This window comes from Meriones unguiculatus, chromosome 11, assembly GCF_030254825.1.
Source record: "Meriones unguiculatus strain TT.TT164.6M chromosome 11, Bangor_MerUng_6.1, whole genome shotgun sequence".
Taxonomy (NCBI): Eukaryota; Metazoa; Chordata; class Mammalia; order Rodentia; family Muridae; genus Meriones; species Meriones unguiculatus.
Genome location: NC_083359.1, coordinates 47,720,498 through 47,778,035, shown reverse-complemented (window position 1 = coordinate 47,778,035; position 57,538 = coordinate 47,720,498). Strand labels below are relative to the sequence as shown.

Here is a 57,538-nt window from a genome sequence, read left to right as displayed (position 1 = left end):
AAGATTTTTTTTTTAAGTATGGCTTCTGTCGTCAAAAACATTCTCCATGACTGCAGTGTTGATGCGATGCGACTAGTAAAACTACAATCGATGTCAACATTTACTCAGTTTCAAATAATCTGCCCTACCCCCTACCCTACTTTTCTTACAGGCTGGGGTTGTGGCTCAGTTGGCAGAATGTGTAATCTAGCATGCCTGCGATCCTGTATTTAGTCCGCAGCACTGAAAAAAGAAAAATTCCTCCCTCTCTCTTTCCCTCCTCTCCTGCCCTTTCCTCCCCCTCTTCTCTTTCCACCTCTCCCGACCCCTCCCCTCCTCTCTTCTGCCCATGCTGAACTTGAATCAGTTATTTTCTTGCCATGCTTGACCAAGAGGTGAAAGTTTATAAAGAGGTGTAGCTCAGGGGTAGAGGCCCTGTCCACTTAAGTGAGAAGCCATAAATTTAATCCCCAGCAGGGCAAGGTCTCGTTGCTCCTCCTGCCTCCATCTTCCAAGTGCTAGAATTGCAATGTGCAGCACTACTCCTGGCTCCTGGGCTAAAAAAAAAAAAAAAAAAATTTAAAAACACACTCTTAAAATCGCTATGCTATTAAGAATAATACTTGGTTTTATGTTTTGTTACTTCTCAAATTTGTTAAGTGAAACATCTTCAGACCCCCTCCTTTGGATGTGCCCTTTGCATGCTCACCCCAGATTCTGGGAGCTTTTCCTAGCTTTCTCTCACTTGTGCAGGCTCCCACTATCCTTGCTGCAACCATTTCACCTGGGAGCCTGGCTGCTTCTGTGGAGCAGTGTTTTAGACACGTGAAGATATCTAGTGCACACTCACAATCACAGAAACACCACTGCATGCAACTTTGGCACAAGGTGGTGGCTGTTACACAGGGAAACCCTGTCTCGAAAAACAAAACAAAACAAAACAAAAAATTCATAGCCTCCCTTTTCATTGTTATCATAAAAGGGTCCCAGATCTTGGTAGACCCTCAGACAACTGACTCCATGATGAAAGCAACATTCAAGCTGTAAAACTCAGCATGTAGACAACACCACCTGCCAAAATGAAAACAAAGACCTCATCCATCAAAGTCCATATAGTTGTGGGAAAGTCTCAAAATGTACTAACCTTGCTTTTTAGTGTCTGTCGTTCTGCTTCTGGCTACCTGTTCTTGTCAATTGAAGTATGTCAATCCAGATCATGTTTTTTGTTTTGTTTTGTGCTTAAAAGCTCATCCTGACAAAAGCTCAGTGCCACACTGAGATCCCAAGTAATAAAGACTTTCTTAAGCCCATGTCACAACAGTCTTCTCTGGTGAACACCCCACAAAACATTATTACATATAATACTATGTATGAAACTTGTTCACTCTGTATAATATCATGTGTACATATGTTTTCAAAGATGGCCGTTTGGTATTGGTTAAGCAATTGGTGTTGCTCTTCCTTGGGAAAGATATCTCTCTCATTCTCAGCATTCCTGTAGGATGCTATAGATTGAGGCATGCCCCTCTCTACCTTGGCATGTGTATTTGTGTCATCCTTGTTCAGCTCATGTTTAGTTTGGTAAGATTACCTTCTGACATTAGTAGGAAATACTGTAGGGTAACAGGCCTGAAAAGGTATCCTGGCAAGCAGGGCCAAGGCATGCCACAAAGATCACACATGCAACAGACCTCATGCAAGGGATTTATTGGAGTGGGGCATGAAGGCCACATCGGGGCAGGAATCAAGAGAGGGAGATGTAAAGGTGGGGAGGAATGGATGGAGAGAGAGAGAGATTATGATGATGTGGTTCAATAAGGGATATGAAGCATGCTCACAGGGAAAATATGTAACAGTGGTGACAGTGGAAATGTGTTGAATTGGCCTTCAGTGATGATGATTGAAGGTGGGTGGGGGATGGGAGATCACTTGGTTCTGGAATGTGGGCAGTTCTTGGTTGACTAAAAAGGCCAGTGAAAAATCATTTTGCCCCGGCCTGTCTCTATTGGGGGATGGTTTTGTGCACTGTGTGCTCAGATGTTGATTTCTGTACCCAGAGATCTGGTTGCAGTCTGATGTTGGCATTGTCATTATTATTGAAGCATCTCCTGTCTCAATGTTGTGTAAAAGTTGTTCTCCATCACCTCTGATTGGTTAATTAACAGCTGAACAGCCTATAGCTGTGCAAGAGAGTTAAGGCAGGACTTCCAGTCCCAGGAGGGGATCCCAGATGGAGGAGGTTGCCATGAGGACATGGATGAACAAGAAACAGCCAGAGTACCACTAGGATGGCAGGTACTGGGCACGTGGCTGGGAGTAGTCCAGACCAGCGTAGTTGGGTTAGAATAAATGAGTGTCTGCCCAGCTGTAGTGCTTGAAGTTTATTAATAAATATAATAGGTCTCTGTGTTATTATTTGGGAATTAGAGCAGGCACTGAGAAGCCTTACTTTTACGTGTCCCTGAACCTGGGACTTGGGACTCTCCACACCCATGACTCAGGGAAGCAACACTTTCAGCCAAGCTGTACTTTTCCACTAGCTCACTACGTATACTCCAAAACCCCCAAAAGCCTCTCCTCTTTACCCAAACTGCTGCTGTCTCTGTTCCTACTCAGAGGCAGCCACTGTTCTGTTTTCCCCAATACATCTCTTGTGTGAGGTTTGTTGCTTGGGTTGACTTTGTGGCATTCCTTGGCTCCTGACTGCGAAAATACCCTTGCACTGGAAACCATTTCAGACCCAACCTCATGGCAAACTTTCTAATCCTCTTGCCTTTACAATCTTTCTTCCCTCTCTTCTGCAATGTTCCTTGAGCCTTAGGTTCAGGAGTGTTTTGTGGTGTATCCACTAGGACCCGCCTCCTCCACAACTCTGCATTTTGATTGGTTGTGATTTTCTGTAATGGTCTCCATCCATAACAAGGAGAGGTTTCTTTGATTTAAGTATGAGAACTACATTATCTGTGGGTATAAGAACCAATGTTTATATTGTTGTTAAGGATTATGCTGATTTATTAAAGTACTGGTTGCAATTTATCCAAGATACATGACTTCACTAGCACTGGGTATTTGGTTAGGTTTCCAGTATCAGGCATGGTTTCTCACTTGTTGAATGTGGTGATTTGAATAGGAATGGCTCCCATAGATTCATGTGTTAAAATGCTTGGCCCATGGGTTCCTGTACTATTAAGAGGTGTAACCTTGTTAGAGGAAGTGTGTCACTGAGGAGAGGTAGGCTTTGCAGACTCCTATGCTCGGTCACTGTGGAAGACAGTCCTTCTGCTGCGTTCAGTCAAGATGTAGAACTCTCCGCTCCTTCTCTAGCACCATGTCTGCCTGGATGATGCTATGATTCTCACCATGATGAAAATGGACTAAACCTTGGAAACTGTAAGCCAGACCCAATTAAATGTTTGCCTCTATAAAAGTGTCTCTTTATATCAGTGAAACTCTAAGACTGAAGTTGGTACCAGGGACTAGTGTATTGCTGTGCTAGGCCTGACCATGCTTTTGTTTGGAGGAATGTGGATTTGGGGATTTTGGATTAAGAAAGCAGTGGAGTGCTTTAAGTGGGGTTTAATGAGCCATACTAGTAGGGACATGGAAGACAGAGGTGCTGAGGGTGATTTGAACTGTACGGGCCTGGCCCAAAAGGCTTCAGAGGAGAAAATTTTCAATATGTTGTCTAGAGATCGTTCTTGTGTTATTTTGGTGAAGAATGTGGCTGCCTTTTGTCCTTGCCTGAAGAGTCTCCCTAAGACTAAGAGGAAGAGATCTAGATTAATTGCATTGGCAAAGGAAATATCAAAACAGCCTTATATAGACTATGTCCTGTGGTTCACTCTTATGAAGAGCTTTTTGATGAAACAGCAATCTTAGAAAGGAAAAATACAAACTTAGAAAGGAAAAATACAAACTGTACCGTTCAAGGGGCACCAGGAAGTGAAATGGAGCTAAATCCTGTGTTCAAGGATGTTAAATGAAATTAAGAGAATGGTAACCTCACAGCAAGATCTCACCCAGCTAAGCTTCCATTTGTGAAAAGGAATTGAAGAAAAGCTTAAGTTCAGGCCTGATGGTACATGCCTTTAATCCCAGCAATCAGGAGACAGAAGCATGCAGGTCTCTGAGTTCATGGGCAGCCTTGTCTACAAAGCACATTCCAGAACAGCCAAGCTTAGGCAGTGAAGGAAAGCATCAAAAACAGAAAGATGTGAAGATGTAATTGAACAAGGGGCCATGCTCCAGTTCTAGCAAGCAGCAGAACTTGGCAGCTTTGGCCACGTGATTCTAGCTTTAGAGTCAAAGACAGAAGAAAAGGATTATGGAGTCTCCCTCCCAGATTAAGGAAAGCCACGGAGGCCAAGTGTGTGGCAGGGGTGCCCTTCATGGAGGCCTAGAAAGGTCATTGTGTAAAGCTGTAAAAGGCCATTTTGTGAAGCTGTGAAGGTGAAGTCTGGATTGCCTTGGAGATCCCAAGAGGTTAGAGATGCCACAGCCGTGCGGTACCTCCTGAGGAAAGCTGCTAACAGGGAGTGGAACCAGCCCAAGAGAAAAAAATGTGCTGCAGTCAACAAAGCTGAAAGGAGTTCAAGATGTGAAGAGTTTTGACATCAGACACACAAACTCTGGTGATGCAGAGTTTGGAGCTTGCCAGCTGGTTTTCAGACTTGCTTTGGTCCAGTGTGTCCTCACTATGCTTCCTTCCCTACATTTTAGGATGGTAATTTATATCTTGTTCTGTGATAAGTTAGATGGGTGTGATCTGCTTTTGGGTTTTGATTTTATAAGAGATTAGTTAAAGATTTCGTGAATCTCAGAAGAGCTTTGAACTTTGGACTTTTAAACACTGTTGAGACTGTGACAGACTATGGGGACTTTTGAAGTTAGACTAAATGCATCTCTGCATTCTTTTATGGTTACAAGCCTATGCGAACCAGGGAGTGCAGCTTAGTGGTTTGAATGGGTATGGTCCCCTTAGACTCATGTGTTTGAATGCTTGGCTCATGGGGAGTGTGGCACTGTTATCTGATGTGGCCTTGTTGGAGTAGGTGTAGCCTTGTTGGAGGAAGTGTGTCACTGTAGGGGGTAGGTTTTGAGGTCTCCTATGCTCAAGCTCTGCTTAATGTGTCTTAGTCTTTTCCTGCTGCCTGTGGATCAAGATGTAGAACTCTCAGCATCTCTCCAGCACCATGTCTGCCTGCATGCTGCCATGCTTCCCGCTATGATGATAATGGACTAAAACTCTGAAACTGTAAGCCAGCCCCAATTAAATGTTTTCATTTATAAGAGTTGCCATTGCCATGGTATCTCTTCACAGTAGTAAAACCCTAAGAAAATTGAGTGAACCTTAACTCCAATTAGAGATAGTTGCTGGTTACTGCCAACCTATATGTTGTCATGAGTTTTAATGGAAGCACAAATTCTGCTTGTCTCTGAACTAAAGATATAAAAAAACATTTTTATCAATAACCTATCTTTACCGTTACCAGCATTTTATTGAACATAGATTTGCTGGCTGTTGTATGTATGTTTTATGTGAGTTACCTAATGTGTACCTTTCAGCAATCCCACTTTCTGGCTTCCACTGCTTCCACTTTTGGATGAGGAAACTGGTGTTTAGGATAATTAAACTTGGGCTGGAGAGATGGCTCAGAGGTTAAGAGCACTGGCGTGTTCTTCCAAAGGTCCTGAGTTCAATTCCCAGCAACTGTATGGTGGTTCACAATCATCTATAATGGGATCTGGTGCCTTCTTCTGGCCTGCAGGTGTGCATGCAGAACACTGTATCCATAATAAATAAACAAATACATCTTTAAAAAAAAGATAATTAAACTTGTGGTGGCACACACCTTTAATCCCAGTACTTGGCAACTGGATCTTTAAGAGTTTGAGGCTAGCCTACATAGTCTACATAAGGAGTTCAAGTCTGGCCAAGGGTAATAGTGAAATCCTGTCTGAGAAAAAGAAAGAAAACGAGAAAAGAAAACAATAAAAAGATAGTTAACAGTGAAACTAAGAATATAGCTCAGTGGCAAAACTCTTGTGTAAACAGCCTATGCAAGGTCCTAGGTTCAGTCCCCAACATCGCAAAATCAAGCAAACATCTTTCAAGGAGCCAGGCTCAGTGTTACATTGCTGGAATCCTAGCACAAGTACGATTACTGTGAGTTTGAAAGCAGCTTAGACTCCATTGCCAATTCGAGTCTAGCCAGGCCAGACTCTGACTCAAAACAAAACAAAAGGGCTAGGGAGATGGATGACTCAACGGTTAAGAGCACTTGCTCTTCTTTCAAAGACCTGAGTTCCATAGCCAGCACCCATGTCAGGCAGCTCACAGCTGCCTGTTAATTCAAGCTCCAGGGATCCATCCCCTCTGCTGTCCTTCATGGACAGGACACATACACACACACACACACTCACGTCCACATACACATTTACATCAAACATACAAATAAGTATAAAATACTGTCAGAAACCTGGGGTGAGTCTCATTCAATACCTGTGTCTCCTTCTACTTCTCATCCCACCCCACCCCCATCCTAAACCTCTCCAGTCCAGAAGCTGGTCTTTGCTTCCCTTTCCCAAGCTTCAGAGTCTTATATTACTCTGAATTTTGGCTACATGCCCTCTTGGTTCCCATGTGATATCCTGGTCCTCTTGGCCCCATCCCTCTTCTATTCCCTACTCTCTCTCCTCTTGAGAGACCAAAGAACTAAAAATTGGGTTTGGGGGTTATTGAACTAAAGTTTAAAGCACAAGCCTGAACAGAGGCCAGACAGATGGAGAGTCCAGCCACCTGTGGGGAGGAACTAGTCTTACTGCCTTCATTTCCTGCCTACTAGAGATAAAGTTGCTAGGAAAACAGCCCAGATTGCCCTCTTCCCTAGGACAGCCAAACAAGGGAAGCCAGACTATAAGCTCAGTTTAAAACACAACATCCCCTTTTGTGTTTCAACCAATAGACACTTGCCTGGCAGGAATTCCCCTGCTTTGGATGTGCTGGGAGGGACCAGAATCTTTAAATCAACCACCTACCCTGAGCACGAGGCACTCTACTCTCAACCGCTGGGTCGGTGAGGATGTGGGCCCAAGCTATAGCTTGTAATAAAAAGATCCTCATATATTTTGCATCAGACTCGACTCCTGGTGGTTCTCTTGGGGATCTTGTGATCTGGGCATAACACTTTTGTCGCCTAGTTCACTTTGGATCTTTCTGGATGCCTCTGCCTATACTCTTCCTCATGTCTACAATAAAACCCTTCTCCTCAACTACACCTGGAAGCAGTCATTTCCTCATTTCCATTCAGTCAACAATAAAAACTACTCCTTTAGGTCACATGACTAACAGGGCCACTCCTTCTCAAACTGAGCAAAGAGTTGGGTGCAGTCACTGTGACAATTGTGTGATAAACACTATAACAGAAAAGGACCAGGGTGATGGAGGATGGGAAGGCTTGGGAGGGGGAGGGGAGGGTAAAGGACCATGGTGCTAGTCAGAGAAATTCCTGAAGGGTCAGTGGGTCAGGATGGATAGTCCACATTATATTAGTAAAGTGTTGTCTGCTGCTTGACTCATGGAAGCTGGCTCTGCAGAGTCGAGTCTGATGCAAAATATATGAGGATCTTTTTATTACAAGCTATAGCTTGGGCCCACATCCTCACCGACCCAGCGGTTGAGAGTAGAGTGCCTCGTGCTCAGGGTAGGTGGTTGATTTAAAGATTCTGGTCCCTCCCAGCACATCCAAAGCAGGGGAATTCCTGCCAGGCAAGTGTCTATTGGTTGAAACACAAAAGGGGATGTTGCAGAGGCAACTGCAGAGGGGTTGCCTTCCCATACCTCAGACCCAAGTATGTGTATCTTAGAGTGTCCTACAAGACCCCTTACCTCCCACCCCACCAACAAGGACTGTTAGTTCCAAGTGTTTATTTTGGTTCCAGGACTTTCCTGGTGGCTTTCTGCTGCCATGTCTGATTCCATGTCTTATTCTCCTGTCTTCCTGTTTTGTTCCTTAATTCTTTCTTGCTGTATACTTAATAACTCACTCAAAATCAAAAGCATAGACATCTCAGATCACTCTCTGCATGCGACAGGGTGAGCAACCGGTGTGGATATAAACATGTTTTTGTTTTGGTCCCAGATTTGGGATGTGGGATTGATTCAGATGGTCCACAGCAGAGAGACTATTTGCTTCATGCAGGCTCTGAGAGGAGCTCTTTGCCAGCTGCAGATAGTTTAAATCTGAGGACTCTGGAGAGGGAATAAATGCCAGAGCCCAGAGAGTGTAGAGGCAGAGAAAAACAAACAAACAACAACAACAAAAACAAGGCTGCTGCTGCTTCCCCCTTGCTGCTCCTGAGATGAGGATTGGCTCCAAGGAATCCAACCTTACTAAGGAGCAGGAAGTAGCTAAAAGAACTGTGCCCCCTCTCCCACTAATCCTTTCTCTCTCCTACCTATGTTGGGGTGTTGGAAGGGATTGTGGTGGAAAAGGGAGAAAAAGATAATTAGAAACATAAATAAAAGAGGTGGTTTTTTGTTTTGTTTTGTTTTTTTAAGTACACCAACAGACAGAGGCTTCTCAAAATGCTAAACTCAGTTATCCCTGCTCAGTAGCTGACCCATCTTCCCTGTGCCCACTGGAGGCTCTGCTCTTGAGCCACTGCTGGGTACCCGTCATGTCCTGTCTGTGAACCTGAATATCATGGAATGAATGTTCTTTGGCCTCCGGCTTCACTTTTTCTCCCTGTTGTGCCAATTGGATCTTTTGTCTTTGTGACCCACAAATGTAAGCAATGCCCACAAAAATCTCAAGGTGCTTCCTGCTTCTGTATTTCTTATCTCTGAAAACAACTCCCTGGTGTTAAGATCTCGTACCAAAGATCTGAGCCTCCGCCTTCGTGGATTTCTTCCTCTCTATAGCTATCACCAAGTGCTGCATAACAAATTAGCCTGACATGTGATGGGTTTTATTTTGAAATAGGATCTCATGTGTCCTTGAACTCGATATGTACCCAAAGATGACCTCAAAAGCCTGATCCTCCTGCCTCCACCACCCAAAAGCTGGGGATACAGACATGTACCACCACACTAGGTTTTATGAATTGAACCCAGGGCTTCATGGCTGCTAAGCAAGTACTTTACCAACTGAGCTATGCCCCAGACCTACATTTTGAATTGATTAAAGCTTTCATTTATGTTCAAAGTTTTAGAAAATGTGAACCTACCTTCAGCAGGAAGGATTTCCCCACCCAGACAGATACTATAGCCACCTGGGTAATTTTGCAAGTCCTAGATTTTGGGTCTTCCTCGTGCACAACCTCTCAGCCAGAATCCTGAGGTAGGGTCTGGGCATAACCAAAGAACTCTTGAAGGTTTGGGGCACTGACATTGAAGACTTCTGGGTGAAAACAGATAAAGAGGATGAGAAAGAGAGATTATTCAGGTGCTGCAGGCTCATGTCTGGTGTAAGACATCCTCTGAAGCTGAATAGCAAACCACTTCTTGTCTCTAAGCCTCAGTTTTCCTGTCTGCAAAAGGGGAGGATAAAGGTATTGCTTTAGAAGTCAGCTGGGGGTAGGGTTGGCAACGTGGTTCAGTGGATAAAGATGCTTGCTGTCTAGCTTGATGCCCTGAGTTCTATCCCTGGGACACACGTGGTAGAGGAAGAGAGACATAAGTCGTCTCTCCACATACCCACTGTGGCACAGCTGTGCCCCTAGACATTAAATAAATATAATTAACTTTTTATTTGTGTGTTTTGTTATTTAAAAAAAAAATTAAAAACATCAAGCCAGAGCTTGCAAGGGTCCCACACCTTTGTAGTTATGTAAATTCAGGGTTGTCAGCTAGAGCTGTGGAGAACACTTATTTACAGAGCGGAAATAGGTCGTTATCAGAAAAACTAGGCTAGAAGCTGGGGCAGAAAGGCTCAGTAGGACAGGTTGGGTAAAGAAGTGCTGACCTGGCAGCTGGAGAGACGGCTCAACAGCCAAGAACATTGGCTGCTCCTGTAGAAGACCTGGGTTTAGTTCCCAGCATGCTTATGGCAGCTCACAACCCTCTGCAATCATAGTTACAGGGGCTCTAACACCCTCTTCTTCCAAGGGCACCAGACATACACAGACAGACAGATGCACATACAGGCAAAACAGCATATATAGAAATTGAGCCACTAGTTCAAAGCTACAGAGTGAAACCTGGTTTTTACACACAGAGAGAGAGACCTAAAAGAATGGAAAGGAGATGGTGCTGATGGTGAGATGGAGCAGCAGGTAAAGGCCCTTGCCATCAAGCTTGAGAATTCGGGTTCAACCCCCAGCACCCACAGAGTGGGAGAGAACCAACTCCAGCAAGTAGGTCTTTGAGCTCCAAGTGTGCACTTGTAGCACCTTAATACCCTGTTACCACACACCAACATATATATATAGATAGATAGATAGATAGATAGATAGATAGATAGATAGATAGATAGATGCAATAGTTACTTAATGTTGGGGAGGGGCCACTTGCAGGGACCTGGACAGAACGGGAAGTGGAGCTGTGTGTATTAATGTGTTTTAATCCTAGAATCAGCCAGTAGGTGGAGATGCTCTCCTGTCTATCATTAATGTAATCAGGAAATGAAATCAAATTGAGTTTATTGGGTAGAGAATTTTTCTATCTCTTCCTTTTGAATTTTGAAAAAAAAAAAAGTCTCTGCTTTCCCTGTGTTAATGTTTCCAATTTCTGAGCACACAGGACAGAGCTGCAGCAGCCTTTCCTACATGTTTGCCAGCTGGTGCTGCCATCCTTGCCCCTTGCTTTGATTTCATATTATCCACTCAGGTGCTTCTGGAAGTTCACTGAAGTTGAGCTGCAGTCGCTACTACAGTCATTTCCCATTCTGTCCAAGTCCCTAGAAGTGCCCCCCCAACACATTAAGCCCAGAGTGACAGACAATCCCACCCCCTGGATGGGTCATTAGCCACATGTGCTTCTGCTATCTCTGTGTCCCTAATGTCCTCTGAGGCCTGCTCTCACACTCAGTGCCCAGCTGCACAGAATGTTTCAGTGCATTTGTTGGTTGCCCCTGGCCCTGAAACTATGTCCCATGAGTGACATCTCACTGAGAGGATCCCACACTGGAAGTGCTGCAGACCCAAGCAGACATGCGCCTGATGCTTTCTTACCCATCATGTGGAGCTTTCCTCTTGGGTCACCATGGAAAGGGCATCCTGGCATATGTAAAACAGCACTCCACCACAAGTGACTAATAAATGTCATTTCTCTGTGTTCTGGCTGCTCACCTGAACTCCTTATTGGGAGAAAATCACCATTAAGCCTCAAACTTTCTGTGTTTTAGATATTGAATGTCCCTGAAAGCCCATGTTGAAGGCTTGGTCCCCAGGGTGTCACTAGTAGAGATGGTTGGACTAATGAAAGACACTTAGGAATGGGAGGGGAGGGGATCTGTACTTGAAGAGGAATACAAGCTCCTGCCCCTTTTCCTCCTCTTGATTCTCCGCTCATGGTGGTTCCTGCCCCACACACTGGCCACGATGTGACTTTGTCAGGGCTCCACTTGTTAGTGGTCCAATGGTATACTTAAGCACAGCCTGGAAGCTACGGAACTATGTGCAGAATAAGCCTTTGCTGATCTATTAATGGTCTCCGATATTTTTGGTATAATCACTGGAAAGTGATTGAAACACCCACTAACCAGAGCCATTGAGGGCCAGGTTTCTCTTTTCTGTTCTCAAAGAGAACACCAGTATTCCTTCCATTCTGGGTTCAGTGATATGTTGTTACACTCAGTAGTTAAGAGTGGAGGGAGTTTCTCAATGGGGCAAAATTGTCATAGAATAAAATTAAACACATCCCAGAGCAGTGAGGGTCTCATTTTAGATGCTGGATAGAGTTCAGGATGTTGGGGATTTCATTATAAAGAAAACAAGCATGGTGTCAGCCTCCTGGGGCTCAAAGTCTTCTCTCCATATTTTAAATGTTAAATGCATTGAAGAATAATTTATGTACAATTAAAAAATTAGATCACACACACATACATATAAATACATATATGTATATTGTGTGTGGGGTGTATAACCATGCCACAAAACTGCAGAGGTCAGAGGACGACTTGCAGGAGTTGCTTCCCTCTTTCCATCATGTGGATCCTGGGAACTGAACTTGAGTTGTCAGGTTTGGTGGCAAGCACCTTTATCCACTGAGCCATCTCACTGGCCCTGATCCAGTTTTTCTAGAATGTTCTGTGGCGTTTGACAAATATAAATAGCTGTATAATCGTCTCCACAATCAGAAATACAGAGTACGTTGATTGCCCCATTCCATCTCTAATTTCTCACCTTCCCATTTTTTGAATCCACCTTTTCCCATTTGTTACTCCAGGAAGACTGATGAAGAGGCCGATTTTTTTTTTCACCTTAAAACTGTAGGTTGTGAAACTTGTTTTTGTTGCCCTAATTTACCTGCCCAGAATGTCATGGCAAAGCAATGGCCTTGCATTTAGGCTTTGTGATCAAATGCTCAGACTTAGTCCAGCAGCACCACAACTCTTCCTGCTGGTCTGAACACTACTACTGAGCACCACTCTGTGCCATGCATGGGTCATTTAAAAGTACTTGATGTTTTGACTCAGTCATATGTAGCCCAGGATACCCTCAAACTCATCAGCTAGGGGCTTGGGAGAATGCTTGCCTAGCATGTGTGAAGTCCTGAGCTCAAACTGTGCAGTGGCATAGGCCTGTAACCTCAACATTTAGGAAAGCTACAACAAAGAATCAGAAGTTTGGTCACATAGCAAATTTGAGGCCAGCCGGGTACATGGAACCTTTTCTCAAAATGGAACAAAAAATATGTAGCTGAGGATGGTCTTGTATTCTCCTCCTTCCTGCCTCCACCTCCCAAGGGCTAGGGCTGCAGGAATGATTAGGCATTTTGATGTTATGTTGGGAACAAGGAAAGAAAGAGCTAATATTGGCTCAGCTTATCCCAAGGGGCTATGTGGACCACCTTAGATTTGCTCCCCTCTTGGGGGCCGATTAAGCTCTAGAAAGACAGATTTGTTGTCCTTGCTGTTGGTCCAGAGTGACAGGCATTGGCCTTTCCTTCACCCCAAACCTGTGCGTTGTCAAATTCACTGTTTAAAAAGGTGTAATGGCACACACCTTTAGTCTCAGCACTCAGGAGGAAGAGGCAAATGGGTCTCTGAGAATTTGAAGTGAGCCTGGAGAGTTCCAAGACGGGCAGAGCTGCTACACAGAGAAACCCTGTCTCAAAAAGAAAGCCTTTTGGTTTTGATTATGTGCGTTTGTATTTGTCCGTGTGCGTCCCCTATCCCAGAGGAATGTGGCAGGTGGTTGTGACGTGGGAACTCAGGTCCTTTAGAAGGGCACTATATGCGCTTGGCGGCCAAGCAATCTCTTCAGCCGCTAAATGCATTTCTCTATGTTGATTGCTTTTCATGTGGATCATTGGGCCTCCAACCACCTGGAGAAAGAGGACTTGGCACAAAGACCCTCTCCCATGCTTTATGACACCAGCACTGAGTCACAGAGGACCCTGGGCTTTTGGCTCCTGGGATGCCCTGACCTTTTAAGATAAGTTTTTGCCCTCGTGGGGCTGATGGGGAAAGATGGAATTTCTTGGAACCACTCAGATAGCCAGTTACTGTACCCCCAAAAAAAGCTGTGCCATGCAGGCTCTGCCCCCTGCTGGAAACACTCCTGTGATACAGGAGTGCTACCAACCCTATCACCTGCCTGGGTACCGCCACGTGGGTACCGCATTGAGGCCCAGTATCTTCTATAAAATCGCCAACCCTCACTCATGCCCGGAGGAATGCCAAGGCTCCCGGCGTCCGCCTACCATCTTGCCAGCGCTACGGTCAGCGCTCTTCAGTCGCTACACCCCTCGCGACTGGGACCGCTCCACCGAGATGCAGATCAGGGGCGCAGAGGCCTCACGGCTCTGGGCTAGCCGGCTGACAGGCGACTCCATGCGGATCATGCAGGATAAGGACCAGCTGACACGCCAGATGCAGGAGGGGACCTCCCGGAACCTGAGCCAGAGGCTCTGCGACATCGGCTTCTGGAAGTCCGAGTTGCGCTATGAGCTGGACCGGCTTCTGACAGAGAGCAACAGCATGGACACCATCAAGAGGCGCTTGGAGTGCGCAGCTGAAGAGGTGAACCGTCCCCTGCAGGTGAGTGGAGGAAGGAGATACCGCAGCTGAGGAGGTGAAGTGTCCCCTGAAGGTGAGTGGGGAAGGAGACACCGCTGCACCTGCTGTCACTGAGTCAAGGTGGCAGGCACCTTGCAGGTGGGTTGAATTGCATTGTCTTTTATGATCAGATTTTTAAGGTGAAAATGACTGGAGCCTGGAGAGATAGACGACTCAGGGCTAAGAGCGTTCGCTGTTCTTGAAGTGAACCTGCGCTCAGTTCATAGCTGCAGCTTACACCGCAGGTCTGTAAGTTCCAGGCGATCAGAAACCCTCTTCTGGCTTCTTAGGGCACTGTATGCATGTGGCATACAGACATGGAAACAAGCAAAATACTCTACACTCATAATAAAAATAAATAAATCTCTAAAATAATCTCAGTCAACTCATAGTAGCCTCTCTTAGTATTTAGACACCTGCTTCTAGGTTGCCTAGAAACCTTTGATGTCATCATGTGTGCTGGCCAGGTGGTTACATTGCTCCTTAAAAGGATCAACCCACTACTTTGTCTCTCTCTTGCCTTCTTGCTCTCTCTCCCTCTTGGCTCTTGCCCTCTCTTGCCCTCTACCCTTTCTCTGTCGGGGTGCTCCCCTTTCTTCCCTCATCATGTTCTGCTCTCACCTTCTCTCTCTCTCTTCATCTCCATCTAATAAACCTCTCTCATATAAGATCTGCTGAGCACCTCATCATTCATTAATTTGGTCCTAACAGCCTCAATCATATGGAAGTTTTTCAGATTGGATCAATTTCCTTTCTCCTTATATGTTCTAGTCAGGGCTCTCTAGGAGCAGAGCCAATACAATGTAGACCCCCCAAGGGGATTTACTGGGTTGGTTTCCAGGATTCATGCTGGGTAGTCAAACAATGGTCTTTTGAAGTGGCTGAGAACCCTGTAGCTACTCAGTGCAATAGGCTGGATGCTTCAGCATTCCCAGTCTGGTTATGGATGCCTGGAGGGGTCCTGGAGAATTGCAAGCCTTCAGTCCATGTTGGAAGACTGAAGAAGCTGAGTTCTGAAGGAGAGCAGCAACAGCAGCTGCAGCAGAGTATGACTCACCAGCAAGGACTGAAGGCAGGCAGGCAAAAGCTGCAATGCTTTCTCCCCACCCTCTTTATAAGTGGGCTGCTGCAGCACGGTGGGGGAGGGTCCCCCCTTCAGGGAATATTCTCACACACCTTCCCAGAGCCAATCAGCACATTAGGGGTCCCATCAAGACACTGTGTGTCTTCTTATGCAATTATGTGCAACATGCTGTGGTCACTGGGACATCTGAGATAACATTTTCTTCTAACAGACACCACAACTGAGTTTGTTATGCTGTGTATGAGTATGCATGTCTTTATTGGTTCTGTGTACAACACATGAAGGCCAGAGATCAACATCAGGTGTCTTCCTCCTCAGTTATTCTCCAGTTCATTTTCTTTTTTCTTTCTTTTTTTTTTAATAATTTATTTAACTTTTAGTTTATGTGAGTTAGTGTGAAGGTATCAGATCCTTTAGAATAGGCATTACAGATAGTTGTGAGCTGCCCTGTGGGTGCTGGGAATTGAACCCTGGTCCTTTGGAAGAGCAGACAGTGCTCTTAACCACTGAGCCATCTCTCCAGCCCCCTCCAGTTCATTTTCTAAGACAGGGTCTCTCACTGAACTGGCAGCTCACTTGCTGGCCTCTGGGTCTCCTCACCATTACCTCCCCAGCATTGAGACTACAGTATGTGCCCAGCTGAGTTCTGACTCAGGTCCTGCAACTCACACTGCAACCTTGTGACCAAACTGTCTCCCAGCCTCTACTGCTTAGTTTTCCACCAGGACCGAGGACCTCTCTGCCTTCTCGTTGACGTGTTCAGGAGTGGCTCCTCTCCCCTGCTGCCCACCCTGCCATCTGCTGTGTCCTTAGCAGCCTGTGTCTGTACTGACTGACTGCCGTCTAGCTTTGGATAAACTCCCAGTCTAAAATGGAGTGTTGTACCCAGCACTCAGTGTGTGTGTGTGTGCATGCACTCACACGCGCTCATGTGCACATGTGTGCATGTATGTATGATCCCTAGTTGTCTTAATGTTCTATTGCTGTGAAAAGACACCATGGCCATAGCAATTCTTATAAGACAGTTATTTGGGATGGTCATGGTGAGATTGCTTAGAGTTTGAGGGTTAGTCCATGATTATCACGTCAGGAAGGAGACAGACATGGCACCAGGGTAGTTGCTGAGAGCTTTACATCCTGATCTGCAGCAAGCAGACAGAGAGATATTGGGCCTGGTGAGGGCTTTTGGGACCTCAAAGCCCACCCTCAGTGACACACCTCCTCCAGCAAGGATACACTTTCTAACTCTAAACCACCACACCAGTGCTCTTGGCCCCTTCCTCATGCCCCCTCCACCTCTATCAGGTTCCCTTCTTTCCCTGATGGTCCCCCCTTCTGTTTTGCTATCAAACATATAACCCTGCCCTTTAACACCATCTGGGTAAGAGAATGTTTTCCTGAACCCTGGTGGAGGTTTTAGTTGTTAGATAGGGAAGCTGGGTGCTTCTTCCCTCCTTCCTCCTGGCCTGTTTCTTACCAAGGTGTTGGATACACACAACATCATGGGAAGTCTGCTGTTCTCCCATCCCCTCTGTTTTTCTTCTCTCAGCTTCTCTGGAAGGCCGGCTCTGACTGTGCACAGGTGAATGAGGAGGCAGACACACCTGAGTTCTATATACGCCCTGTCTCCTGAGCTACCAGAGACCAGCTGCTTCTCAGCAACAGGCATGATGATCCTCTCCCAGGCTCCACAGCAGCCAAAGGAGTGGTTTCAAATATGGAACTAGATTGCATTCTTCTCTTATTGGTTCCTTAAATTTAACATCTTATTTGGGGCGGGGTGTTTGATGCTATTTCATGTAGCCTAAGCTGACCTCAAAATCACTATGCAGCCCACAATGACTTTGAACTCTTGATTTTCCTGCCTTCACCTCCCAAGCTCTGCGATTACAGACCTCCACCACCACACTAGGTTTATGCTGTACTTAGCAACTGTGAAGCAAGCATTCTGCCAATGCAGCTATAGCCCCAGACCCATCTTAACATCTTAGCTCCTGGGTTTCCTCCCTCATAACCTCTACTAAGGCTCTTAAGGCTCTAGCCTTCCTCTCCACACTCCAGTCCCAGTGGCTTTTTGTTCCTCCGACCTCAGAGCCTTTGCACCTGCAATAAGACTCTTCATCACTCCTACTCAACTTTGCCTTTCCTTCTGTTTCCACCTTTCACTACCTGTCCTTTTTTCCCTGACCACTTACTGGGCACTCCCCACCCACCAAGGCCACCTTATTTTTGTGTCCCTTAAAATTTTTTATTTTGTATTTTACATTGTGTGTGCTCATGCATTCATGTGCACCATGATATACATGTGGAGATTAAAGGACAAATTGCAATGATTGCTTCTCTTTTTCTGTCATGTGGGTCCTACGGATCAAGCTCAGGTCATTAGGCTTGGCAGGCAGTAAGTTCCTTTATGCACTGAACCATCTCAGTTTTCTTTAGGTCTCTTTGCTCTGTGGAATGCAGACTGCATTGTGGTGGGGCTGTCTGTGCAGACTGCTCCACTCTGGCACCTCAACTAAGCAGAACTCAGAGGAGGGCCTCCAAAGCTCCTGGGCAGCAAGTCATTGGATCCCCCTCCTCTCTTGGGTTCCTCTGTGCCTCAGCTCCTGGAACCCTTGGCTCCCTTCTTGGGCCTGTTGGCTTTTATGATGTCACAGGCAGGCTGGTAGCTGACCACCGTTGTTCACCATCCCCATAAGCACATCCATAAGCAAAGTCATTCTCCTGCCTTCTCTTGGGCTCAGGTGCCTGAGACAGCTGGAGGGAAGTCCAGGGACTGTGGCAATACTGTCTTGGTCTCAACTGGGCCCTGCCTCCTTTCTGGAGTTGCCTCCTACTTGAACAGTACCAGAGGAAGATGAACACAGATAGTCTTAGGTGCCGGGAGCCAAAGCTATTTACTGAAGCCAAAGCCAAATAGTGAGCAAAGGTCATTTAGTGGAGACCTAAAGCTATTTAGTGAAAAAGTTATCTAGGACCCTAAGTCATGGGTGATAGATTTATGAGGACATCTGTCTGTTAGTTTTAGACCATCTGTGAGCTATCTTAAGAAAACACATCCTTATGGTATCTTGCAGGTGCAATATTCAAGCCATGAAAGCACTCTTGCTATCTTCCGCAGCAGTAATTAAGCCTCTCCCCTTTTCCTGCCTTCTCCCTACATAAGCTGGGTAAAAATTTCTAATAAAGGAGTCCTTGATCAGACAAACAGACTTGGCTTCCTTCCTCGAGTCTCTTGTCCTACCCCATTCTTTCCACCCCCACCCCCTTAGGACTCCGTTGAACTCCCATGGGTCGGGACACTTAGGAACTGTCTTAGTTACTGTTCCACTTTTGTGTAGAGATACCATGACCAAGGCCACTGTTGTAAAGGAGTTTAACTGGTGGCTTGCTTACAGTTTTAGAGGGTTAGTTCATCATCGTCATTGTGGGAAGTAGAGAGACAGGTGCGTGCTACAGGGTAGCTGAGAACTGTGCATCCTGATCTGTAGGCAGCAGAGAGGGAGTCAGCCTGGTGTGCAGGCTTTTGAAACACACCCCCAGTGACTCTTCAACAAAGCCACACCTCCTCCAAAAACTGTTCCTAAACAGTTTACCAAGTGGGGACTGAGCAAGCAAACATTTAAGCCTGCAGGAGACATTCTCATTCAAACTGCCACAGGGCCCATTACTTTTCTCATGCTGTGACAAAATTCCTTTGCAAGAGCAGCTGAGGTAAAGGGTCTATTTTGACACAATTTGTGGGAACAATCCATCATGGTGGGAAGGGCCGGCATGGTGGCAGAAATTGAGGCAGCCAGTCATGTTGTGTCTGCAGCCAGAAAGCAGAGAGAGAGAGGAGTGCTGTGCTCAGCTCGCCTCCTCCTCTTTATTCAGATTGAGACCCCAGGAGATGGTGTCACCCACACCCAGAGCTGACAGTGGAGACAATCACAGACAGGGTGCTGCATGAGGGCTTTACACTTGAGGGTGGACATGATCTGCTAACAAACCTGATTGGTGAGATCATGCACCATCCCTGAGGCCATGACAGATGAAGACCAGAGGGTCTGAGAGGTTGCCTAGCTTGTCCAAGGTCACACAGTAAGAAGCGGCTAAGCCTGAATTTGAGCCCAAGAAATAGGAGGTCGAAACCAACATGTCACATCGGAAGTGGTAGCAGAGCTTGGCTGTATATATTATCACAGTCTGGGAAAGCATAGGGGCAGTTTACAGATTGTAGGATGGAGTGTAACCCCTGTGATCAAGTACCCGTCAATAACAGCTCACAGTGTCAGAGCTTTTCATCCATGACTGATTGGCTCTGTGCACCTGGTCCAAACATGGCAGTAGAAATGTGTGGCAGAGACTGCTCACTTCCTGGCAGACAGGAAGCAGAGAGAAAACACAGGAAGAGACTGGGGCTTTTGAGATAAATTCCTGTGACCTACTTCCTCCTCCCCTTAAACCTCACCTCTGACCTGAACTTATTGATGAGGTCTGAGTTCTCTTGAGCTAATCGCCTCTGGAATCATGTTCATGGACACATCCAGAGGTGTGCTTTGGTGATTTCCTAGATCTATCATCTATCTAGTTGTCTGGCTGTCTGTCTATCTTCTATCTATTTATATCTATTTATCTATCCATCTGTCCATTTTCCATTGTTTCTCTTTTCTTTTGAGACAAGCTTTCACTATGTAGCTCTGACTGCTCTGGAATGCATTATGAATGGCTGGCTTGGAACTAATAGAAATCCACCTGCTCCTGCAGGTTGGAGTCAAAGGCACATGACATCACACCTGGTTTCTAGGTGTTTCTTAGACCTATCAAGGTGAGTTCAAGGTGAACCATCATAGGTTCCCTCCCAATTATGCTGCTTCCTGGGACATGTCCTTGTCCTGCTTTGAACACACTGGCTTGCAGTGGCCATGGCACAGAAGCAGAGTGATTAGGCCCCATGGAACACCAAGTTCCTCACAGAACCGAGCAGATGAGGCATAGATTCTGAGTCTGCCCAGGCCTCCCGAGGACACACTCTTTCCCATTGTTCCGATAGGTGGCCCTGGAGTGTCTGTACAATCGTGAGAAAAGGATTGGGATTGACCTGGTCCATGACAATGTGGAGAAGAACCTTATCCAGGCAAGGAGTCCCCTGGAAGGAGGAGACAGAACAGCTGTCCAATCAGAAGGTTCTGAGTGGCCTATCTGGAGAAGAAATCACATTCGATGCCCCATGTTAGGGGTTAGGGCTCAGAGAACATGAATGGGACACTGAGGTCCTCATGTGTTATTGGGGAGAAACCAAAATGGAACAGGATTATTTGATCTCAATCTTGTTATTTTGAAAATGACCATAGGAATGGCACCATGATAATAGTAGAAGCCCATGTATATATATTTTTGCTCATTTATGCAGGGTGTCATGTAGCCCAGGCTCCCCTCAAATTCACTGTGGAGCTAAGGATGACCTTGAACCCCTGATCCTCCTGTTCCTACCTTCTGTGTGCTGTGATTGCAGGCATACACCATCACATCCAATTTATACAGTGCTGGGAAGGCTTCATGTATGCTAGGCAAAAACTACTCCTGATCCTAAAGATAGTGTACATTATTAAGCATATACTATGCGTTGTAAACCATGACTACTTTAGGTACACAGTCTAATTTAATGATAAAATAATCTGTGAGCACTCTGTACATAGGAGGGTGCTAAGTTTTATTTTAATTTTTAAGTGCGTAAAAAGAAAGGAAGCCAGATATTGTGCCACATGCTGTAATACCAGCTACTCAAGGGGTTGAGGTCAGAGGATCACTAAGCCCAGGTTTGCATGGGCTATAAAATGAGTTCATGGCTAGTGAGCTCCTGTTTCAAAATAAAAAGAGGGGATGGGGGATAGCTCCATGGTAGAATTGCATGCTTAACTTGTATGAGGTCCAGAGTTCAATTCACACAGAAAGAGAGAGAAAAGTGGGAGGGAGAAAAAAAGAGAGAGGGAGAGAGAAGAGAGGGAGTGAAGGGGAGAAAAGAAAGGAAGAAAGAAAACAGGGAAGGAGGGAAGAGGGGGGAAGAAGGGGTGTGGAAGGAAAAAGAAGAAAAAAATAAACCTAGTTATGCTGGCACGTACCTAGCATACAATCCCAGCAACAGTGAGGTTGAGGCAAGGGAATCATGAGTTCAAGGTCTCTATCATCCACTCTTAGCTTCGGTGGTCCTGGAATCCCCACTCTTGTTTTTCCCCACATGGGGTTCCTGCAGGAGCAGGAGGGATCCATAGTTTCTACCTATGTCATCTCTTTCTGACATTTCTTTTCTTTTCTTTTTTTTTTCATTTCAGGAAGTAGATTTACTAAAATGTTGCCAGGATCAGATGAGAAAATTAGCTAAACGAATCGATTTCCAGATGCGGTAAGAGTCCTTCTCCTTCAGGGTTGTTTGTGGGTTCCCAGGTTTCTGGGGATCTTGTCTCTGAGCAGCTTTTGAGGTTCCTGGTGTGCTCTTAGATGTTTAACACCAGCTCTGTGGGGTGGGAAGTGTGGGGTGTGTCCTGCCAGTGCTGCCATCAGTGGATGGGACCACTGAGGGATGTCATCTGCTCTGTGAAGCTAGCTCACTCCAGCTGTTGTCGAACCTGACAGAAGGCAGCAGCCTTCCTCAATCCAGCTTAGTTTAGCTCTGGTTTCCCAGACCAGGTCTGAACTTGAGCAGAGTGCCATGTTGTAATGCTAGGCCATAAGGTAAGGGACGGGGACATCTCAGGAAGGGTGCTGGTGGACGCTGGAGCAGGGAGTCTTCAAAGGGCACCAGCTCTTGTTATTAGAGCATGATGTAAACTGGTATCATACCAAGCCAGGGGCCCCTGGTGTAATTAGAGGGAGGCCTGTGCGTTGCTGGGCTTGGGGCCCCTAGCTAAGGCCCTGGGCCCCTCTGCTCTAATGAGGTGGCTTCTCCCCTTGGCACTGGAGCTTGGTGGTTAACCTTTCCTTGTCCCGGGGCATGCTGCTCTGCTGGTTTTTCTTCTTTGCTAACTCTTGTCACAGAAGGCACAGTCCAGGGTGCCCTTCCTGATATGGTCGGCAGGGTGTCCTGCAGTGTGGGGATGCTCAGACCTAGCTTGTGGAGAGGCTTTAAGGCTGACCTGCTCAGGTGGCTATGGGTGAGGGCTGTTGGTTCATGGTTTTCTGGGCCAGGACTGAGGTTTGCTTCCAGGAAGAGAGGTAATCTCGTAGTACAAGCACCCCCCCCCAAAAAAAAAAAAAAAAACGGAAAAGATTCCTCTTGACTGAGGAAGAGACAAGCTTGAGCCCTTCCTGGTGGCTACAGCAGGGTGAAGCTATCCAAAAAAAGTAGAGAAGGGCCACTCCCTCCTCCAGATCCCTCCAGCACTGAGCGGTGGTGTCAGCTCTACTTTGAGATTCCACGGACCCAGCTAGCTGCTGGCTTTCATTATACCCAAGTTCATCAGCCAAAACAGAACCCAGTTTCTCTATCCTGGCTCAATGTGGAAGGCCCCAGGGTGGGTCCTGGTGGGGTGTCCTGACAGGATTTCCGTGTATCCTCATGGTTGAGCACCCACCATTGGGGATTTCCATTTCCATTCTTCTGAGTCATTAGATGCCCCTCAACAGCAAACATATCCACAAGAAAGGGGAAAGGGGAGAGAAGGGGAGGAAGAAGAAGACATGGAAGGTTCTAGATGAAGAAACCGGAAGAACCAGAGATTAAGATGGGGGGGGAGGAGAGGGAGGAAGGGAGAAGGTTAAAGACAAGCCTTTGGTGTAGCTGGTGTCTGGCTGAAGCCTTATTGAGGTAAGTTGTTGCCTTACCACTTCAAGACAAATGTTCCGGCCCTGCCTATCATTAACAAGCACCCACCTCCAACCAGCAGAGAAAAAGGAAGAGCTTCCAGTTTAGGAGCTTCTAGAGACCCTAGAACCCAGCTAGGGGTTAGTGTCTACTTGATATAGTTAGGTCTGAAATGGCCTTCTATTAATAGCCAAGAGTGAGTTTTCCTTTAAAGACCAGAACTTGAATTCCCCTTTCAACATGCATCTACTCACTCCTATATCAGATGTCATTTGAAAAGATGGAAAATAGTAAATAAAAGAGCAGGTACTTGGTATTTGGCGAGAATGGTTGCCAGAGGTTTGGAGTCTGGAGGCTGTGGCCTTGGCCGAGCTTCTTAGCTCTGATTCCAGCAGTCTGAGCTCAAGTCCTGCTCCACCCCTTGTCTCCTTTTCACCTGACCCTGTTTCCAACCCCACCCAGTCCCTGGTTCCAACCAACCCTTCACTCCACCCAGTCTCTGACTCTGGGCACCAGTCCCTGACCCCATTCAGTCCCTGCCTCTACCCAGACCCTGCCTCTGACTCCACCCAGCCCCTCACTCCATCCAGTTCCTTCCTGGTCCCTGAAAACCTGGTAATTTCTAGCTTTTCTGCTTTTGTGTTAGCTTGGAATGCTCATCGCCTGTGCAGCTTTGTCCTCAGTGTCAATTCCTACTTGATATGAGCACACAGGCCAGACCCTGGCTCACACACGGGAACTCCTCCATGCGTATTCTCTTCGCCTGCTTCAGCGGCTCCCTACCCTGAGCTACCTCCTGTCTTTTTTAAGTCCCCTGGTTTCCCTTACCATGTTCACTATATTTACTTTTGCTGTATTTGTTTATATAAATCTGAGCAATTTGAAGGCAGGAGTGAGCTTTATCTACACTTTAGCCCTTGTGCTCAGAAGAGCCTTTCATTTCACAATGATATTTGTGATGGAAGTGACTCCAAACACTTTATCTAAAGATGGTTTGGCATCATCTAGATCTGGCCTGCCATCTGTTATTATGAATACAGGTTTGTTCGTTTTTCAAGACAGGGTTTCTCTGTGTAGCTCTGGCTGTCCTGGAATGCCCACCTGTAAACCAGGCTGGACTTGAGCTCAGAGATCCACCTCACTCTACCTCTCAAGTGCTGGGATCAAAGGTGTGTACAACCACTGCCTGGCAATACAGAGACTTTTAAAACATTTGTTTTTATTTTGTGTGTATGACCGTTTGCCTGCATGTACATATGTCTACTAGACATGTGCCTGGTGTTTGCAAAGGCCAGGAGATGGCATTAGATCCCATGAAACTGAAGTTACAGATGATTTTGCGCTGCCATGTGGGTGCTGGGAACTGAACTTCCATCCTCTGGAGAGTGCTTGTTACTGCCGGAACAAAGCCTTGAACCTATGTGTTCTCTGTGACTGGCTGAATGGGTGCAACTGAGATGCTATGCCACTCAGAGCCTGAGACACTGACTGCTTGGCCTTTTAGAGTAAATGCTGGCCTATCCTTTTTTAATTTATATTCTGTGTGTGCGTGTGTGTGTGTGTGTGTGCGTGTGAGTGTGAGTGTGCAGGCATACATTCACATGCCATCTGGAGATCAGAAGTTAACTTTCAAGAGTCAATTCTCTGCTTTCACTGTGACTTCAGGGATCAAATTCAGGTCATTAAGCTTGAGTAGCAAGCTCTTTAACTTCTTGAGCCATCTTGTTGGCCTGCTCGTTGCTGGTTTACGGATAACAGGTGCGTCTGTTCTGGAGAGAACCCTGGTGGCTCTGGGTACGAGGTGCTGACACCAAGTGGGAATAGAGCTGAGAAGTGTTCACAGAGCACTTTCCTGGGAGTCTGAGGACTTGGCTTGCAGCCTGGGCTTTGCCTCCACCTACTACGTGATGATTGTCAGTGGAGGATGCTGGGTGACCGCACGCTGTTCTCCCTACAGAGATAACCGAGATGCTCAACATGCCCTGGAGCGAGACATCGAGGACAAGAGCTCTGCACAGTTCATCGACGAGGGCTGTTTTAACCTAAAAAACACATCTGACAGCCTTAGCTTCTTCCACAGCATGGATAAGTTTGATGGAACGTAAGTACCAAGCTCTCCTCTCTCTCCCCCTCCCTTCCTCCTCCCTTCCCCTTTGTCCAGGTTCAGCAGCAGTAAAGGGCAAGAGGCATAAAGGGTGTTGTGTGCCAGTCAAATGGACTTTGAATGGGATCCTCTGTTGTAAAGAGGCGGGATCTTAATTTGACTAGCAGGTTAAGATGAAAATTAACGGGGAATCTGTAGGAGAGCACAGAAGCCACGCAGAAGGCTGGAGGGGAAGGATCTGGATGTCATTGGGAGCCAAGGAGTGGGAGCCCTGCAGCCCTGGCTCTGCACCCACCTGCTTGGTGGGAGGCACTGGGTACATGTCCACATAACCATCTTTCCATCCTTGTTCCACCCTTCCCAAGATCCAAATTATGTGACTGGCTCAGCTGAGAGCCACAGGGCCATTGCCACAGCACCAGGGTATGCTGAGAGTAGCATGATGTGGCACTCTGGAGGGCATGTCTCTGTCACGGAGCTCACTCAGACGAAGACTGTTCTTATCCACAGCTGGGGTCTGAGGAGAAGAGGGCTGGAGGCAGATGCTCTGGGTACAGGCAAGAGGGTGGACGTTTGTCTTGGTTCTACCACGCACTGTTTTTCATCTCTAGCAGATAGAATTGTACTGGGCATAATGTGGATACACAGTAGGTATTTATGGAGTGAAAGAATAACAGAAAGAATGAGGAGGGAGGGAGGGAGGAAGGAGAGAAGAAAGCAAAGAAGGGAAGAAGCCCCTGGGTAGACCAAGATGACCAGAGTCATCTTCTGGATTTTAGCCAAGTGGTAAGAGGCCTTTCTGTGATTTCTGGCCATGTCACTTCCTGGGGACATCCCTCCTCTTTCTGGTGGAGCTGAAGCCCTGGAAATTTGAGTCAGGGTTTGCTACTGTAGCTACAGCTGGCACATCTGCACAGGGGGACCAAGGGGTGCCCTCCACCTATGAATGCCCTCCTCTAAACTTGGCTGCCAAGCAGTCTCTTGCTTAGGAGAGACTGGTTTAGCCCTCCTCTGACTGGATTCCCAGAGTTGCCCTTTATGGCCACTAACCACTCTCCAGATATGCAGGTTTAAGGCACAGTAAAGTGGACGTTTCATGACTGACTGGATTGCTATGCCTCTGTTCAATGCAGTTCTCATCAGCATGGGCTAGCAGATATGATAATGGCAATGGTTGTGATGATGATGGTGATAGTAACAATACTGGTGATGGTGGAGGTGATGGTGACATTTGCTATGTATCAAGAGCCTGACATCATATGACTTTATAATCACTTGACAGTGCTTACTGTGTGCCTGGTTCTATGGTAGGAATTTCACCCTGGGCATAGGCACTGTAATTATCCCCATTTTATGAAGCTAGCTTGCAGAGAGATGAAACAAACCTAAACTCATGCAGCCGCTGGCAGAACTGAGCTCTGAGTTTACAATGGACATGATGTCTGGGTGTTTTGCCAATGATGACTCCCTACCTCTCTGTCAAAGCCTGCTCTCCCTTCTGTCCTTAGAAGACTCCAAGGAAGTGCCTACTTGCTACTGAGGTGTACCACCCAAGAGGATACAAGCCATTTGGTGACTTCTCCAGGGAGATACTCTGAGGATGTCTCAGCTGCCTGCTCCTGAGAAGGCAGGGGCATGACATGGGATCTCTGGTGGTGACAGTGATTATGACTCGTTTAGCCGGAGTACATTCTCTCAGTATACACTCCCAGGGAGTTTTGTTGCTGTTTGGTTGCTTGGTTGGTTTTTTTTTTTTTTTTTTGAGACAGGGTCTCCCAGGCCAGCCCTTGAAGATTCACAGGTTACAATCTCCCGAACACACTCTCCCCATGCTGGAAATGAAGGAGAGCAGGTGCTACAATGTTACTATAGGTTCTTGTTCAGTTTTTGATTTTGGCCTTTCTGAGACAACTCACAGTTCTCCTGCCTCAGCTCTGTAGGATTCCAGATGTGTCCACCATGACATCTGTTTTCTCAGTACATTCATACAAACTTGTGGTAAGGATCAGCATCCAAGTGAAGCTCAGGCAAAGCTTAACAACTGCTCACAAAACAGAATGAGCACAACAATATATTGTAGTAGAAGATATTTAAAACTTATGAGTTGGGGCCCACGAGTTAAGGGGTTAGACTCCTGCTAGCAAGCCTGATGTCCGGAGTTTGATCCTGGGACCTACATTGTGGAAGGAGAAAATCATTTTCTGCAGGTTGTCCCCTGACTCCACACACACATGCACAGACAAACACGCACACACACACACACACACACACACACACACACACACTAAATAAGTAAAAAAATGTACTGTCATTAAAAAGTGTTGAAATGAGTTAAAACCCATGAGTTGTTTATTTCCAGAAGTTCCATGAATTGTTTTCTTATGTCAGTTGAATTTAGTAGCTGAAATGCAGGCCTGACTCTGTGTCACCATCATGTGCTTTTAAATTTCTTCCAGGCACACACCTGAGTGTGTGAATATCCATTTTCTTTCCTCCTCTGAATATGAGTTGCCCTAGGGACCTGGGTGCTGTCTCTTACTCATAGCTGCATTGCTGATGCTTAGAATAAGGCATGGCCTATTGCGGCCCTTCAAAACACAATGATTAGGACATCATAAGGATGTGGCTCAACATCAGAGTGATTGCCTAGCATGTGTGGTGCTCTGGGCTCTGTTTGGGTACTGAAAACAAAACAAAAAGCAAACAAAAACAAAAACCACCAACTAAACTCCTCATCTGTTGAGTAGACAGGTTAGTTAGCCACAAGCTTGTCACTGAATTGGTAACACTTGAGCCAGTCTCAGCCCTACTACCTGCTTCTTGGCCTGGTTATGTTTTTGGTAGAGGTGGGAGAACAAAACCCAATCCCAAGTATCTTATTGAAAATCATGGAGCCCTTCTGGCTGCATCTGTGCCCTATAGAGAGAAGGATGGATCAAGGCAGCTGTCCTCAACAGGGACATTCATGGTCTTGGGGGCTGTGCTGGGAACTCCTGGAAAGCAAAGAGCAGCTCAGGTTTACCCTCGGGTGTACAGGAACATTGAAGAACCACAGGCCAAGGTTGAGGATCCCTTGAATGCAGAGGTCCCCAAACCTGTGGGCAGTCCCCAGTCACCACCTGACTTCAGCTTGTCCTGGACTTCTGCAGTGTCTGTATTCCTGAGGCCTGGGCCAAGTTCAGCAATGACAACATCCGACACTCTCAGAACATGCGTGCCAACTCCATCCGGCTACGTGAGGAGGCAGAACACCTGTTCGAGACTCTGTCAGACCAGATGTGGAAGCAGTTCACCAACACCAATCTGGCCTTTAATGAGCGCATCTCTGAGGAGACAGATGTGAAGAACAAGCTGCAGACACAGCTGGCTAAGGTAAACAGGTGGTGCATCCAGGGGTCCACTCAGGTGCTGAAAGGGTCTGACCTCTCTTGTGGGCTGCAGCCTGTCCAATCCAAAGGGGAGCATGGGCTTCCCATGTGAGGGTGGCAGCCTTGGTCATCGATAATGGAAGCTGGAGCTTTGGCTGTTGACACAGCACCCACCCAAGATACTGTGATGGCTCCTGGCACCCTTGCCTTCTCTGTCTAAAGATCATGTAGCCTGAGCAGGACAACACATGAGTGTTCCAGCACATTCTATCTGCCACAGCAGCACATTTGAAAAGACAACGTTTGACTTTCAAAGACTTTCTGTGGTGTGACATCCCCTAGTAGAGAGGTTGGGGTGCTTTCTGAGTTAGAGGATTGTCCAGTTCTGCCCACTACCTCCTCTTCTTCCAAGACAACACACCCTCTATTTACTCTGTAACTGGGGTACATGTCAGTTCACATCTCTGGGGTATCCTTCCTGCATGGACTTGGTTTCCCCTGCTCAACACAAATGTAGACTGCACCCTGGCTGCTGGAGGCCACACTGGGCTCTAGGAAGAAAGGGAGGGGCCTTCCAAACTGCTGCCTACCTGTAGGTGGCTCACAGTAGTTTGGGGAGTGGTGGTGGATATGGAATTTACAGAGTGACTTAGAAGTATGGAGCAGCTGGAGGGACTAGCAAAAGCAGCCCTTTCACTGTGTACCTCTTTGTCAGTGGTGTGGTGGGCTACAGACAGAGCTTGATGGAAGCTGCTGGAGCAATTTATGCCCACCCACATCTGAACAAATTTGGCCCAGGTATGCAGACCAAACAAGTTTCTAGAAAATAATTGCAAGATTGTAATGAGGGAAGCAGCAGGGAATGAGTCAGAAGGGGGGCTCTCCATGATGCAACAGCTAGATAGGGATGTTTACAAAAAACATCAAAAACAAACTGAGCAAAAACAGACTGAGGGTCGAGGGGGTGGCTTAGCTGGCAAAGCACTTGCTGTACGGATAGAAGCCTGAATCCAGTCTCCAGCATCCATGTAAAAAGACAGACTCGACAGTGTGTGCCTGCGATCTCAAACTGCGGAAGCAGAGGTGGGAGGATTCGGGGGTCACCAGCCAGCCAGTGTAGCCAAATTGCTGAGCTCTGGGTTCAGTGAGAGGCCCAGCCTCTGAAATTAGGGTGGGGAGCGATTGAGGAAGACACCTGAGATCAACCTCTGGCCTCTAGAAGTGGCTGATTTCAACAGGACATTGTAAAAAGGGACCACAGTGTGTTTGTTCTTGCTTGGGAGTGACCTGACCCTCCCCTGCTCCAGAGACTGTATGGCTCTCTGTGATGATGGATGATTGGCAGCCCACAAGGCCTGCCACATTCTGGCTCTCATCATCTCCCTGGCTCATCCCAGGCTGCTTTCTACTGCATCCTCCCATTGCTCTCAGTGTCCCCCAGCTCACTGCTGCCTCAGGACCTTTGCATGTCCTCTCCTCTGCCTGGGGTACTCTTCCCTGGGTTTCCTCTTGGCCAATCTCTCAAAATGTCTTTTAACTCTTCCTTCAAATAGCACTTCTCATCAAAGCCTACGCTGAACATCCCAAGTCATACAAACCCCTCTCTGCCCTCCCTGCTGTAACCTGGTGCTGAGAGGGCAGAGGCAGGAGGATCTGTAGGGCTTTCTGGCTGTCACCCCAATGACAGGTTCAGTGAGAGACTGACTCAGGGGAGTGAGATGGAAAGTGAGAGCAGGTCACCTAATATCTTCCCATGGCCTCTGTGTCTGCTGCATACAGGTGCCAATACACCACACATATACCCCCCCCACGCACACACACGCACAGAGACTGATAGGGAGTCAAGCATGCCAAGATGGGCAGGGAGAAGAAAGAATTTCAGCAGATGCCTGGGATGATGTTGGAGGAAGAACAGGTTGGGAGCAGAGTCCTAGTAGGAGTACAGCTTCTTCTCAGGCAGAGGAAGTCTGCAGAGGGCTTTGAAGGAGAGCTGTTGGGTCAAGACTCACTCTCTGGTAGAGAAAGGATTCAGAGCTCAAGAATAGACATAGGAGGACCTTCAGGAGGTAATGGCAGGCATTGGTGAGAGAGCATGGCTGCCCATACACAAGGGGTAACATGGGGGACACCCAGCAAAGGGGAGGCTGAGATTATTAAGAAGCCCCATCCTCTGGTCTCAGGGACATTTTCCTGTAAAGAGCCAGAGAATGAATAGCTTCAGTTCTGTGGACCATAAGGTTGCTGTCACAGCTACTCTACCCTGAGGGGTGGGTAAGGAGGCAGCTATGGATAACATGTATACAAACAAACATGACCGTGTTCCAATAAAACTTTATTTATGCTGGATGGTCATGGTGCATTCCAAGCCTTGGAACTTAGTTCAATAGGCTGTTCTTTCTTCCTGACCTCTTAGAACCACTTGTCTTTGGGCTGTACAGAACTTGGGACTTATTTTTCTTTTTAATTTAACATTAGACTTTTTAAATTAGACATCAGGATTTTTTAATCTATGCTAAACTCACTGAAGCAGAAAGTATGATAAAACAATATTTCAGAAAGCAAGATGCAATGGAGACTGCCATTCATCGCTTTCACCAGCCTATACAATCTTGTCAAGTATGGCCTCAGCCTGATTGCTTGGGTACTACAAATACCTTATAACCAAGGATAATTTCTTTCTTTTTAAAGCATTTCATTTATTTCCCTCTCTTCTTTCTGTGTGTGTGTGCATGTGTGCATGGGTGTGTGTGTGCATATGTGGTGCATTTATGCACAAATGTGTTTGTGCTTATGTACATGCACTTGTTCTCTCATTCCACTGTGGGACCTGAGGCCTGAACTCCGGACTCCAGGCTTTTGTGGCAGTGCCTTTACTCTCTAAGTCAGCTTGCTGCCTCAAGCCTGTAACCTGCCCTGGGGTCTAGTCCTTATAGAAAGACAGTGAAGCTTTAGGCCGTCTTCTGGGTGAGGAGAGGAGCTGAAGACCATTCTGGATAGAAGCAATTGCTACCCCAGAACTAGAGAGGCCGCTGCCTATGTGGTCTGAGCTCTCTATCAGCTGAGGCCCTGGGTTCCTACGTGTAAACAGCTCCCTCTCCAGCATCCAGTTATCCACTGTGTGTCAGGCTGAAACTCAATGAGGGTGAGAACAGAGCCACACGTGTGCTATGAGGTGATGTTTGGGGCATCGATACTGCTATAGAAAGTGCCTACTTGAAACATGCGCAATGGCATACTCCATTGTGCGATGTGTGAGTGATCCCAGCACTCTGGAAGTGGAGCCAAAAGGATTAAAGATTCAAGGCCATCTCAGGCTACACAGGGAGGCAGAAGGTAGCCTTGGCCATTAAAATCCTGGCTTCACAAAGAAAGCAAAAAAGTGCTTATTCTAAAGGTGTGGAGGCAGATCATGGCAGGCAAGATGACATAAGGCAAAAGTGGAGGAGCAAATGAGGTGGGGAAAGTGGGAAACAGGCCACACAGGCCTGTACCTTGTGCATTCCCTGTGTACACTTCTGGCTGAGCCAGTGGGAGGGGCCTGGAATCTGCATTCTGAATGAGCCCCTGTGCTGCAGGCTGCTCTCGACAGGAAGATCAAAAGCAGTGTGTGTTGGTCTGGATGAACATCTGGGCAAGCAGCTGTCTTGTTCATTCCTTCCTTCACCTTCCTCTCTCATTTCCTTGAGGGACCAAGCCAGGCCTCCCTGTTACAGACCTAGCCTGATTTGTGCAGATATATGAATGCCCCTGTGGGTTTGCTGGACAGGGAGCATGTTGCAGCCTTTAGGTCCAAATATCAGGTCCCTCTGGCTGTGGTCTGAGGTGTGGTCTCAGGAGGTGGGCACCAAGGTGAGCCAGACAGGCCAGAAGCCCAGCCTCCATCAAGCTCTCAGAGGTAAGGCTGTTTCTCTGCTGGCTTTGAAAGGCCCCTTTCCTGAAGACAATGCTGTGAATTGCCTGTAGTCAGGGAACAGGGAGGAGACAGATGTGGCCATCACTGAGGAGAGCGATGTGTGATGGCCAGGGAAAACATGCTTTTTTTTTCTTCTTTGGGATACATTGTATAGCCTAGGCTTCCTAGAACTTGCTATGCAGCCCAGGCTAGCCTCAAACTATGGTCTTCCTGCCTTCGATTCTCAAATGCTAGAATTCTGAGCATTCGCCGCAGGCAGGCTTGTATGAGTCTTACCTTTTTCCTCTATTTTTTGGAAATTTCAATAGAAGCACTATATTTGCACCATTCTCTCCCCTCCCTGAGGTGACTGTTTCCATAGCCCATTACAGCCCTGTCTGCTGAATCACACCCCCAGTCAGACCTTGCTTTGGTCCCACACCCAGCTGCATGCCCACACCTGCTTTTGAATCTTTTTTCTATGTGTGTATCTGTGTGGCACATGTGCTGTGTGGTGTGGTGTGGTTTGTGTCTCTGTGTGTGAGAGAGAGAGAGGGAAGACCAGCATACATATGTGCATTTGGAAGCCAGAGGTCAACATCAGGTGTCTCCCTCAGTGTCTTCACCTTACATATTGAGATAGGGCCTCTCATCAAAGCTGGAGCTCAGACTAGCTAACTAGCAAGCCCAGGGCTAGTCTCTTATCTGTCAAACACTGGAATTACAGTCATTCCTTGGGGATCGGAACTTGGGGCCTCATGCTTGTGGGCAGGCACTTTAGCCATTGAACCATCTCAGGCCTGCGCTGGAATTTCCGAGAGGCCTGTCTTAACGCTCCGACCACGTCCCCAGTGCTTTCGCCTCTTGCTTACTCCGTGGGAATCTCCCCATCTAAGCTTCACAGCTCTAACTTACACATGATTCTGGGGATTCGCGGGGCTTCAACTTCTAAGTACTCACTGCAAACTTGAGAGTCCTTCTAGTTGCTTCTGTCTCCCACCCTGCATGCACCGCCCCTACCAAATCCAGCCTCAGACCACCTCCCTGTCTTACCTGGTTATTGCTGTGGGCTCATACCTCCTCTGTGTACCTCTGAGATCATCCCCCTTTGTGTTTCAAACCTTAGAGCCCACTGATAACTTGGCCACTAGTTTGGAGGGCCTTGAAGCCTTGCGTAGGCAATTAGACAGGAGTGTTCAGCTGTGTTAGATTCCTCAGAAACCGGAGGGAGGGCTGGGGACATAGCTCAGGTGGCAGAATGCCTGTCTACCATGCATGAAGCTCTGGATTCAGTCACCAGCACTGTATAGACAGGGCTCAGGGCTACATGCCTATAATTCTGGCATATAACTCAGGAGGTAGAGACCAAGGATCAGAAGTTTGAGGTCTTCCTCAGCTGTATAGTGGCTCTGAGGCTAGCCTAGGGTATGTGAGACTTTGTCAAAAAAAAAAAAGGTGGGGGGGAAGGAAATAAGGACAGAGTCAAGGAAGGCAAGAGAGGGGAGTGGAAGGATGGAGGAAGGGAAGAAGGGTTGGACAAAGGAAGTTACTAGTCATGGAAAGAGTTTAACCAGACCACAGAGAGTTATAAGTCCAAACTCTAAAAGGCTTTCTTTTCTACTGAAGTCCTTGGCATTTTGACTTTCAAAGGATTGTTAGCATCAGCAAAACTACCTCTTTTGCATGGGAACTGGGCAGGAAAGTGAGGGGTCTGAGGGCTGACAGTGGGTGGAGCCAAGGTCCAGCCCAAGCTTCTGGCCTTCTGTTTGACAGTGCGGTTTCTGTGGATGGGAAATGCTTTTGTGCTTCCCAAGCAGCCAGGTCCCTTCCAGCACTGTGGCGAGGGCCAGCCTACTGACGGCTTCTAAATCTGGCCAAGTCCTGGGAAGCAGAGCCTGGCCTGGCCCTGCTGGCCTTAAACACCACACTCGGTATGCCATGTAAGAGTCTTTGCTCTAAACAGTGTAGAAAAGGGTGGAGAGGTGGTTCAGTGGGTAGAGCACAAGCTGTTCTTCCAGACAACTTGGGTTCAAGTTCCAGCACACACATCGGTGGTTCACAAACACTGGTAACTTGTAACAGTTGTGAGTTACAATGGATGTTCGCACCATCTTCTGGCCTCTTTGGGCACTGCATACATGTGGTGCCTACGTTCAGGCAAAACACGTATGCACACCAAGTTAAAAATTAAATGTAGAAGGCAAACTTGTGTGTGGACGAGCAGAGTGACTAACCTTGGAGCACCTACCTCAATTTGGGTCCAGCCAAGGGATTTTGGAAATTAGTTCCAGGGAATTGCAGACTCCTGGGCCATAAGAAAGGACTGAGGCAATGGCCCAATGGGTAAGCACTTACCGTGCAAGCAGGACGATAGGGCTTGGATCTTCAGCACCACATAACAATTTGGTTGGCCTGGTGGCCTGCCTGTGATCCCAGAACTTGGGAAGCAGAGCCAGGCTCCCCAAAGCAAGCTGCCCACCTGGGTTAGCTGGAACTGGAGAACTCTGGCTTCCGCAAGAGACACTACCTTAAATAAAGTGGAGAACAATCAAGGGAAGTCGTCTAGGGCTAGCTCAGGCTACCACACGTTCACATAGCCCACATGTCCCACGCATGGGTGAGCGAGCATTTACACACACAAGCACACACCATGTGCACACACACACACACACATATACCAAAAAGGCGGAGGAGAACAACATGGTGACGCCCCCTATGATGATGACAATGACCACGATAATGAGAAGGAAGGAATAGTAGGAGTGCTCGAGAAGACCCAGCAGGCAGATGACAGGCAGGTGACAGATGGGCTATGTGTTGGAGGAATGGAGATGGCCAGCTCTACCTCCAGGGGTCTCGTTGAGTTGGTGTCTTAATTCCTTTTCTATTGCTGTGAAGAGACACCATAACCAAGAAAACTTATGAAAGAAAACCTGTAACTGGGGGCTTACTTACAGTTTCAGAAGGGTGATCCGTGATCATCATGTGGGGAGAAGGGCAGCAGGCGGCAGACAAGGAGGCGGTGTGGCTCTGGAGCAGTAGTTAAGAGCTTACATCCTGGTCCACAAGCTGGAGGCAGAGAAAGAGAGAGACGGGTGCTGTCAGGAGCGAATTGGGGTTATAAGTGATTGCTCAAATAGGCAGACACTGAGCAAGCCCTGACCACAGCAATGCCAGAGGAGCACAGCTGTCAAAGTTTGGAGACATTTTGTCTTGTCACAACTGCTGAGGGTGTCCTGCTCTATCACCCTCCTCCTCCCACCCCCCACACGGTCTTTCACTGAATGTGACACTGAGTGACAGTCCCGGAGGTCCTCCCATCTCTGCTCCTCAGCATGGGGTTACAGGCGGCACAGGAATGCACCATTTTTTTTTCCTGTGGGCCTTGAGGATTTGAACTCAAGTCCCTGAGCTTATGCAGCAAGTGCTCTTAGCCACTGAGCCACCTCCGTCCCTTGTCTTTGAATCCAACATTTCTGAGTTGGAGGGCCCTGGCACAGGCCATCCATGTCCTGATTTCCTGGCAGTGTTCCTGAGCCCTTCTCTCTCCACTTTTTGGTCCTGGTCTTGGATGAAATTGAAAATGTCCCATTACTTGACACCCCCCACACAAATTATTCCAGGCTTCTTGTGCCTTTGGAAGCTGAGGAGTCTGTTTGGATCTAGCCAGGCATCTCCTTGGAAATCCCTGGCTTCCTACAAATTGGAAAACAATAAATTTGCAAGTTTGCACAAAGCTGGAGAAGGTCAACTGCCAGCTGGAGCCAAATCCTCCCTCCACGTCAAAACTCAGTTCCTGGCCTTGGAGGCTTCTACTGTCACAAGACAAGATGCAGGCAGAGAGCTTAGGAGGCCGGCAATTCTGCCACATGCACCCCACCCCCCTTTCAAAGCCAGCACTGTGGTCTGTGTTCCAGCCGGGAGCAGCACACCTCTCTACCCAGCAGAGTCCCTTCGTCTGTGGCTCAAGAAGGCATTACTGCCTTCCACACTGTACAGGGCCAGACAGTGTCCCCAGCGGCAAGATGGAGCCCAGGGCTTTGTGCGTGCTCTGCAAGGTCTCTGCTATTGAATTGTGTTCTCTGGCCGAAGGGAGCTGGCCGACAGGTGACCTCCTACCGGGTGCTGGTGGTTCTTCCTGCTGGGAACGGGGGGGGGGGGGGGGGAAGCAGATGGAGAAACTGAGGCTGGGAGTTCAGGATTTGCCAGAGACCACACATAGCAGAGGTGGTGCCCATTTAGGTAGTTTATCAGCTACAAGGCCTCTCTGCTAGAAGGTCCCTTTGGATTTTGTTGGGTAGGCAAGCTGTGATGGCGCTGATCCCAGCCCCATCTCTCACTCTATAGTCTGTGAGCACTGGCTCTACCTTTCAGAGGTTCTCTGCCCCTTTCTGCCTCTTTCCTTACCAGTCCTGTTCCCAGCCTCGCCTCTCGGTCTTGCAAACTTAACCTGCCAACCTGCAGTCCCCAGCAGTGAATTTGGCAAATCTGTGACTGTTTTATCCTGTGACTGTGAAAAGTCACTTCTTCCACCATGCAACTTGAGTTCATGATTTCCAGTCCATGGTCACTGGATAGTTAGCTCAGAGTAGACTATAGCTTAATCCCCTACAAGTAGGACCTGAGTTTATGTCACCAGTGAACTTGAGTCTCAGAGCAAGGACCTGTGGTGTAGGTAGGCATGGCCTCAGAGCTCAGGAGAAGAAAAAAATCCACCTGTACTTTCTCTGTATTTTCAAGCAATTTGAGTTTTGATGGATGAGGCCCACTCAGTGCGGTCATGCCCACTGGGTCCATCGATCCTGATGGAACTGTCTTCTAGAATCCACTCACAGACATACCCCGAGTTGCTTTTGCCAGCTCTCTGAACACCCTCAGTCCAGACCAGATCAACATAGGAAGCAATCCCCCAACATATTATCTCATGTTAGTGGGTTATTATAATTCTGCCAGTCTGACCAACAAAAGAAAACATACCCTGCAGCCGCTGGCAACTAGGAAGGGTTCTGCAGAGGTTGAGTATAAATTGAGTTGGGCCCAGAGAGCCTGGGAAGCTCACCAGGTCACACAGCAAGTAAGAACAGTAGCTGGCCTATGAAGCTGTGCGTGACTGCAACATGTGAGTTTTAGGGAGATGGAGGGAACTGTCCTCTGATGCTCAGCACCGGGGGCTTAGGACACTCCCTTCCCGGGCTCCCTACCCTGCCTGGAGGGGTGCAGAGGAGTGAGGCAGGCCCCCCTCTCTCACTGCTCTTTCCCAACTGAATTCCCACTCCCAGCCAAGGCAGGAAAAGCCTGGCAGCTGCCAGTTCCAGTATGCCAAGACTCCACCCATGGGGTGACCCCCTGGGTCCAATCCCCAGAGGCCCCGCCCAACCTCTGAGGTAAGCCAAACTGCCTGGGAGCCTCTTTCCCGAGCTTTGTGGGAACAGAAAGATGAACATTCCAGGGAAGCCCCTTAGAGCCTGGGGCCAAGATGTCAGCTAGCAGTGTGTGTGTGTGTGTGTGTGTGTGTGTGTATGTGTTTGTGCTTGCGCTTGCTTGCTTTTGTGTTTATGTGAGTGTGTAGTATAACCAGGCCGAGGGTGGGGGTTGGAAATGGGGGTGGAGAGAAAAGTGCTCTTTCAAGAGGGCATCCACCTCTGCTCTGAGTGTGGCAGTAAACTTGAGTAGGCCTCGTCATGTTTGTGTCTCAAAGAAAGGGACTCACACATTTGCTAAAGCTCTAAAGCGTTGTTTAAGGGGGGGCAGAAGAAGCCGGCTAGGCGGTTTAGCCACAGCCTGAAGGAGGTGAATGCAGTGAGAGGGAATCCCTCAGGGTCATTTCCTGCAGGCTTGAGTTTTCCTCTTTGTTCTTGTTGAGAACAGCTCTCAGAGCTTAGTGTCCAGCGCCTGGACTTGTGTTCTGTGGAGTGCTGGCATGGCAGATGTGTGCCACCAAGCCCTGCAAACTGCTGCACTTGATATAAATGTGGAGATATCACAACGTGGGGCAGGTGGGAGTGCCTTGAAAGGAGGTAGAGCATTTGAGACACTCTGCGTGTAGGTGTGCGTGTGTTACATGTGTTTAGTAAGTACCTGGAACTTGAGGCTCTGCACTCAGTGGCATGTGCCAACTTGCCCAGGCTCTCCTCTCTAGAGGCCTTTTGGCCTCCCGACTTCCTGCCAGGGGTGTTTGCTGAGTCTGAGCCATGGAGAAAGAATCACAGCTCTGGTGCTGGGGGTTCAGTTTCAAAGTTGTCTGTAAATTTCTCAGGAACCTGAAAGTCCTGGGGTGTGGGTGGCAGCTCCCCTGTGCCAGGTCCCTTGTGGGAGGCACCAGTGGGTCCCCATGCATAAATCTTAAACAAATGTGACTGGCTCTACACTGCTTCTCCTTGCTGGGACAGCCAGCCTGGGTTTAACACCACATCCCCACCTGCAGCGAAGCAATTAACACAGCCTCTTCCTGCTGAGAACCCCTACAGTTTACCTGCTTCTCTGTCACCCGCACTCCTCCCCTATGGTTCTGCATGGCTAAATCACAGGGAGGTTTTTGTGAGTCAGTGAGGATTCTGTGAAGTCTTCCCCCCCCCACAGGGTCAGCGCCTCAGTGGGGCAGAGCTGAAGAGCTGTTCTGAAGAATCTCCAGAACATAGTCCAGTGTCAGTCAGGAAATCCAGGACTGGCTTTTATTGTGTAGATAGTGTTTTCCCCTTGAACTAGAGGTTCTTTTTAAAAGGAAACTTATTTGTGTGTATCATATTTAGTGTGTATGTGTGTGCACATGCCACAGCTCATGTGTAGAGATCAGAAGACTTGAGTGAGCTCCCTCTGTCCACCATAAGGGTCTCAGGGCTAGAGCTGAAGCCATCAGCAGGACAGCAAGTACTTTTACCCACAAACGATTCATTCATTCATTCATTTTTGAGTCAGGGTCTCAGGTAGCGTTGGCCTCACTGAAAATAAACTTGAACTGGCTCTCTCACCTCCACCTCCAAAATGCTGGGATGGCAGGAATGTGCCACAACACCCAGCTAGAAGAAACTCTTGGGACTGGGAGCTTTGCTTTTCCTTTTGGCCCTGATAAAGAGGCTGAATTCTCGTTTGTGGGAGCTGTTGGCACGCGTGGGTCATGTGAAACTCAGAGCTTGAGTCTTCACTCACTTTGTTGCATGGCTGGCAGCGCTCTGCACTCCAGGACCCCTGTTTGATGATCGCTGTATGGCTCTTCCTTTAATGTGCCATTATAAACGCACATGGTGCTTATGTTAGTAATGATGGTGAAGGGGGACTGGGCTGTGTCCGTCTCAGCGTTACCTTTCTCAGTGTTGTGACAAAAACCTGACAGAAGTACTTTGCTCAACAGGAAGGCCACAGCAGGACGCTCTTCTTGTGCTCTGGCCCCGATGGCTCCTATTCAGCAGGAAGGCCCAGACCCTGGCCAGCCCACACAGTTGTCTGTCTTATGGCGATCACAGTCCACAGACTTTGGGAGGCTAGATTTCCCACTCGGGATTCTCGAGACACACAGACTTCCAGAGTTTGAGCAGGGGTTGTGTCTCAGTGGAACTTATGACAGGCTAGATAAGAGGCTGTTGGGAACATTTTTTTTGGCAGCAGGTACACCCACCTGGGCCTGGGCAGATGTGCCCTGGGTATGAATCATTAGTGGGCTGTAGCAGAAGGTTCTGGAAAACCCCAATGTTGTGGAAAACCCACAGACAGGTCTGATCAAGACATGCAGCCAGGAGGGGCAAAGGTATGTGAAGAAATAAACACCCATGGGCTCCAGCCTAGGGCCTGAGGAAGGACAGGAGGCAGGAGAGAGATTCCACACACTCTCGTGTCCTCACACCCTTGTCCCCTCTGTCACCACTGATGCAACTCCACCTGAGCTCCATCTCTGCCTTATTCATGTACTCATGAAAAGGAGTCCCGGATTCGTTCACCTTGACCACCTGGCCGCTTTGCCAGTTTTGCCATCCCTACCTGCACTGTTGACTACTGCGCACCTCGTTTAAAAGAGTCACCTCAATCTTTAAGCTAAAATTTTATTTAGATGGGAAAGTTTTTGGGCTAGCTGACTAGCACATGCTTGTAATCCTAGCTCTCTGAAGGCTGAGGCAGGAGGATTGTGTTAAACTTGAGGGCAGGCTGGGCTATAGTAAGGTTGCCTTAAAAAAAAAGAAGAATCAGTAAGAAAGAGCTGCAACAAGGCATGCATATGTTTGTAGCATAGCACTCCAGAGGCTGATACAGGAGGACCGTGAATTAGAGGTTTACCTTAGGTATATACTAAGACCTTGCTTAAAATAAAAATAAAGAAGAGGAAATCATTGGCAACACATAATAGACTTCCAGGCTCACTGTCATCCATTTAGTCTGTGTACCGAGCAGGCTTCTCAAATTTAGCAAATTGGGCATCCTGGTATACCTCAGGGTCAGAAGATGCCCCTTTTGGAATGTCAGAGCATGCTGAGCCATAACGGGGGCATGTCTTGCATTGTTTGGGTTGTTACAAGTAGCATAGACTGGATACTTTATAAATAGTGAATTTTATTCAGATGCGTGTATTTAGCCTTTGGGAGGCTAAAACAGGAGGATTGCGAGCTCCAGCCTAGCCCCGGATACATAGTAAGACCTTATTTCAAAACAAGACAAGTAAAATCACACCCAAAAAAATGAAAGCAGTTTGTGAGGCTGTGAGTCTCCAGTATCAGACAGACGGCTTGGCAGGGGTCTGGTGGATTAGAAAATTGTTGATTTCTTGTTGTTTCTTGCATGACAGAAAGGTCCCCACCTCATGACCTATTCAATTTCCAAATGTTCCACTTTCAACAGCTGGCACAGGAGTGAGGGTTCCCATGTTCTTTGTATATATGTACTTTGGAGAGCGGCAACATTCACTCTGTTACAGGACACATGCTATTGTGCATCTGGAGTCAGAGGCAGCCAGGTGTCCTGTAGCGTAGCTGGCTACTCTTCTGATGAAGTTGGCTCCCACCGTCCATGTCTTTCTTGTCCCCCCTGGTTTGAATGAAGGGACTTTCCCAGCAATGTTTTATTAGTGGTTTCCTTGGCTTTATTGCTCCCCACTATTGGACTGGCAGAGTAGGAGTAGTGAGCAGCCCTTTATGAGTTGGGTCTGATTTCAAGATGGCCACCCACAAAGCCAACATCTATTTACAGTAAAGCTAGATTAAACAATATCATAGTGGAGATCCTGTATTGTTTTTTCTTTAAGCATTATGGAATGTCTGGCCATATGGAACTGAACTCTTTGTGGGGATGCAATAATTGCAGAACACCCTGGCAATGAAGCCTGTGGAGAGCATTACTTTTAGGTGGGAATGGAATGCGTGCATCTTTGGCACTGGGTGATTCAGGGGCCAGAATAAGAGTTAGAACAACACATCTACAAAGAGCATTCTCCCGAGAGAGTGCCATGGGAAACAGCTGCTCTTACACCTAGGACTGCTGGCTGAGGGTGCGGAGTGGTCATTTCTATCAGTGAAGAGATTCCGGCTAATTAGCATCCACTCAGCCCTAGGCAAGATTAGGGATGGCCATGTAACCCCTCAGGAATACAGCAGCCTAGTGGGTCTGCTCTTTCCTGACAAACTCATCATCTTCTATCGTTTTTATATGTGGATAAAGATCTCATGTAGCTCAGGCTGGTCTCTCAAATTTCCTTTGTAGTTAAGGATCTCCTTGAATTTGTCTTGCCTTCATCTCCTGAGTGTTGGGGCTACAGGAATAGTATGCTGCTACTGGGGATGGAAGCCAGGGCGTTACACATACATATCCAGTTCATGTTCTTTCATTTTTATTACGGAAAGTTTCAAACACATAGAAATATAGAAGGACACATAATGAATTCCATATACCCAGTACAGACATCAACACTTCTCCGATCTTTTCCTTTGTGACCTTCTAATTTCCTCATGCATGCTGGGTAAGCACTCTGCCACCAAGCTACATCGAAGACTTTTATCTACTTTTCTACTGAGGTGTAACAAGTCTGATAAAAAAAAAAAGTGCATACAGCCGAATGAATTTTAATAAGGTTTTTCCAGTTTCGTACCTCTACCAACATCAAGACATGACATTTCTCATCCCAGCAGGCTTCCTCCTGCCTCTGCTGGGCTTCACGTTTTTATAGAATGGAACAATGGCAACATGATATGGGGAAAATTTCTTCTGTGAATATGTTTTAGAAAATACCCCCCACATCTTTTCTTCCTTCTCTCTTCTCTCCTTTCTTCCTTTCCTTTCCTTTTTCCTTTTTTCTTTTCTTCCTCTCTCCCTCCCTCCCTCCCTCCTTTTCTCTCTCTCTTCCTACTGAACAATAATTGGTTTACTCCAGTAGAGTTTCAAAACCAAAATCAGTCTTGGTACTGACCCAGCCCCAGCGCTCTGTGCTATGGTGACAAGCAGTAGTAGTGGCAGTTTCTGACGGCCACCCAAATCACACTCCCTGCCCCAAAGGTGGTCAGGGCTGGGGAGAGGTAGGCAGAGGTCCCTGAGGTGACTTCAGTTCCCTGCCTTCCCCAGGAGAAGGAAGTGAGAGGGTTCTAGCAGGCTGTGACAGTCTCCTCATGCCCACAGATACTGCAGGAGATCTTCCAGGCAGAGAATACCATCATGTTGCTGGAGAGAGCCATCATGGCCAAGGAATGTCCAATGAAGGTGGCCCAGACCAGGCTGGCATGCAGGACCCGACGACCCAATGTGGAGCTGTGCAGGGACATAGCACAATTCAAGTGAGTGCGGGCAGGGAGGACTGAAGGGTGGGCGCTAGAAGCCTCACCATTGCTCACATCATAGGTATGCGAGCCTAGGCTCTCCCTGGCGGTCTAACAAGCAGGTTTGCCTACTCATCTGAACAGGTCAGTTAGACAATAACTGAAAAGCACAGGCAAGTGATTCATTCAGTGGAGCCACGCTGGCAAAAGGAACACTTCCAGAGGCCTATTTTCACCACTCCCCTAGTCCATCTTCAGGGTCCTGACATGAGGTTTAGGTTTAAACAGAGGAGAAGAACACTGCATAGCAGCCCTGATCACAGTGTGGCTTCATCCATCACTGTCTAAGCTCCTATCTCTTCCGAAAGGCGGTCTGGTAGATTATTAGAACTTCATGAAAAGCTCTTGAGCCCCTCTGTCTTCATCCCTTTCCTTCCCTCATCATTAGACCCCTGGGGGAGGGGAGGGGAGAGAACTTCAATTTCTTGGGAACTGTAGTTTCAATTGGATGGTAGCCAAAATAAGAGGCACGGTGTTTCTTTAAGGCATCTGAGGGCCAGAGTCAGGACACCCAGTCCACGCCTCAGCTGTGAGCTGGATGGAGGTGTAGAGATCCAGGTTCCACTCCTATGTGTCACTCTCTGAAGCTCCCCCACCCTTTAGCACCACCTCACTGCTTGGGAAACTCTCGTTTCTTCTGAAAGGCCAAGGAGACCGTAGCAGCAAGGATAGACACAGTCCTGGCCCCTTTGCACCTTCAGCATCTCTCACTTCAGGATGTGATGGAAGAGGCACCTGCTTGCATTTGCATCCCTGCTCATCTCAGGGTTATCCTTGGCTACACAGAGTTTGAGGCCAGCCTAGGACACATGAGATATTGTCTTTAAAAGTTTTTAAAATTTAAAAGGTAGACTATAAATTGAATGAATGGAGGATTTTAGTTTTGTTTTTTATAAGCTTCTGAATCAAGAGGCCACATTTCAAGTGCTCTTCAGCCCTATGTGGCTCCTGGGCTTGTCATGAGTGGACAGCATGGGCAACTCAGAGTCCCTCTTGACAGTGCTGTTGTAGAACCTTCTCTCCTTGGTCCCCACATGTTTATTCTTGTTGCCTCCCCCCCCATTGCCCCTTCCAGTACTTCTGGAAAGTTCTGAGGCACAGAGCCTAGGAAAATGGGGTAAGGTGTGAGACAATATGGGGGCTGGCCTCAGATCCGCCTCCACCACAGCTCTGAGGCACACAGTGTGTGCCTTTCCATTGTGCTGCAGTTTTCAGTTCCTCTGAGTCAGTTGTCCAGTGGCTGTGGGCTGCTGGGAGGGGATGTGTGTTGTGGGGGTGGGGGTGGGGGTTTGCCAGAAAGAACAAAGGCAACACAAACCAAGTCACATAACAGGCCAGGTATGCTTGAGTGGCTTAGGCGGGAGAACAGCTTAAGCACTAGAGTCGGAGACAATGTCACTATGGGCAGCATAGTGACACCATCTTAGAGACAAACAAAGCACAGAATGAATCATTCCTTTGTATGGACAGTGTTGCTGTGGTTGGTGTCTTCAGTTCAGGTTGGAGAAGCAGGGGCTGGACTGCTGGCCCTGGGGGCATGCCCATGATTAACTCATTGATAGATTTTGCCCTCTGTACTATGTCTCCTTCTTCATGCTTTGTCAGCCTTGGTGACCCTCTCAGAGTGCTCCACTGCGTGTCCTCCCCTCTAGGACTGAGGACTGCACTGCAGTGGCCATCCTGAGTCACCTTCCCTGCCACACAAGGGTGGCTGTGCTGAAAGGGGAGAGTCATGGAGTCTTCTCTCTGCCCCCGCCCCCAACCCCAGGCTCGTGAATGAAGTCTTCACCATAGACGACACCCTACAGACGCTCAAGCTGAGGCTTCAGGAGACCCAAGACTCGCTGCAGCTGCTGGTGATGACCAAGTGTCGGCTGGAGCACGAGCTGGCCATCAAGGCCAACACCTTAAGCATTGACAAGGACAAGTGCATGCGCATGCGCAAGACTTTCCCCAGCACGCCCCGCCTGGTGGGCTACAACTGCTCTAGCGGCTACACACCTAGTGCCAGCATATCCTCTGGTGTCAACCCGGTCCTCTTTGGCGGTGCCTCCTATGATGGCTCAGCTCTTTATGGAGGTCCCAATCCCTACTGTGACGCCGCCTCCTGTGGAGACTCGGTCGCCTGCAGGCACCCCCCTCCTTGTGGCGGTGCTGCACTCTGTCCCCGCCCTGTGTCGTGTTCCTGCCCTGGCTCCTGGCAGGTGTATTAATGGCAGAACGTTGGAGAAGGCTGAAAAGAAAATAAAAGAGTCTTTATCTCCCTTTGCTGTCTTCTTGAAAATGTGAAGATATAGAACCGAAGTATATCAGCTCTTTGAGCTAGGTCCTGGAGGCAGATGGCTCGTGGGAGGTCATGAAAGATAGGACGGGATTCCTCAAGGAATCCCTGGAGCTCCCACAGAAAGCTGCTTCTCTTCTCTCTCTCTCTTCTTCCTCCTCCCGTGTGTCCCTCCCTGTCTTTCTGTCCTCACTATTTAAGCGTTCAGAATATGAGCTGGGGATCTGACTCTGGTGGTGACTTACTTAGATCCGGGGTTCATTTCCTAGTAATTTCAGATTTATAGACAAGTGCAGAAGTAATAGACTTGGGCAGCTGAGATAGCTGATAATCCCGTGCTGCTCAATCCCCGAGCCTGACAGCCAGGACCTTTTTTTCAAAAAGCTAGATGAGGTGGTGCACACCTCTATAGCCAGCCCTCCTACAGCTAGAAGGGAGGCAAAAACAGGATTGCCAGGAAGCTCACAGGCCAGCCAGCTGTGCTGTGTTGTTAGGCCCAGCATGAGCCCAATTTCGAGAAGGGATGAAGAGAACTCAGGAGACAGGTCTCGATGTAAAATCACAAGAGGTTTATTTTGACCATTGTGCAATGGGGTCAGCCCTGCTGGTCAGCAAGGAGTGGCACTGGGAGACAAAGGCCTTGGGTTTTTAAAGGACAAAGTGAGGGAATTTTTAGAGGTCGCAGTCTTGGCAATTCAGGATTGGATGAGGTATTTAACTTTTAAAATAATTGGTTGGTTCTGGGCACCCTTAGGTCTGGTCAGCCCTGTTGTAAATATCTGATCTTCAAGTCAGTTTGGAATTTCCTGCCATGTGAGATATAGCCACAGTTAAAGGTAGGAGAATGATTAACTCATCCCATGTCTGTTCTGAGGATTGGGGGCTACAGGCTTTGGATCAAAGGTCAGGAGCTATTCAGGAGTAGGACTGGGGCCATTTGACCCAGTTTCCAATCAAAGTTTATCTCACAGGCGCCGGCCGGTGATTTTCTCTCCACTTAGTAGAGATCTCTGCTTGTTCTCTTCCTTATCTCTGCCCTCACAGATAGCTAATGTCAGGAACTTTTACATTCCTCTGCTCTCTGGAGAAGCACTAAGAGGCTTTAATTAACATGGGCCTAAAACTTGGAAATATAAGTTATAGGGCAATTAAAAGAGACAGAGGTTACAAAGTTAGTCTGATTCTTTCAGTGTAACAAAGAAAGACTTGGGGCTGGAGAGGCATCTCAGCATGTAAGTGTACTTACTATTAGGATTTTGGAACCAAACCTGCTTCTGGGTTGCTAGTAAACTATGATGTCATCATGTGTCCCCGGCCGGGTGGCCACACCTGGAAGGCATGGTTACCTTGCCCCTTAAAAGGATCATCCGGCCATGTGGTCCCTCTCTTGGGCCTTTATCTCTTGGTCTCTCTTGCTCCTGGCCTCTTCTCTCTTGGCCTTCTCCCCTTTCTCTGTCAGGGTGCCCCCTTTTCTCTCTTTCCCTCTCTCTCTCTCTTTCCCTCATCATGCCCCTCTCTCCCTTTCTCTTTATATCTACCTAATAAACCACTTTCATATAGAAGATCTGTTGCATGCCTAATCATCATTATTTAATTTGTCCCATAACATTTCACTTACTGTTGGTGCAGAAGACCCAACTTTGATTCCTAATGTCCACACGGTTGTTTACAACCATGATGCTATTTGCCCAGTTTACCTAAATTTTCTTAGACAGAGTCTCACTGTGTACTAGGCTAGTCTTGAACTCAGATTCTCCTGCCTGTGCCTCCCAGGTACTGACTAGAGGCTGTGCCACCACACTCAGCTCTCTGATTACAACATCTTACATGTTACAGAGAATTTGCCAAAACTAAGAAGTTAATATTCACGTATTTCCACCAACTAAATCCTAGAGTTTTTCCATCTCCTTCCTATTTCTGGTCTAGAATCCAATCCACATTCCACTGAGTTAGAATGGATTTCTCATCTTTGTTGTTGTCTTCTAATATCCCATCATTCCTTATTTTTCATGATCTTGACAAATTTTCATTGCTTTGTTCTTTGAGATGGGGATCTTGATGTGTGGCCCTTACTAGACTCAAACTTTGTTGATACAGTCTCTACCACCTGAATGCTGGTGTGTGTGTGTATGTGTGTGTGTGTGTGTAGGATAGGGGTAACTTTGTTTTCTTTTTTCTCCTTCCACTCCTCTGTGGGCCCAGGAGATGGAACTTAGGTCACCAGGCTTACATAGCAAGTGCTGGTTCCACCAGCTCCAGCTTCTGCTTCTGCAAACACACATCCACTGGGAAGAAAGCTTCCTCTCTTTTGCCCCCTTGATGAATTTCTTCATCAACTCAGAACAGCAGCATGGACAGTAACTAAGCCTTGGGTTCCAATCCAATGCTGTGTCCTATCAAGGATGTTGCTCCAGTTAGGGGTCACGGGGCCTTTAGTGCAGTGGTTCTCAACCTGTGAATCACGACCCTTTGGACAACCCTCTATCTCCAAAAATATTTGCATTACAATTCATAACAGTAACAAAATTACAGTTTGTGAAGTAGCAACAAAGTAATTTTATGGTTGGGGGTCACCACAGCAGGAGGAACCTGTATTAAAGCCTTAGGAAGGTTGAGAGCCATTGCTTTCCATGATGGAGGTGTGGGTGCTTGTGCATGAGGATTTGGAGAAACTGATGCTTAGGAGGTTTGGGATGAACTTGTGGAAAGGCCGAGCAGAGGAAACCAGAGTGCTTGCAACTTCAGTCATCTCTGGATCTGTCCCTGCACAGACAGGTGTTTCCTGAACACTTCACCAGTGAGTAATGAGTGGCCACATCAGTGCATACAAACCCAAACATGTAGGAGAAGCGTGTGTGTCCTAAGGGTAGAGAAAGTGAGCCAAATACAACAGGAGGCCCAGACTATGGTGGCCCCCAGCACACACACACACACACACACACACACACACAAACACTGTGGCTCTCAGAAGCCAGCGTGCTGCTTACCACAGTTACTGGGGTGGTGTTGTGTTGCAGACACCATGGCAGGAAATCTTAGGGACAGCCCCAAGGCTGACCCCTTGCCAGGCCCAAGAACAGGCTGAGAGGCTGCAGAGGAATTCCTAGCTGACCCATTTTCCGGGTTGTCTCAGGAGGAATGCTGAATAGCTAGATGGCTCCACGAAATAACATTCTCTAAGGAGTGTGTGTGTGTGCCTGAACCCTGAGTTCTAGCATTTTCCTGAAGATCAGAACTGGTGCTAGAAGAGGAGGTTTTTGGAGAGAGAGAAAAGTAAAGAACCACAAGGGAAAAGATGGAGTTCATGGTATGGGGACTGAGGATGTTGAGGGGTATGGGCTCAGACCCCTATTTCTAGAGGCTTTTCAGAACCTGTCATATCCTCTGCTGGCATTCAAGTAACAAAAGCTGCATTTATATGGGTATATATGCACATTTGGCTTCTTTTAAAAAAATGGAGCTGGTTGTGGTGGCCCATGCTTTTCCGCCCAGTACTAGGGAGGCAGAGGCAGGCATATTTCTGTGAGTTTGAAATCAGCCTGGTTTACATAGCAAATTTCTGGGTATCCAGGGCTACACAGCCCTGCCTAAGGGAAAGAAAGGAGTCTATATGTCTTCCTTCCACCCACACTCTTTGACGTGGATGACACCGACTTGGCAATACTGCATTTACCAGAGGCTTCTTAGCACTCTTCACTTGCCCTGCTTCAGCGGTGTCACCTGCCGACAGTGCATATGCCTTTTTTTTTGCTGTGATTTGGTAAGAATTCTGAACTCTCTGAGTCTGGGGATGTGGCTCAGTTGGTAGGGCACCTAGCATGTGTGAAGCTCTGGGATCCATCCTTCATGAAAGTGTCTGTGTGGGTTGGAGAGATGGCTCAGAGCCATGACAGCATACTGCTCCTGTAGCACAGGGTGGCTCCCTGAACCTACATCGAGGCTCAAGTGTCCATAAGTCTAGTTCCAAGGAAGTCAATGTCCTCCTTTTCTGCCTGTGAGGGCATTCAGTGTGCATGAATTCACGCAAGCACAAACACACACACAAAACCACAGGTGACCTGGTGCGGTAGAGCACACTTTTAATCCCAGCACCCAGGAAGTAGAAGCAGGATGATCAGAAGTTCGAGGTCATCAGTTACACATGGAGCCTGACACTGCCTGGCCTATATGAGATCCTGTATCAAGATGGGGTAGGGAGAAGAAGATGTAGAAACTGTCTGGTGCCTCTGGAAAATTGAAGTCCTGTGTGGTGGAGACAAGAGAGCCCTTCAAAGAGGCTATATGGGTGTGGCTGACAGTTCTGTGCACTCGCTTTCCCAGAGGACTGGTTTGATTACCAGGACCAACATAGTGCTGGGTTTACAACCATTTGTAATTCCAGTTTTAGGAGAACTGGTGCTCTGCTCTCAACTTCATGGGCACCAGGCACACATGTGGTGCACATACATGCATGAAGGCAAAACACTCATGCACATAACTCATACACATATACAATAAACCTTAAAAAATGGACTTAAGGGTGGGAATAGACATGGAGGGAACAGGGACACCACAAGGAGACCAACAAAACTAAAAGATATGAGCCCAGGGGATCCTACAGAGACTGATGCTCCAATGGAGGACCATGCATGGAAAGGACCTAGACCCCTGCTCAAATGTGGCCAATTGGCAGCTCAGTCTCCATGTGGATCCCTGAGTGAGGGGCTGTCTTTATCATTAACTTGGCTGACTATTCCTGGATCATTCTCCCCTGGTGATGCAGCCTTGCCAGGTCATGGGGGAAGAGAATCCAGGCAGTCCTGATGAGACTTAACAAGCTATGGGCAGACGGCAATAGTGGAGAACTCTCCCTTTCAGTGGACTAGGGGAAGGGAATGGGGGAAAGAGGGAGAGAAGGTGGGACTGGGAGAGTCAAGGGAGGGGGCTTCAATCGGGATATATAATGAATAAATTGTGAAGAAAAAATTAAAAAAAAAGAAAAAAAATGGACGTGAATGTAGTACCCTCAAGATTTGCAGTGGAGAACGGTCGGCTTTCCTGTGGTACCTTGCTTTCCTGTGTCAGCTTCTCACAATCAATGTATTTCTGTGCCAGACTCCAAACTTGATGGCTGTATTCTCATAGGCCTGCCCCTCTGGGGCATCCCAGGAGAGCAGCCCTGTTCAGCTTGGGAGGCCTTGTTTACAAAAACATTTTTTAATTACAAGAGTGTGTGTGTACGTGTGTGTGTATGTGTGCTAGAGATGCATGCCAGGGCATGCCAGTTCTCTCCTATCATTATGTCCTGGGGATTGAACTCAGGAGTAGTCAGACTGGGCAGCAAGTGCTTTACCTGATGAGCTATCTCACCAGCCCTGGAGCGCTCCTTGCAGATTGGTGGTGTCACACACACACTTCCTGATGATGTGGATTTTCCTCTACCAATGACTGAGCCGGAAGAGAGACAGTCAGGCCTGAAACTCCACAAAGCTGTGTTTCAGCCTGCTCTGCTCCGGGAACTCACCAGACCAGTGTGAACCCAGGCTGATGCCTCCATGTCTGGTCACTGAGCTAAAGTCCCTCTGCATCAGTTACTTTTATACCATTGTGACTAAAATACCTGAGATGACTCAAGGGAGGAAAGGCCTGTCATGGTGTCAGGGAGGGGACAGCATTGTGGCTCTGTCTGTGGAGATGGAGCATGTGGAGTAGCCATTCACATCATGGTAGACCTCTCATCTCAGTAATGTGCTTCTGTCATCCAGGTGCCACCTCCCACAGTTCTGGAGCCTCCCAGGATGTCACCAACTGGGGAACCAAGCATTCAAAACATGAGCCCGGAGGGGACACTTCAGATGCACACTATCAGCAGTGACTAATAACCCACCCCAACCCTAGTCACTCTGTCCAGTGTTGGAGTGCTCTGTGGGCCTGTCTTACACACTGCATGGATCCAGTCCGTCAGAGTCCCATGGGTCACCCTTCTTGTCTTTCCTGAACTTGGCCGCTGTTCCACTCTCTCCTGTCACCTTTGGGTCAAAGATATTTCGGGGGAAAGGTGAGCCAACCCTGACTGAGGCCTGCAGCTTGCTCACAAGGGTGCCTGTGTGGAGCAGTGTGCACCGCAGGCGCCATTGTTTGAGCTGCCACATGCAAGACTGATGAAGACAGTGGCCAAGGACAGATTAGGAGGGCAGAACTCCAGCATTTCACACAGCCAGCTGAAGAATCTGAACTCTAAAAGCAAAACAAGTTCTCACCACTTTTAAGATAAACGCTGAGAAGGAAAGAGCAAGAGGGTGGAGCTTTTGAAGACAGAAGGAGCCTGTACTCTCCTTGAAGACCTGGCTGTCGAATTCTTCAGAAAGACCTGATCTCTCAGTAGTGCCATGGAAAACAGCCAGTGATCATTCATAAAACATGGTAGAGCAGAAAAAAAGGAATGAGGGTTGGCAAGATGGCTAAGTTGGTAGAGGTGCATGCTGCCAAGCCTGATGACCAGGGTCAATGCCTGAACCCACATGGTAGCAGTTATCATCTGACCACCATACATGTGTACCCTGACACACACACACACACACACACACACAGAGAGAGAGAGAGAGAGAGAGAGAGAGAGGTAATTAAGACACAAAACTACAGAAATTAAAGTACAGAGACAGCAAGGAACTCATCTATGGTCACAGTAAACAAGTGAGGAAGATTGCAGCTCAGATAAGAATAGCCGGACTCAACTTCCCAAATAAAAGAAAGCTATTGTTCGTAAGGTCACTCACAAAGGCAAGCCCCACAGGCTTTGAATTTGACACACACAGCCCTCTCCATGGGCTGCCTGAGAAAGTGTTTCTCCATCCTCTGGAGGCCTTCGTCACAAACAGTGATAACAGCCAGATGGTGAGGAGGGTGCCAAGGGCTGGACCCAACCAAGTAACTCCACACTCACCCCATGAAATGGGCACGGCTCACCCCACTTTACAGCTGAGAAAACGGAGACACAGCAAGGCGAGGCTGCTTGCCCACTGGGACACAATGAGGATGAGGGGGCCTCAGTTCCCCTCGGGTGCTCCAAATATCCTTTCCCCTTCCCAGCGGCTTTGGATACAGGCTTAGAGAGTAAAGTGCCCACGTTGTTTGGCCTGGCCCAGAAATGTCAGTGCGTCATCATCACACAAAGTCCCAGCTGTTCGCTCCTTTGGGTCCAAAAGTGCTCTAGACAAGTGCCCCCCTCACGCAGGCTGGGTGGAGGGTTCAGAGCACAATTGAAATTCCTAAGGGCTGCTTCAGACTCCTTCTGTTCCTCCCCTGAAGACATACAGAACATTCCTAGTCTGATATGGGATGGGGGCTGGGCTCCCAGGCTCTGCTTGCACCTTCTTTGGTATCCTGTGACCTCAGACGTGACTGTGGATGGAATTCTCTGTGTCCCCAAGACATGGCCAGCTCTCTCCACCCCACCCAGCAGTACTACTTGGCATTCTTGGCACTCCTCCGAGGGCAAGCTGAGGGGTGTGGGCACCCATGGAGACAGAGCTGGGATGGGCATGTAAGGGGCTGCTGGCCCCACCCCTTTATCCCCACACAGCTGGTGGCATGTGTGTTCTGACTAGTGTCACATCTGCCACACTGGGCTCAAGTTTGGTGATTTCTGACAAAGGAGATCCAGTAGCTGAGAACAGGAGTGGCAGAACATTGCTTTCTTGGGTGGTGATTGTCTGTTTTCCACACTTGGGGTTGTCCTTATGAACAGCGAGGCAGGCCCGGCACACCCAGGTAGAGAGGTTAGACACCTTGTTCACATAATACACCCTGCTGTCCTTCAGGGTCAGGTGCACCCAGCTCATCTCTAAATGTTTGTTTTTGTTTATTTACGAATGGAGGAGCACTGTGCCATGGCTTAGTGTGGATTCAGAGGACAGTTCTAGAGTTGGTTCTCTCCCCCACCTTTACATGGGCTCTGGGAATCGAATTCATATCCTCAGGCTTGTGTAGCAAACACTCAGCTTGCTGGGCCAAGTGTCATTTGTTTTTGTTTTCTCGAGACAGGTTTTCTCTGTGTAGCCTTGGCTGTGCTGGACTCATTGCTGTCCTTAAACTCAGAGATCCACCTGCCTGAATGCTGGGATTACAGGTGTGCACCACCATGCCCAGCTTTTTTTTTTTTTTTTTTTTCCACCTTCATTTGGATCTTACGGTTCTGCAGGGAGGTAGAGGGCAGCAGCTGCCCAACAGGCACAGGTGTGGGGTCTAATTCGAGTGTTGAGTGTGGTTTGGTGCTAGCTAGAGGTGAGGCTCACATGACCTTGTAGACATGGCACATTTTGGGCCAGGGAAACGGCTCAGCAGGTAAAAGCACTTGCTGAGCACCTGGCGAGCTCACCAGATTCATTGTACACAAGTGAAGTACACCCTAACCCTCTCGATCTGGCCCCTGCACTACACCTGGACATGTCCTTGAGTTGAGCACTCACCAGTGCCATGCCAATCAAACCCAATCTCACTGGCCCTGGGCATGAATTCCTCCAGTGCCTCTTACTGCACATCAGCCTAGGAGGAGGGAAGCTGCAGTGGTGGGGGTGGGGATCCTGGCCAAACCATGTACTCAGACGGGCAGATGGGCCTGCTGCTCTTCTGCTCGCATTTCCCTGTGCTTGCTTTCTCTCTCAGCATCTTGGCAGACAACGCCTGAGTGGGAGGAGGTGGGTGGAGGGTGTGTATGGCTCCTATCCTACCTTCTAGGGGCAAGAAGGCACTGGCATCTTGGCATGGCATCGGTAATGGGTTCCCACTGACCACGAGGAGAGAAGGGAAGCCAAGCTGGACAGCAGGTAGGAGTCAAAGGCATGATGGAGCTTCCTGGCGGCTGAAGCTGGCCAGACTCAAGCCTGTCTCTGAATTCCCCTCCCAACTGTCTGGGCCCCAGAGCTGAAGGAGGGAGATGGGAGAGAGGCCCAAAACTGGCAAGGAGCCCGAGGTTCAAAGCTTGTCTCTGCTCAGTGTAAGACCTTTCATGCAGCCCCTTGTGAAGAACACACGGCCTTTAATTCTGACCTGATTCTCCAGCTCCACTTTCTCTGACCTTTACTTGGCCACAACGCCCACCCTCTGCTCAAGCTCTTCTCTCCACTAGCAGCACTAGTCCTGCCCACAGCCACCTGCTGAGCTCCCAGCAAACCCAGCACAGTATCACCTGGCGTCACTCTGGAGTCCCCTTCCTGTCCTTTCCTTCTCAGTGTACACACTATCAATGCTTAAAAAGTATGTATTATATAAATTATCTATCATTTATATGACCTGTTTATAAATATATATATTTGGTGTGTGTGTGTGTGAGGCCTGTTTCAGCTACATAGTGAGTCTGAGGCCACCTGGTCTACATGAGACAGAGTCTCAAAACACCAAACCAACCAACTACATACAAATTTCTTGAACCTTCCCCATCCATAGAGTCAAAAACTCCAGGACAGAGCCTGGATGTGGTGAACCTGCCGCTGAGTGCCTTGTGACTGACACTTTTTCTTTCTTTGCAGCCTTACCTCCTGTACCGGCCTCTGGTGTGGTGCAGCATCTGGAGGGGGGGGAATGGGATGGGTCTCACCCTGTAGCCCAAACTGGCCTTGATCACTAGGCTGTCCTGGACTCACTCTGTAGTTCAGGCAAAATCTGAACTCACTATATAGACCAGGATGGCCTTGGACTTGTAGCAATCCTCCTGCCTCAATTCCATGTGCTGGGATACCAGCCATGCACTCCAGCACATTCTTGTTAGATGAATGGGTGTCCCAGGGTGAATGGCATTATGTACTAGGTAAGTTTACAGTAGTTCCAGGGGGGGTTATTACTTTGATCGCATGAGACAAGCATCCCACAAGAATGTAGGATGGAGAGAGGGAGTCTCTTAGAATTGGAGCTGGGAGAGGGACCAGGGCATTAATAAAACCCAAGCTAAGGCTCAAGGCAGAGGGGAAGCTGGCAACTCTCCCTAGGTAGTGGGCTCTGTATTGAAGCCAAATGGGCCTCCTCCTATGGAAAGGCAGATGCCCCTCAGTTCTGTGGAGGTTGGGAAACTATTCACACCCAGGGGAACTAAGTTCACAGAAAGTACAGCAAACCCCCACTCTTCTCCATAGTGATCATGACGATGGACACTTCTAGCACCCCACTATGCTAGGCACCACACCACCCACCGGAAGCCCTGTATGTGTAACTGCAGCAAATAGTAAGTCCTAAGCACTTCCCCTCCTGTGCAGCCTTCCACCTGCACCCCTCCCCTCCCCAGTTGCTTCAGGTATGTGCTGCAGGCTGCTGCTGCTCCTTCCAGCCTAGCACGGGTTTCAAACAGCTCACCTCTCCACAGAGGAACTTTCCGCAGCCTAGACTTCTGCAAACATCGCGCACAGGTCCGTCCCGGAGGACAGGAGGGGCGTGGCAGAGGCTCCTCTGCTACAGAAGGCACGAGCAAGGGGAGGGGTCAATAGAAAGAACCAACGCCTCCGACCCAGCTCTCCCCTCCCTTGACACCCTAACCCCTAGGCTTGGCACCCACAAGAGTGCTGCTTGCCTCTTTGGATCTTGAACTTGGCTGCAAGCCTGCCTGCCTGCTGCCTGAAGTTTACTATGCAGGGGCCAGAAATGGACAGAGAAGGAGGGAAGGACCAAGCCCCGCCCCCCGCCTGACTGAGAGGATAGCGTCTTTGCCAGCCGGCCTACACTCAGGCAGACAACCAGGGCTCCTCCACCTAGGGTGTGCGGAGGTGGGTTTGCAAAAGAGGGCTGGGGTGGGAGGAGGGGGTCACGGCTGCGTAGTTCTTGCCCCCATCACTACAGGGTCAGGCTCCACCCCCAGGCGACAGAAGGGCTGGGTGGGCTATGCTGGACATTGAAGGTTTGTTTTCTTGACGCCCACGGGCCTGGGTTGCTGAGCACCCTGGGGCTACTCCCTTATACAAAATCCTATGCCGGGCGCCACCCTTCACATCCTTGTGGCCACTATGAGCAAGCCCCAAAGGGCAAGGCTCCCTGAGTAGTGACCGTTAAAGGAGGGTGGGGAGGGACCAGCATGAGCTAGAACCCCTGAACTTTGCCAGGCCTGGTAAACAGTGCCTTCGAGGCAAGAAAGGCTGAGGCTTTGCCAGCCCCACCCCCTGAAAACGGGGTGCTAGCCAAGTGGGTGACTTGAGGTGGCAAGGGGGTGAGGGTATGGGCAGGCCCAAACACATCCTCACTGTTCCCTGGAGCAGGTCCCAGAGCACAGAAATTCTCAGTCCATTCTGCTCTGGGGAGGTTCTGGGGAACCTGCTCCAAGAGCAATAGAAAGCAGGCGTCAGGCAGCACTTAGCAGGTGTGGCTCTGCTGCTGTCATGCTTGTCGCTCAGCTTGGGCTGCCAGCATACGACACTGTGGCTAATACTGTGTGAGCATTGCAGCTCATCCTCTCCCCAACACTTAGAGTCTGTGAGCTGGGGCCGCCCTCAGCCACATTGCACAGGGTGGCGTGCCAGGGAATCGGGGGCTAAAACAAATGGCCAGAATAGACATAGACAGACTTGAGGGACACAGCTGGGCTTGGAAATTATGACTTGTGTTTTGGTTTGAGTTTTGGAGAGTCTCATTATTCCTGGGCTGGCCTCAAACTCTGTATCAGAATGAGAATGTCTAATCTTTTTCAAAGGTTTATTTTATGTGTAGGAGGCTTGACCTACATGTATGTACGTGTATCATGTGTGTGCCTGGTGCCTGAGGAGGTCAGAAAAGGGTGTCAGATACCCCGGAACCGGTGTCTCGAGCGGTCGTGGACTGAAGCCGGGTCTTCGGTGTGGGGCACCCAGGTCCAGTTCCCAGAACCCACACTGTGTCTCACAACCACGTGGAATTCCAGTTCCCCTCTGGCTCCTGTGGGCACTGCACATATGTGTATATGGACACGAGTACAGTGAGACCTTTATACATAAGACAAAACAAAACACCAAAAACCTAAAGCTCTTAACCACTAAACTATCTCTCCAGACCCAATGAACTTTTTCTGTTTTCTTTCACATTTCTTTCTTTCTTTACTTATTGTG

General features: G+C 48.1%; 1 protein-coding gene across 1 annotated transcript; it reads left to right on the top strand.

Annotated features, from left to right (window-relative positions):
• The first annotated feature begins 13,613 nt into the window (after window positions 1-13,613).
• On the top strand, window positions 13,614-45,474 carry Tekt5 (tektin 5). Its single transcript, XM_021648412.2, has 7 exons — window positions 13,614-14,183; window positions 20,321-20,404; window positions 21,600-21,670; window positions 25,026-25,169; window positions 28,322-28,544; window positions 43,023-43,177; window positions 44,988-45,474. The coding sequence occupies exons 1-7, from the start codon at window positions 13,614-13,616 to the stop codon at window positions 45,430-45,432; spliced, it is 1,692 nt and encodes a 563-aa protein (XP_021504087.2). The 3' UTR covers window positions 45,433-45,474.
• Window positions 45,475-57,538: the final 12,064 nt, after the last annotated feature.

Excerpts from the sequence above, each read along its gene's own strand:
- Tekt5 (XM_021648412.2), top strand. The coding sequence starts at position 13,614 with ATGGAATTTCTTGGAACCACTCAGATAGCCAGTTACTGTACCCCCAAA. Across the intron at positions 21,671-25,025 it reads CGAATCGATTTCCAGATGCG|AGATAACCGAGATGCTCAAC; the intron begins GTAAGAGTCCTT and ends TTCTCCCTACAG. Across the intron at positions 43,178-44,987 it reads AGGGACATAGCACAATTCAA|GCTCGTGAATGAAGTCTTCA; the intron begins GTGAGTGCGGGC and ends CCCCAACCCCAG.